This window comes from Notothenia rossii (assembly GCF_949606895.1).
Source record: "Notothenia rossii genome assembly, chromosome: 5".
NCBI classification, from domain to species: domain Eukaryota; kingdom Metazoa; phylum Chordata; class Actinopteri; order Perciformes; family Nototheniidae; genus Notothenia; species Notothenia rossii.
Window position 1 is genome coordinate 37,387,312 of NC_136903.1, and position 72,089 is coordinate 37,459,400.

At 41.7% G+C, this 72,089-nt stretch overlaps 3 protein-coding genes across 8 annotated transcripts; 2 read left to right on the forward strand and 1 right to left on the reverse strand.

The window, feature by feature from the left end:
* Nucleotides 1-17,742: 17,742 nt before the first annotated feature.
* Nucleotides 17,743-23,580, reverse strand: LOC307040628 (zinc finger MYM-type protein 1-like). Of its 4 annotated transcripts, none has more exons than XM_079683652.1 (7): nt 23,080-23,580; nt 19,424-19,508; nt 19,125-19,256; nt 18,929-19,038; nt 18,720-18,841; nt 18,500-18,574; nt 17,743-18,204 (listed from the first exon to the last, which is right to left on the reverse strand). In XM_079683652.1, exons 1-3 carry the CDS (start codon nt 23,251-23,253, stop codon nt 19,252-19,254), a joined length of 264 nt encoding a protein of 87 aa, XP_079539778.1. In that variant the 5' UTR covers nt 23,254-23,580; the 3' UTR covers nt 17,743-18,204; nt 18,500-18,574; nt 18,720-18,841; nt 18,929-19,038; nt 19,125-19,251. The 4 variants fall into 4 exon arrangements, with proteins under 4 accessions (XP_079539778.1, XP_079539776.1, XP_079539777.1 ...); XM_079683650.1 differs by lacking the exon at nt 23,080-23,580 and adding an exon at nt 19,677-21,994; XM_079683651.1 differs by lacking the exon at nt 23,080-23,580 and having other exon boundaries at nt 18,934-19,038; nt 19,424-21,994.
* Nucleotides 23,581-30,488: 6,908 nt separating this feature from the next.
* Nucleotides 30,489-34,747, forward strand: LOC307041406 (uncharacterized protein). 3 transcript variants are annotated; one of them, XM_079684791.1, is made up of 8 exons: nt 30,489-30,606; nt 31,431-31,560; nt 31,935-31,981; nt 32,311-32,385; nt 32,827-32,907; nt 33,474-33,525; nt 33,640-33,666; nt 34,220-34,747. In XM_079684791.1, exons 2-8 carry the CDS (start codon nt 31,455-31,457, stop codon nt 34,273-34,275), a joined length of 444 nt encoding a protein of 147 aa, XP_079540917.1. In that variant the 5' UTR covers nt 30,489-30,606; nt 31,431-31,454; the 3' UTR covers nt 34,276-34,747. The 3 variants fall into 3 exon arrangements, with proteins under 3 accessions (XP_079540917.1, XP_079540915.1, XP_079540916.1); XM_079684789.1 differs by having other exon boundaries at nt 33,619-33,666; nt 34,220-34,730; XM_079684790.1 differs by having other exon boundaries at nt 33,622-33,666; nt 34,220-34,730.
* Nucleotides 34,748-51,055: 16,308 nt separating this feature from the next.
* On the forward strand, nt 51,056-59,025 carry LOC307039591 (uncharacterized protein). The gene is made up of 4 exons (XM_079681821.1): nt 51,056-56,427; nt 56,700-56,977; nt 57,100-57,434; nt 57,570-59,025. The coding sequence occupies exons 1-4, from the start codon at nt 56,243-56,245 to the stop codon at nt 58,377-58,379; spliced, it is 1,608 nt and encodes a 535-aa protein (XP_079537947.1). The 5' UTR covers nt 51,056-56,242; the 3' UTR covers nt 58,380-59,025.
* The last annotated feature ends 13,064 nt before the right edge of the window (nt 59,026-72,089 follow it).

A 72,089-nucleotide genomic window follows, 5' to 3' on the forward strand; every position in this document is an offset into this window, starting at 1 on the left:
TCCTCCACGCAAACTCTAACCCATGCGTACGCACTAAGCACAAAAACGGGAGAGACGAGAAACTGCGACACCGTTGGCAGAAGGAAGAATGGAGAGAAATATGTGGAAATAATACCATAAATAAAATGTTACCTCTCATTTATCATATATGAAGAATTCATTTTCAAACATTGATTAAAGCCAATCTTAAAATGATTAAACAAACGCCTTTTTGCGACTCCTCGGTGCACACAAAAACATAGCTTGGAGAAATAAATAAATACGGATATATTATTTAAAACCACCTCGAATATGATGTAAAACACAGGAGGTATGGAAACAAGAACACCATATGTGGTAAATTGTACAGCTAATATAACAAAACACATTAGTTGTAGGCTATTTCCTTTAACTGGTGGATTATGGATATATTTGCTGATCGAAAGCTGGAACACAAACCACCAAATACAAGAAAATAATTCAGATCCAGTCGTCATGACTCCACTCCGGAGGGATTCCCCGATCATTTGTTAGAGTTTCTCATCAAGGGGGTGTCTCCTGTCCCCGGTACAAACACACTGTCTGAGGAAGGCTATGTGTATTTATTTTTGTCATTAACCTTTTTCGGAACACTTATTTATTTATTTTGGTGACGATCCGACCTCCATGCTGCTACTCTGGTTCAAACTGCATCCACCAAACAATATGATTTATCTCGACCTCCCCAAAATAACCAAAATCTGACACGGTGTGAGATGTCTTTTTTAGCTGTTCTGTCGTAATTTCCTGCGATCTTCTTTATAAAATCAGTCAAAATGAATGAATGAATGGGCGTTTCTTTGACTATTTATAGGCAAATATGGGCGTTACGTGAAGCCCACAAAAGCTGCGCCGCATTTCAAGTCGATTGTGATTTATAAAGGGAAACAGGCGTAGGAAGTGCCCTACGCACTTCCCTTGCCGATACGCAATGTTTTGTGAATCGGAAAATGTTACATTTCTGTACCTATTTTTTTCTTTGTACTATGTGAGAAACCTTCCCACGTGAATCCTATGCAAGGCGTTATAGATGAGGCCCCAGGACAGCAGAATGTCTACACTTGTATCGTCGTGGTCCGGAAACCCACCTGTTCCCACTGCAATGCCAAAGCACTTACGATGGTTTGGCTCATGTAAAGCAAATTTACCTGCAGTTTTTGTTGTTGTTCTGAGTTTGTATCTTCATGGCTTATTGCAATTATTGAGTGAGTAGGTCCTGTGCATCAGGAAGATGGTGGCGTATCATGTCAGACACACAACTCAGAGGATAATTCCCGGGAGGCTGAGTTAATAAAATGCATTTATGTGTACAGATAGTGAGAAAGAGAAGAGCGATCAAGAGTGAAAGGTGAAAGTCCCCCGACAGTCTGTAGCAGCATAGCTAGGGCCTGGTTCAAGGTAAGCCTGAGCCAGCCCTAACTATAAGCTGAATCAAAAAGGAATGTCTTAAGCGTACTCTTAAATGTGTAGAGGGTGTATGTAATATAGTAATTTTTCCTGTTAATATGCGTGACGCAGCATTTTGAATAAACTGAAGATTCTTAATAGACTTTTTGGTACAGCCTGGTGTGGGCGTATCTCTAGAGCAAGACATCTTGACATGGACTAGACAAAGTATTAAATAGACAGACCATTTGACATCCTCCGCCCTTCAGTAGACCGGTGAAGAGGATCACAACATTGGATTTTATTTAATCACACACAGCTATGCACAGCTTTTATATGATCTATTCAAAAATGTAAATTATTCAGAGTTTCCATGCAGTGGTTGGACACGAGTCTTAAAGTTGTTTCTTTTTGTTTGAGTTTGTATGAACTTCAGCTCAATTTGAGTTCACAAACACATACAATTAAGACAGGGAACGCTTCGACACACATACACTCAGAATTAATTCACTGCATGCATGAACACATGCCCCACTCTTATGCTTCAGCACACACACTGACACACTGACACACTCATAACACTCAGTCCGCTGTTAAAGAACACACACATGCCAATACACACAAAAAGACAAACACACACAGAGACAATACTTTACACACTTGAGTACATGGTGATATTACAGAAATATACTCAATGACGTTATAGGGACACAAATACAACAAGGCTTTATTTGCAGAGGGAAATAAACACAGGTGTTTGGGGTTGTGTTTTACAGAAATCCATTTTTGCATACAATTAAGCTCCATATTACACATCACAGCTATACGATCTCAAATGAGGCATGACAATCCTGAAGATAAGACAGTTCAAAGCACGTGAATCCATAACTTCAGTAAAACCAACCCACTCTTTGCTCTAAATCACAACTATCCATTTGAACAAGTTTGAGGTATCACTCATACTTACTGGCAACAATATTATATTAATAGTACTATATGAACAGCAGTTGTGTTTTAATCTTGCAAACATATAACATTTTCTCTAGGGCTTTCCATGTAAATGCATTAATGCTCATAATTAATCTGGAAGCCTTAATGTGTTAAAGATTTGACCCCAACTTCCTCCGCAGTTTACAGCGCAGATGTTTACCGTTGATGTCACAATCTTATGAAGAACCCAAATGCAGCACTCGAGAAACCAAGGAGTATCAGTAATGTAATTTATTGGTAATAAAACCAGAGCAGAGGGATACCAGCAGAACAGTAACAGCCGGATGATGTGCCGGAGGACAGCAGGCAGAAGGTGAGTCAGGGCCGGGCAGAGGGTCAGACAGCAGGCAAGGCAGGATAGTCCAAGGACAGGCAGGATCAGGGAACAGGCAGAGCAGGCAGGTCAGGGACAGGCAGGGTCGGAACCGGGTAGGCAAGAAAGACTAGCATGAAGGCAAAGTACGATCTGGCAACGGGTGTGTGTCTCGTGAGGGTTTAAATACTGGCAGTAAAACTAATGGGTGCAGTAGAGAAAGAGAGTGAGCAAAAACGTGTGTGTGGTTAACAGGTGAGACAGGTGAATGGAAAACTACTGGTGAATGATGGAGCAGACTGTGACAGTTGATTGCATGGCAGTTAAGGCAAAGAAAGTGGAAAATCGGCACTGGAGACCTCTGGTCATCAGTGAGAACCATCACTAACTCTGTGTAACGGCACAACTGCACTCGTTCTTTAGGTGTGGTGAAAACTAGGGCAAAGCTTTTTGCTGAAACATGCACCAGTTTCTTGAAGTTACACAGGAGTGTGAGATAGTGGGCAGAGTCTCCACTGTAGGAACCATTGTTGGGCAAGTTACTTCCAAAATGTAATATATTACATATTACATATTACTGTCTTTTGAAAGTAATAAGTTACATTACAATATTAATGTCTCTGAAATGTAATGAGTTACACTACTTTTGAGTTACTTTTGAGTTACTTTCACCAAAATAACCGCAAGAAAATGGCTAGGTATTTTAAATGCTAAAATGTAGTTTAGTGCAGCTCATTATATATCCAGTGAAGGGCAATGTGGTATAGCATGACAGCTGTGTAGGCCCTTAAGGCTACTAACAACTTGTATTAAACGGCTTAGTTGAATACTCGATTCTGATTGTAAATTCTTAACATGTGACACGTTGTTAATACAGTACAGACCACTGTCAAGGACTATAATGAAGGCTGCTAAGGAGGATCAAGAAAGAGAAAGGAAAAGAGGTGAAAAGACGGAGCGCTGGACGTCAGATAAATCACCAGAAGAAGGCAGAGAGGAAGTAAACAATAGAGGTTTCTCAATACTCAAATTTCCCCTCCTCGACTCCTCGACTCCTCGGTCCTCCGGTAGTGACCCGGAAATGAATTTCAGCGCACCATTTTGAAGGACATCTCATTTCTCTAAATGCACTTCGAGGACCGAGCATCGAGCATCGAGGAGGCTCTCTGGAGGAGCTCAAACTGAGGAGACACTGATGCATCCTCCACGGCTCCCCCACGGATGCATTTCCGGCAACGGTGGAGGCTTGACGCACGGCCGGACTTATCTCAGCCAATGACAGCTCTGCATGCATCCCTTGGATATTATTTTAGTAACTGCTTTCATCGCAACGCGATGTTCCCAGAGAGAACAGCTGTGAGGTCTGTGCAGAAAGTAGAGCAGTGTGTAAAATATATACTGTATCACTCAGTATAACAGGCCCACATTACTCTCTGTATTTGCTGTAGTTTAGTAGATATTTACAAACAAAGAGTCGATATTTTTCTAAGACCATTTCTAATTTAGTGCTTCACATAATAACATACACAACGGCTGTAGCCTGATTATGCTTTAGGAGCAGGTGTGTGTGGTACAGTGTGGTGTGTGTTGTACAGTGCGTAGATGCGGCGGACAGACAGGTCTCAGTTGGTTTGGTGTCCTATGCTTACTTTGAATACTTGTACAACTTTTGGCCCGTAATTTAAATTCCCCATTTCAGCGACCACAGAAAGGGGGGGGATATATCCAGTCTCTGATTGTGTTACGTTATGAGAGTGCTCTCATACTTGTTTGATTCTGAAATTGTATATATTTATATAAATATATGTGTGTGTGTATATGTCCGCATCTGGTGGTCATGAACACATCTGTCCATCAGACAGAGTGCTGCTGTGCCTCCTGTCATCATTAATGGACGTCTCTTTAAAATGACCGCTCAGAGGAGAGGAGTTCTCATTTCTCTAACCGCCTGCTGCTTCCACTCCTCTCTCCTCGGTTCCCCTCCTCAGTCCTCCGCTCGCATCTGCTGTGGGCGGCAGCAAGTCTCGAGGAGAGGAGACAAGGATAGGAGTCGAGGAGGGGAAATTTGAGTATTGAGAAACCTCTAATAACAGGACACGGAATGGGCTCTGTATTTTGTTTAGTATATGGCCATGTACAGGCCCGGTTCCAGAACAAAATGACTTGGGGTGCATCTGAAATTACAGGGGGCGCAGCAGTAGTAGGTTTACATGACCAATAGTGGCCGGCAACAGCAATGAAAAATAGCATTAATGGTCCCCAATGAACAGATTATAGCATTTGTTATGTTTTGAAACCAAGCAAGTGAGAACATTTCAAGTGTGTTGAAAGTGCAATCCTGAAATATTTCATATAGTCCAAAGTGGACTATGGCAAAGAAAAGCACGACAACTTCAAAACTGTAGTGATAAAACAAATGAGAACATGTTGTAAATCAAGGCAAATATTATTTGAACCAGCTCATGGTTTGAAATGGCAAACATTGAAAAGTAAAAGTATTAAAACAGTGTACTAAATCATCACTTTGGTCCCATCATATACTCTGGGAAGAGAATATTTACTGTGCTTGAAAACTGGTATCACATCATCATGTGAGGTTGACTTTGTGACCTGGAGAACATTTCAGCTGCAACATTAGCTCGTTGATAAGCTTGGGATATGAGATCTTTTTATAGCCATTCGTGGCGAAGGCATCTGTGCTATTGTATGCATTATGTTTGACCCAACATTTCTACAGGCATGATCCCTGTTGCTGAAACTGTAGCTTAAGGTTAAATATGGCACTATTTTCCCATGTATATTCTTGCCATTGTCTATGTTTATACAACGAGCTGCAAAATGACCGCCTAACCCCACTGTACAGGCGGGTACTTGTTTAGATATACCTGGGCAGGCTCTGTTTTGCCGTGATATCTTGGCACCTGCGGGCTGCAGAGGGGCGACGAAGACTGCTGCTCCGGGGGCTGCGAGTCAGGCGGGAGTAAGCCAGTGTCCACAACGGAGGGTAACGTGATGTCCCCATCTGACCCGTTGCTACTGTCTGCAGTTGTTAGGGTTAGTGAAACAGGCAGGATCCAAATGCAGATTGAACAGAGAAAAATACCTTTATATCAAGGTTTTGGTGACAAAAAACTGAACACTACTCTGAGAACACAGTCTCAGACAAACGAGAAACCAAAAATGACAAACAGCAAAAACAGAACTTAAATACACACAAGACTAATCAACGAAACAAGAGACAGGTGAGGAGGGAGGAGAAACACAGGGGAACCAGGTGAACACAATCAAGTAAACAGGTAGGAGGGAACAGGTAGGAGGGAACACAGAAACAGGAAACCAAGGAAAGATCTAAACAAGACAAAACACAACGCAGACAGAAAACAAAAGACAGATCTAGACAAGAAAAAACACAACACAGACAGATCGTGACACAACCCCCCCCTCAAGGGACGGATCCCAGACGTCCCAAAACAAAAACAAAAAAATCCAACAACCCTCCAAAAAAACAACGTCCAGCAGGGTAGGTGGAGGGGGAACGAAGGAGGGACACAAAACTAGGGCCACCAGGGTGGGTGGAGGGAGTCTGGAGGACGGGTTTTGGGCTGACAACCCAGGAGCACAGCGGAGGGTCCGGAAGGGATCTCGGGCGGACGGCCCGGGGGCAAGGCAGAAGCCGAGAAGGGGGACTCGGGCGGACGGCCCGGGGGCAAGGCAGAGACCATGGAGGGGGTCTCGGGCGGACGGCCCGGGGGCAAGGCAGATTCCATGGAGGGGGCCACAGCGGGCGAACTCAGGGGGTCGAGCATGAGGGCAAAGGCCACGGCACTCAGGGGGACAGGCTTGAGAGCGAAGACCGCGACTCTCAGGGGGACAGGCTCGATGGCGAAGCAGGCGGCAACGGAACAACTCCGGATGACGGGCAGGAAGGCGCTGACGGGACAGCTCCGGAGGCCGGGCAGGTGGGACAGGCTTCGGCAGGATCCCCCACGGAAGAGGACCAGGAGTTGGCAGGACCCCCGGCGAGACAGGTGGCGGCGGGACCTCCAACGGAACAGGACATAGGGTTGGCAGGATCCCCGGCAGAAGAGTAGTCAGCGGGACCCCCAACGGGACAGGACATAGGGTTGGCAGGACCCCCGGCAGAAGAGTAGACGGTGGGACCCCCAACGGGACAGGACATGGAGTTGGCAGGACCCCCAGCAGAAGAGTAGTCAGTGGGACCCCCAACGGGACAGGACATGGAGTTGGCAGGACCCCCAGCGGAAGAGTTGTCGGCGGGACCTCCAACGGCACAGGACATAGGGTTGGCAGGACCCCCGGCAGAAGAGTAGTCGGCGGGACCCCCAACGGGACAGGACATAGGGTTGGCAGGACCCTCTGCTGCAGAGTGTGGATGTAGCAATGGATAGGAGTTCACTATTGCGGTAACCACTATTGCGGTAAGCATGTTGTAACTTCCGGTTGTTGTTGTCATCTCCGGGTATCCCGTGTGCCTGTTCTGTTGCTGATAGCTTATTATCTTAACTTAATCGATCGTTTTAAAACTCTTGATCACGGCAACTGCCTGACGTTGTAATCACACGTTACTACAGCTTAAGCACTCACAAACTCTCCTTCTCTTAGCAACTGTAACTCCACAGTTGCCTACACTCTTTTCGGGTTTGCTAACGGTAGCTACTTTAGCTTGATAGCTAGCCATGGCTCTTTCCCCACCCTCGGGTGCTATTTCCTGCTCTAACTGTCTCATGTTTGGTTACTCCCCTACCTCCTTTACTGGTACCGATACATGTGTTAAATGTAGTATAGTTGTTTGGTTGGAGGCGGGAATCATAGCCATAGAAGCCCGGCTCCGCATCTTAGAAAATAACTCAGCTACATTAAAGCCCATGTTAGCCGGTGCGGACCGGCAAAAGGTAGCTCCTCTTAGCCGTCCCCCGGCAACTCCCGAGCAGCAGGGAGAATGGGTGACTGTTCAGAAGGGGCATAACGCGAAACCCGCAGGTCCCCACCAACCCGTTCACGTATCTAACAGATATTCCCCACTCAGCGAGACACCCGCTGAGAAGCCAACTCTGGTTATTGGTAGCTCTATTATGAGACACGTGAGTTTAGAGACCGAAGCGTCCACAGTCACATGCATTCCGGGGGCCAGAGCGGGCGACGTTGAGGCGCATCTTAAACTGCTGGCTAAAAATAAACGTAAATACAGTAGGATTGTTATTCACGTCGGTGGTAATGATGTTCGTTTACGCCAATCAGAATGCACCAAACTTAATGTGGCGTCGGTGTGTAGTTATGCTAAAACAATGTCGGACACCGTAATCTTCTCTGGTCCCCTCCCCAATCTGATCAATGATGACATGTATAGCCGCATGTCATCATTTCAGCGCTGGTTGTCTTGGTGGTGCCCAGCAAACAATGTGGGCTTCGTGAATAATTGGACAGCCTTCTGGGGAAAACCTGGTCTGATTAAGAGAGACGGAATTCATCCTACTTTGGAAGGTGCAAATCTCATTTCGGCAAACATTTCAGGGCTCTGTGGACTTAATCCATGACAAACTGGAGTTGAGACAAGGAGGCAGAGTCGCAGTCTTACACGCTTCTCTGCGCTCTCTCCTAGGCAGTCATCCATAGGAATCCCGAACCCAATAAAATACCCAATATTAACGGTGTGTGTGTCTGCCCAAGGACAATTTAAGGTAAAACCTAATAGAGGTGTCATACATAATAACCTAATAAAAGTAAATGTAACAACTACTACAGTGCAACAAAACAGGAAGATTAAATGTGGTCTCTTAAACATAAGATCTCTAGCATCTAAAGCAATACTGGTAAATGATTTAATATCAGATTATAATATTGATATATGTTCTCTCACTGAAACTTGGTTGAGACATGAAGAATATGTCAGCATAAATGAGGCCACTCCACCCAGCCATATCAATACTCATATTGCCCGAGGCACGGGCCGAGGAGGTGGAGTTGCAGCAATCTTTGACTCAAGTTTACTTATCAATACTAAACAAAAATTAAATTATACCTCCTTTGAAAGCCTCATTTTCAGTCTTACGCATCCGACCTGGAAAACTTTGCAGCCAATCTTATTTGTTACAGTGTACCGTGCACCAGGTCCTTATTCAGAATTCTTATCAGAATTCTCTGAGTTTTTATCAGCTTTGGTACTTAAAACAGATAAAGTAATTATCGTAGGTGACTTTAATATTCATGTTGACGATGATAAAAATAGCCTTACTGTTGCATTTAACTCTATATTAGATTCTGTTGGTTTCTGTCAGAGTGTAAATAAACCAACCCACTGCTATAATCACACTCTTGACCTTGTTCTGACTTATGGTATTGAAATTGAGCAACTATTAGTCGAACCGCATAATCCTGCTTTATCCGACCATTTCTTAGTAACTTTTGAAGTACTGTTACTAGACTACAAAGCATTAGCCAAAAGCTCCTGCAGCAGAAACCTATCTGTTAGTGCTATAGCCAAATTTAAGGAAGAGATTCCACCAATACTTAACTTGATAGCATGTCTGCATGTAGGGGAGGAAACTTATACAAAATGTACACCACCCCAAATTGATCATGTTGTTGATAGTGCTACAGATGCGCTGCGAATAAAATTAGACTCTGTTGCTCCTTTGAAAAAGAAGAAAATAAAACAACATAGATTAGCTCCATGGCATAATGCCGAAACCCGCAAAATAAAGCAAAAGTCGAGACAACTTGAAAGGATATGGCGTTCCACTAAACTTGAAGAATCTCGTTTAATTTGGCAAATTACACTCAATGAATATAAGAAAGCACTGCGTAAAGCCAGAGCAGCATACTACTCTTCATTAATAGATGAGAATAAGAATAATGCAAGATTTCTTTTCAGCACTGTAGCCAGGCTGACAGAGAGCCACAGCTCGACTGAGCCTTCTATTCCCATAGCACTCAGTAGTAATGATTTTATGTGCTTTTTTAACGATAAAATTGTTACTCTTAGAAACAAAATCAATGACCTCTTGCCTTTAACCAGTATAGTGTTATCAACAGCTCCCGGAAACGTAAGTTCTAATATTACACTAGATAGTAAACTAGAATGCTTTTCAGCCATAAACCTTGAACAATTAAATTCAATGATTCTCTCTTCTAAACCATCAACGTGTATCTTAGACCCGATTCCAACTAAGCTGTTAAAAGAAGTTTTTCCATTAATTAGCACTTCTTTATTAAATATTATGAATATGTCTTTATTATCAGGCTATGTTCCACAATCATTCAAAGTAGCAGTGATAAAACCGCTTCTTAAAAAGCACAACCTCGATCCAGATGTTTTAGCCAACTATAGACCTATTTCTAATCTTCCGTTCCTCTCAAAGATTCTTGAGAAAGCAGTCGCAAAACAGCTGTGTGATTACTTAAAAAACTATGATTTATTTGAAGATTTTCAGTCTGGCTTTAGAACACAACATAGCACAGAGACAGCTCTGGTTAAAGTCACAAATGACATTCTAATAGCCTCAGACAAGGGACTTGTCTCTATTCTTGTCTTGCTCGATCTTAGTGCTGCATTTGATACTATCAACCATGATATCCTATTGCAAAGACTAGAGCACTTAGTTGGCATACAGGGAACTGCTTTAGGCTGGTTTAGGTCCTATCTATCTGAACGCTCTCAGTTTGTACGTGTCAACGATGAATCTTCCATGCAAACCAAAGTTAGCCATGGAGTGCCACAGGGCTCAGTGCTTGGACCTATTTTGTTCACCCTATATATGCTTCCGTTAGGCAATATTATAAGGAATCATTCTGTAAACTTTCATTGTTATGCGGATGATACTCAACTATATTTATCAATCAAGCCTGATGAAATTAATCATCTAAATAAAATTCAAGACTGCCTCAAGGACTTAAAAACGTGGATGACCTTAAATTTTTTGATGTTAAACACGACCAAAACTGAAGTTATTGTACTTGGCCCGAAGAATCTACGAAACAAATTATCTAAAGATATATTAACTATGGATGGCATTAATTTGGCCTCCAGTGAGACTGTAAGGAATCTTGGTGTTATATTTGATCAGGATTTATCCTTTAACGCCCACATAAAATCAATTTCAAGGACCGCCTACTTCCATCTACGTAACATTGCAAAGATCAGGCATATCTTGCCTCAAAACGATGCAGAGAAACTAGTCCATGCATTTGTTACTTCAAGGCTGGATTATTGTAACTCCTTATTATCAGGGTGTACCAAGAAGTCAGTCAAATCGCTTCAGCTGATTCAAAATGCTGCAGCTCGTGTACTAACCAGAGTTAGGAAAAGGGACCACATTACTCCTGTTCTGGCTGCCTTACACTGGCTCCCTATAGAACACAGGATATAATTTAAAATTCTTCTTCTCGCCTACAAAGCCCTTAATGGGCAGGCGCCATCTTACCTTAAAGAACTCATTATACCCTATTGTCCTACTAGGGCATTGCGTTCCAAGAATGCAGGGTTGTTGGTTGTTCCTAGAGTCTCTAAAAGTACAATGGGAGCCAGAGCCTTTTCTTATCAAGCTCCACTTTTGTGGAATCAGCTTCCAGTTTGTGTTCGGACGGCAGACACCCTATCCGTTTTTAAGAGTGCGCTTAAGACCTTCCTTTTTGATAAAGCTTATAGTTAGGGCTGATTACATTCAGCCCCTAGTTTTGCTGATATAGGCTTAGTTTGTCGGGGGACATCTTACTTCTTCCTTCTCTCTGTCTATACCTGTGTACTCTCATGTTCCGATTAGCCCAGCTTCCCCAAATGTCTTTCTTTTTGGTGTCTATATACGCCGGGATCCGGAGTCATGGATGATCCTGCGGTCCTGTGTCATGGATTGCGAGTCCTGGATCTTGAGTCGTGGCTGTGGTCCTGGATCATAAGTCCTGGATGGATATACTCATGGATTCATCTTCCTATTATACACACATGCATTTCCAAACATTTGGACTACCTATGTTGCAAATGTATTATCTTTTCAATTTACACACGGCATCTATTGCACGTCTGTCCGTCCTGGGAGAGGGATCCCTCCTCTGTTGCTCTCCCTGAGGTTTCTCCCATTTTTCCCTTTAAACTGGGTTTTCTCTGGAAGTTTTTCCTTGTACGATGTGAGGGTCTAAGGACAGAGGGTGTCGTATTGTCATACTGATATTCTGTACAAACTGTGAAGTCCACTGAGACAAATGTAACATTTGTGATATTGGGCTATATAAATAAACATTGATTGATTGATTGATTGACCCCCGGCAGAAGAATAGTCGGTGGGACCCCCAACGGGACAGGACATGGAGTTGGCAGGACCCCCAGCGGAAGAGTAGTCAGCGGGACCCCCAACGGGACAGGACATGGAGTTAGCAGGACCCCTAGCGGAAGAGTTGTCGGCGGGACCTCCAACGGCACAGGACATAGGGTTGGCAGGACCCCTGGCAGAAGAGTAGTCAGCGGGACCCCCAACGGGACAGGACATAGGGTTGGCAGGACCCCCGGCAGAAGAGTAGTCGGCGAGACGCCCAACGGGACACGACATAGGGTTGGCAGGACCCCCGGCAGAAGAGTAGTTGGAAGGGCCCCCAACGGGACAGGACATGGAGCTGGCAGGACCCCCAGCTGAACCTCCAACGGCATAGGACACAGGGTTGGCAGGACCCCCGGCAGAAGAATCGTCGACGGGGCCTCCAACCGCACGGGACATATGGTTGGCAGGACCCCCGGCTGAAAAGTAGTCGGCGGGACCCCCAACGGGACAGGACATGGAGTTGTCAGGACCCCCAGCAGAACCTCCAACGGCACTTCAGTAGGGACTTGAGTAAGGACTTGAGTAGGGACTGGAGAGGGAACTCGAGAGGGGACTCAAGAGAGGACTTGAGAGGGAACTCTAGAGGGAACTCGAGAGGTGACTTGAGAGGGGACTTGAGAGGAAACTGGAGAAGGGACTCGAGAAGGGACTCGAGATGGGAATAGAGTAGGGACTAGAGAAGGGACTAGAGAAGGGACTTGGGAAGGGACTAGAGGAGGGACTAGAGAAGGGACTAGGGAAGGGACCAAAGGAGGGACTAGAGAGGGGACTAGAGAAGGGACTAGAGAAGGGACTAGAGAAGGGACTAGAGAAGGGACTAGAGAAGGGACTTGGGAAGGGACTAGAGGAGGGACCAGAGGAGAGACTAGAGAGGGGACTAGAGAAGGGACTGCTGGGGCCAGAACTGGGGCCGGAACCCTGACTCTTGGGGCTCGGGCTGCTAGTCTGGACTTGCAGCTCCCTCTCTTAGGAACCTTTTGGAGGCTCCGTGGACCTCCAAAAGCCAGACGAGTTCCAGAGAACGGCTCCTGGACAGGAGCAGGAACTGGGGAAGAAGCAGAGGTTGACTCCAGATGGAACACACCGAGGCGTATGGTGTCAGGTTGGGAATTGGTAGGCAGGGTGCTCGCATGCCTGGGGCTAGCAGGCCGGGAATCACACACCGAGAGGAAATTCAAAATCCAGCCAGGTAAGAATTTCACCAAGCCTGGTTTCTCCGTAGCCATCTGGCGCGCCTCTGCCAGAGCAGCCTCTCGCTACTGAACACCGGACGCTCCCCTCCATCGATCAGAGCAGTAAACCAGAGAAAAGGAAAAATCCAATAACTCCTGCTCAAATGGATCTGCTGGGCACATCCTTGGTTGGTTTCTTCTGTTCGGGTTAGTGAAACAGGTAGGACCCAAATGCAGATTGAAAAGAGAAAAATACCTTTATTTCAAGGTTTTGGTGACAAAAAACAGAACATTACCCTGAGAACACAGTCTCAGACAAACGAGAAACCAATAATGACAAACAGCAAAAACAGAACTTAAATACACACAAGACTAATCAACGAAACAAGAGACAGGTGAGGAGGGAGGAGAAACACAGGGGCACCAGGTGAACACAATAAAGTAAAGAGGTAGGAGGGAACAGGTAGGAGGGAACACACACAGACAGGAAACCAAGGAAAGATCTAAACAAGACAAAACACAACACAGACAGATCGTGACAGCAGTAGATGCAGTGTTGCTGGCGTTTAGTGATGCTTGCTTTAAACATTTTCATATAAATGATTATCCACAGATGTGTGTCACCGCTGTGGAAGCACTTTGGAAATGATGCACGCGCAGCAGAGCAGGACACGCCCACCTGACACAATTTGTTGTTTGTATTTTTCGCTCCGTTCTCTTTTTTGAATAGAGGGTGCATAACATTCAACTGCCCCGAAGATCCCGACGCGAAGCCTGAAGGGTAAACACATCAGGTTTACTAATCTACCTGCACAATTTGTCTCATGTTTCGCTATGTACATTCTTAAAAAACAAAACACCATTTCATTTCAGATAAAAATGTGTTGTAACTGCGTTATTGAGCATTGTAACGGGTAATATATTACCTAAATGTCATTAGTAATGCGTTACATTACTTCGTTACAGCAAAAAGTAATATATTACTGTAACTCTGTTACTTTTGTAACGCGTTACACCCAACACTGGTAGGAACAGATAGAGCTGCAGTATGATAGCAGCAGAGATAATTATGATCTGTGCAGCTCACATTATGCAGAGGGGGGGCCAGGGGCTCAATGTGACAGTGGCTTTGTTGATGCTTTAGCTGAGTGTCAGAAATGGTCAGACTTCATGCCAAAAACTCAAAGGTTATGTTATAATAAAGTTAAAAACCCTCTGAGTTCTCTTATCAGTTATTCATGCATTTCTTTATTACAACACCACACATGTCTTTTTTTGATCTCCCCCAAAATAAAAGCTAATATTGGTATTTTAAAACTTGTGAATAATGATGACACAGTTTATCATTGTGTTTAATTTACATTTTTTGTTGATTGAAATATATCATTGTAAATACGTTTCTTTAGGGTGATTGAAATATACTTTGCATTCAGTGGAAACAAAGAATCCAAAATCCAAAAAAGGCTTAAGAATTGAAGTGAAACTATATTAACACATATATATTATACAGTAAAATCCTCCCTATTTGTCAAACACACAACTTTTTATTCTAAAACACTTCTTTACTCTCATAACAAGTAGCACCTCTGCATAAGAGTGAAACAAATGGACATGTTATAAGTTAAATCTTTTTTTTTCAAGGAGTCTTTAGGGTCCTTAAGGTAAGGGTTAGGGTTTTTTCTACTAATGTATAGTATTAAAGTAGTTTAGTTTCAATTACAGATTTGCCAGATGCTTTGAGATCGTGTTTGGTCCGTTGTTAATAAGGTTCCTTTCAGCTTTCATTAACCCCTAATACAGTTTAGCTCAAACTAGCTGCTTGAATCTGCAAACCCAGCATGAAATGGCCAACCTGGCATGGAGCCTGCCAGAGAGTTTCATCTTTTTTTAGGACTTACAGGATCATACAACAGAAATTAAAGTAAACCTTTATGTTTTATTAATTTTAATTATCGTACACATTCTGGATATGCTTTTTAACTGCTACACTTCAAGTGGAAATGTGTACAATGGGAAGGATAACTGTTAGAAAACATGCTAAGATAGTTGGCAGACTTTCCAGCTTTTGAAGTCTACCCAAGCTTATTTAGGTAGCATCTGCCTGGGAACTTCTGTTGACCAGCTGTGTTTCTCTGGCTCAGATTCTCACACACACACACACACACACACACACACGCTGGTTCAGCAGTTTAAATCAGTGAAGTGTTTCAAAGCACAGCAAGATGTGGCCCATCATCAATCTCTCTCTCTCTCACACACACACACACACACACACACACACACACACACACACACACACACACACACACACACACACACACACACACACACACACACACACACACACACACACACACACACACACACACACACACACACACACACACACACACACACACACACACACACACACACACACACACACACACACACACACACACACACACACCTTGACAACTGTGTGTGTCACAAGGCCAAGTGAGGGACGCAGGTGGTAGGCAGTCTGTGAGTGTGTGTGTGTTTAAAAGAGCTGTGTTGAGGATGAGATGTGTTATTTTTCCACTTCAGTGTGTTTACATGCACTATAGTAAGCTGCAGTCACCTGTATTTACAGTATTTGTGGTGAGTTTAAGGTAGGTTGTGTGAAGTGGAGTGGGTCAGACAGTGTGTAAGGCAAGGTGGGATCAACAATGTGGCAGTGGTTCTCAAACTTTTTCTGTCATTTCCCACTTTGAACAGGTGGGCCTTTTCAAGGCCCAGGGAACATCAGTTAAAAAACAGAGAAAAACAAATAACTGTTCAGAAATAGAGAAGCATGCACGATTGTTTTGGGCTCCCCCTATTTATCTCAAAGTCAGCCATCAAGGGAGCTCCCTCCCTCTTCGGGGGAGCCAAGCTCCCCCTAGCTCCCCCCCATTTCGAACAGTGTCTGTGGCTGAATGGCCAGCGATTAGGTGCGGCGCATTTATCATAGGTGATCAGAGCTAACTGCCTGCCGTCAGATTTCATTTAAAAAACAGATCTGATTTTAAGACTATTTCAGCGCTCATAAAGAATGATAAGAATAAGAATAATGCGTATTGTACTGGTTTCATTAATTAGTGAGTTTATTTAACACTAGAACCGCCAATCGGGTCAATTTGTGTGATGTGTGTTGTGTGTGTGCAATGTAACTTTTTTTCAATAAAATATTAAAGTCTCCAAGTCCGTGACTTTTCCTGAAAGTGTGTTATGTAGCACCCTATGTTGTTAAAAATTGCATTATAATAGCGGGATTAAACGGGTTTAGGTAGGCCTATACAAAAACCTCTGGCGGTTCTAGTGTTAAGGTTATTAGGTACAGTAGAAGCCCTTTTTTTATCAGTAACGAATTTAGCAGTTGAACATAAAAGTCAACTAACTGAGGGTCACTAGCAATGACAGTGTTGTGTCTAACTGTAAGCTTGTCACTCAGAGTAACCTACCGTTAATTTAGCTGCTGGAGAAGAAAGATCAAGGGGGGGAGGGGGGGAGAGAGCTGTGGTTGATGGGCCATTAGTTGTGTAAATACACAGCTGAGAGCTGCCGTTTCATTCAGACTGTTTAAAAAACTGTAACAACGGACTATTTTTCTTAGCGGATGCATGTCAATTTAAATCAATACATACAACTATATTTTAAATCAATACATACAACTATTTTTTAAATCAATAAAAACATTTTCTAAATCCATAAAAGCATTTCAATTAATATTGGGAGTCATGTCGTTACTTTGTTGAGAATGTGGCCGTGTAATAAGCTGGATAATTTGCAGCGACTTGTTCCTTATGGGGAAAATAACACCCGTCATGTGTGTGTAGAGGTGTGTGTGGTTAAAACACTTTCATGAAGTGAAGGAATTTCCTTCTATAAAACAGCTGTGGGCAGCAGTGAGTGTCACGGACATGAATTCATAGATCAAGGCAGACTGGTGCACACACTCTCCTGTCCTGCCAGGCGACACGCCAGTTCTAAGCCGTGTCCCTCACTCCTCACATCCAAAGCATCCCCACAAGTGTATTATGTTGTTACTTCGTTTCAGATGTTATGTTTCAGTTGTGCTCTGTCTATGTTCAGTGATGCAAACTTGTCACCTTTCGGAGAAATTCGCCGTTTTGAATCCAAAATAAGTCGTTTGTGTGATTCATGTAGATCTGCAATACAAATATTTTTGGGGTATGGGGGGGGCTGGGACCCGGAGTAATCTGCGGCCGTGGGCTGTTATGTGCCATCATTACACGCATGGTGTTCTTTTTTTATATATTATAATGAAGTACGAGCTGTGTGCTCGAGTCTTCCTGCCTGTCGGCTCTGCTCATGGACAGGGGTGGACTGGGACAAAAATTCAGCCCTGGCATTTTCTGTCCAGACCAGCCCACTACATTTTCAGCGGACACTACATAGAAGTCCACTAAACTTGCGGCATCTTCTCTCATGCATACTACAAAGGAGAGTCATATTCCTTGATAGCAGTTAACAAATAAAGCACTTAACTATGAACTCAAGGACTAAAATGGACAGCTATATCAATCAATCTTTATTCATTATAGTGTCAAATCACAACAGAAGTTATGTCATGACTAGGGGTGGGACGAGACTAACGGGAATAACCCTTATGCTACCCTTTCAGTTTTTAGTCTGTGACTGTGAAAATCTTTTGGTGTAAGCCCAGTATTAGTTAAAACCAGACTCGGACAATAATAACAAAAAAATATCCTGACAAATAATCTAAATAGAAACATATTACAGACAGTAGCAGCATTAGAGCTGAAACTCACTCACTCACTAATTATGAAACCATAAATAGAGAATTGGAAAAAAATATATATATATACTGTAGCTGTGTGAAAAGTCTAAGACATGGGTTACAGGTCTGAATAGATATGCATTCTCATATACGTGTATGTGCACAAGTATGTATTGCTCTATACTTCCTCGTCCGCAGCCAACCAGCTCCACTCCTCACCAAATTCGTGACCTGAAAGAAACAGCAAACAGAACTTGTACTCAGTATCTGTGTACTGACAAATATATGTAGCCATGTAGCCTTTTTGTGACGTAGTGACACTTAGTCAACAAATGTATCTGTCATGAAGGATGACTTAAGTCTCAAAAGAGCCCTAAGGCCTACCTGCATAACTGTTAATTGAACTTAAAAGATATGCAGATGTTTGAAATTAAAACCATCAAAATGAAAATCTTCAGCCAGGAAATAATCATAATCAAACCTTTTGTTTCAATCTGAGACAAAACAAGTTGCATAATAAACTCACAAAGTCAAGACGAAGCTCTCAGATATGATGGATGACTCAAGCATCATAGAAGAACTTCTAGCAGGTCAGGAAAACCTGTTTGACAGGAGATAATGGTAGCAGAGAATATAAAGAGATATTTATGAATTACCAATTGTCATTTTATCGCACATATAGTATGTTTCTTCACATAAACCTTTAAACATAACCTTTAAACATACACATATTGCATTCCTCTCACCACATGAAATAAGCTCAGGAACCTAAAAGTGGCCCAGTGAATGATGGAGGAGACAAAGCAGGTCCTCAAAAGGGGACAGAGGGAAAACAACTCCTTAGGCTCTCATATATAGGGTGGTCCACCTAAAAGAGACATGGAAACATTATTAAGTCTCTCCTCATCACAAATCAAGTATGAATTCATATAACATTATAAGACACATGACATACTCAACAAATCATAGACTTCTCAAAAAGTGGTGAAGTGGTAAGGGAGCGAATCCTTGAAAATGGACGGAGGGGGAACAACTCCTCAAGCTCTCACATGTCAAGTGGTCAACCTGAGAGGGAATCGGATACATTATTAAGTCTCTAATCATCACAAATTAAGTATGATTTCATAAAACATAAAAAATGATAAACTCACCATACTAGAGGAGACTCAACAGCCAAACTTTGGTGCAGTGAAGGTAGAGAGTGGAGGCAGAGAGAGAGCAAGTCCTCGAACATGGACGGAGGGGGAACAACTCCTCAAGCTCTCACATGTCAAGTGGTCAACCTGAGAGGGAATTGGATACATTATTAAGTCTGAAAAAATAAATTAAATGTTTTCCTCTGTCCTGCACCTAGAGTTGAAAACTTTTGGGATGTGCGTTTCTTTCAAAACTTTTTTAAAATTATGAAGTATGAATTTATACAACATTAAAAAATACATGATAAACTTACCAAATTCTAACAGTGGTCCTAAATGAGAGAACAAGTCCACATATAGAACAGAGGGAGAACGACTCCTCAAATATATCAGAACAACCTGTAATGGAGAATAATTGATAATTTAGTGTACATGATCACAGCATTAAGGATCAACACATAAGCACAATACAACTTCTGAAAATCATCATTAAAATGACAAATAATGAATTACTACATCCATAATGTGTGATGTGTGATAATAACAATAATATTAAATATTTCTCGCCTTATCAGTGGAGCAGCTTTTTAAGCAGCTCACTCTTCTCTGCAAGTCTGTCTATCACAGAGTCAGAGTCCAAGGACATGAGGATGTCTTTCTCTGTGGCCATCAACATAAATGCCTCCAATTTATCAGATGAGAGGGTGCTTCCGAGTCTGTTTTTAATAAACTTCAAAATTGAAAATGTGCGCTCACAAGCCACCTGTGTGAGGGATAATGTAAGCAGGTATTTATAAGCAAGGCCTAGGACAGGGTATGCATCTGTTAGCATGTTGAAACGGCGAAGTATCTGGTAGCAGCACAGAGGGCATTCTTTGCAGGAGCAACAGCTTATGGGAGTTATCTCAACCTCTTCTGTGTTGTCCTCCTCACCACCTGATCCATCTTCTACTGTTCTTGCTTTGTACTCTGCCAATGGGGATGCCTTCAGCCTGTTCCACTGGAGTGCAAAGCTTTTCAACTCGGCCTGCATATTTTCCTTGGTTGCCCTGCTGTCAAATCCTTGCAAGCACTTGCTTAAGTCTTGAAGGGCAGACTGGGGAAGAGCACTGGTGCAGAGCTGAGGGAAGTTTCTGGGATCCAGACATGCCAAGTCAGCATATAGATTGCCGTGTGTTAAAAAGCGCCTATGAATGGCTTCAATTGCTGTGTCCATGATCCGGTTATGCACATTCACCTCATAGGATTTTTCTGCATCATCCAGGGTCTCATCCTGAGCCATCTCTCCAGGCAAGACTTTCTTCATCCTCCTCCTCTTTTGTGGCAGTGTGGCCTCCACTTCAATGTCCGTGTCATCTCTCTCTTGGATTTCTGTGTTTGTCCAGTTGACAAATGTGTCTGCTGCTTTTTTTACAGATTCAAAATCTCTTCCCAAGCTTTTCAGCGTATCCTGTGTCGATGCCACCATTCTGTGAGCAGAGAGGATGTCCAATCCTGCCGTCTGAAGGTATTTAGACAATGGAGAGGTATGTTCAAATATGCGGAGGAAGATTTGAGCCGTCAAGATCGTCTCATACTTGAGCAATGACTGCATATCCTCTGGCCATGACACGGATACATGGTTTCACTGTTGCCTGTTTCTGTATAGCTGATAATGTCAACAGCACATCAACGTACAGACCATCTTCCGGTTTTCCAAAGAAGCCAAACACCTTCTTCAGGGCCTCATGCTTGGCCCACCAGCGTGTCTCGCCAATAGGAGCAAGGCGTCTACGTCTCTTGTTTCGGCCTGACTCTTCCCACACATTCATCCTTTTATATGACTCTTTGATGAATACCGCAATGCCATTGAGGAGCGCAAACAGGGACCCACTCTCAATAACAATCTGGGTTGTGTTTGCAAGCACCAGATTTAGTACATGTGCGTAGCACCATACATGCACCTGGTTTGGAGATTGTGCAGACAATAGTGAGGAGAATCCTTTGTATTGGCCTTGCATGTTTGATGCCCCATCAGTCGCATTTCCAATGCACATGGTCTTGCTGAGGCCCATTTTGTCCAGAACTTCTGACAGCATGTTGACAAAGGCCTGTCCAGTGGATGAACTGCACTTCAGCACTGCAACAAGCCTCTCATGAACAACATCACTAACATACCTCATAATTATAGAGCATTGATCCTGAGAGGTGATGTCCTGTGTTGTGTCCAGCTGCACTGAAAACATTCCTGCTTTCTTGATATCACTGGAGATGTTTTCTTGAATCAGATGGTGAATTGCATCTATCATTGAGTTGACTGTGGTTTTGGAGAGTAAAGTTACAAGGGAGCCTCTGCCTCTCGTGCCACCAGACAAATGCAACTTTTTGCTGTTCTCAATGCAGCTGTCCAGGTGCTCTTTTAAACAGAAATCATACTTCCCCAGTAGAAGTATGAGTTCCAAGAAATTATTATGATCAACTGTGTGGTCTTCCAGAGTATATGCTGCCTCATTTTCTGACCTCCTGTATGCAAGCCCCCTCTTCCCAAGAACCTTGAAGACATCTATGATGCGCTCCAAAACCTGCCGTCTCTTTCTGACCTGCTCTCTGTGCGCCGACATCTGACTGCCACCAAACACACTGCTGATATCAGCACTGGCGGATTTCAAGAGGTAAGCTTCAGCACAGTTTCTGTGTCCACTGCTTCTCTCATGCTCCTCTGTGCGCTGGTGTATATGCCTCCAATCTGACATTCCACTGATGAACAGACTGCTATCAGTTCTCTTACCGAATGCCATGCAGATGAAACAATACAGCATGTGACGCTCTGGACAGTATGTCAGCCACCTTCTAATGGTGCCGTCTCTGCTACAGAACACTTTCTGCACCACTGGATTGCTACTTTTTTGCTGTGGATGGTCATTTAAAAATGACTGGAGATTTCTCTGATCAGGTTGTGAAAACAAATCTGTTATTTGACTGGCACACTCATAGCTCTCAACAGCTGTTTCCCTCTCAGGTGATCCTGTATTTGGGCTGACACACTCCTCACTCTCTCCAGCCTTTTCCCTCTCAGGTGATCCTGTCTTTGGGCTGACATACTCCTCACTCTCTACAGCCTTTTCCCTCTCAGGTGGTGCAGTCTTTGGGCTGCCTGAATTGGTCTGGCTCTCTCCCTGAACTGACCAGCTGGACTTGCCCTGAACCTGTCTGGGCTGGACATAGGGAAAGCATTTATCATTAGATGGGGAAATAACTCAAAACTACAGAATAATGTACAAGATAAAAGATTAGTTCATATTGAACGAAACGTTCGCGAGCGTAACAACACTAGTGGCTTTGCCATGTTTTCATTATGACACTTAGTGTTTTCCAATGCAAAAAAGTCAGATCTTTGTGACAATACCTGAAAATGCTCAAGACAGCACTATACACAGCCATTTGAAAACTACAGTAAAAGTAACACAAATACAAAGAAATTAAAGTTACACACAAATTATGAAATAGTTATCACCTCAGTAAACAATAAATGAATTGAAAGATTACAATAAATTCAATGGCAAATATTGCAAATTAATCTAATTATTTCCTATAGGTTTACTTATATTTTTTGCTAAAATTCAAAGTATCTCATCTGTATTTACAATACAGCTTGATTCTGCAGCTTCATCTCTACTTACAGCTCGTTGGTCCATGTGAACGTTTACTGTTGCTATGGCTACAAGAAACCGCTGACGTTAGCAGCTCTTAGCTAGCCTAGCTAAATCATCTGAACAATAAAAACCCATAATATCACAATTCGGCATATTTAAACAAAATCAACCACAACTACCAACATTCACAGCCCTTCAACTCTGGGCTAATATGTTGTCACAAGTAGGACTATGCAGTTAATTAGGTCACATCACATTCAATGTAAAAACGTTTTCTACTTTTTTTTTGGACATGTCTCAAAAATGTAGCCTAGCCAGCCCAGGCTAACATTACTTACGATGTATGCCTCCACTCGCTCGTCTCCCGGCGCAGAAGCACCTGCTGGGGCGGTGACCACGGCATCAAATAGGTCCGTCAATTTAGAATATTTAGCAGCCTCCACCTCCAGAGACTTCAGCTTTTTAAGTCGCAGTTTTTCAGCACCACCCGGGCGTTTCTTCTGCTTATCCATTTTCAGCTCAGCAGCAGGCAGCCCGTCCCGCGACTCCCACCCATGCCATGAGGTCCCGCCCCACCCTGGTTTGTGTTGTGATTGACAGCACTGTCAGGGCTCTCTGAGCTTATCAGCTCATGATTGATTGACAATGACAAACAATAGACCAATAATATGTGTCGATGCTGGCAACACACTGCTAGCCCTCTGTAGCCAATTGGCCGGCCCAATTGGAGGGAATTTAGAGGGAAAAAAATGAAAAGAAAAAAAAAACATTGCGGACCGGCCCACATTGGGTCAACGGCCCACCGGGACGATGCCCGGTATGCCAGATGGCCAGTCCACCCCTGTATATATATATATATTGTGAGTTTGGAATACATATGCACTTTATGAAAATTATTAGTTGGTTACTGTTAGTAAAAAACAGTAAGGTTAATACTGGATGTTTGTTACACTTGGATATGTTTTCTGTAATACTTGTAACATAATTATTCTCCAGTTTATGCATTTGAGTGACTTGCAGTTAATGCTCAACATTCAATTCAAAACCTTTATTTATCCAGGTAAAATCCCATTGAGATCAATGATCTATTTTTCAAGGGAGACCTGCAGCATGAAGACATAAACAACAGAACAACAAAAGGACATCATACAGGAACAATTACAGGGATTACAATTTACATATCTATCCACATGTACAGGTACCAACAGCATCTGATTGTGGAGCATCCAACCGAGCTTTAAAAACATGTAGTGGTACCAGCTTGGTAATTTTCCATTCTTTTTGCAGACTGTTCCAAGTTAGTGGAGCTGCACATCTAAAAGCTTTCTTCCCTAAGACAGTCCTAGAACTTGGCACATTTAATAAAACCACAGCATGAGATCTCAGGCAATAAGTATTTGCCGAGAGATCAGGGAGCAGATATAAGATGGTACTTTATCCAACATGGCTTTGTAAATGAAAATGTACCAGTGACTGAGCCTCCGTACAGTAAGTGATGGCAAAACCGCCTTGGTTTACAGTGTACAGTGATGCGTAAGTGCTTTACAGTTTGTCACAAATCTCAGTGCACTGTGATAGTAAAACCTTATTGTGGTGTAATTATATATCCAAAGCAGTCAGAAGTCAGAAAATCATTAGTGATGTTTAACCACTCAGAAGTAAGCCCATCAAAATGAACACATTGAGACCTTTCAGAGAGGTAGTTCATCTTCTACATATAATAACGGACAAAGTAAAGAATGAAGTGTAGGCTATGTTTAAATGTTCGGAATTTGACCGTGTATGATGGTCCTCTTGAGTTGCCGTACAGCCAATGGCGTACAGCCATTGCTCCGTTTTCATGTTTTTTTAACATATTTTTCACAAACATTTTCACACGCTAGGAGTATATAGAGGCGAAGTCCCTCCCCTTCCGGGAGCCTCCATGGGACCCCGGAAGCGGAAAATTATACATTGAAGTCAATGGAGAGAGAAAAGTTGTCTTTTGATCCCGTTTGAATTGTGCCACGAATGACACATATGATGTTTGTCAATCTTAAACAATCATTTCCATGTAAAAAAAGTCACAGTTTGTCGTAAAACTGTTGAAATATAAGACTATGAAAAATACGCAACTAGAAAGACTACAAATCCCAAATGCATTCTGGGTCGCGTAAGTGATGTCATTGGCGATAATGCTCCAAGACTGGTTGCGACTCGCAAAGCAAAGAAGAAGAAGAAGATCTCGCAATTAAAGCAAAGAAGAAGAAGAAGACTGATTTATTCCCTCCAATAAATATAAGAGATTGCTCCGAGAAATTCACTTTTACAAGATGCCTGTGTGCTTTGTACCAGGTTGTAATCACAAAAGTGATCATACCACTTGCTCGTTCTATCGCTTCCCGTCTGATGAAAGGACCAGGAGTCGTTGGACCAAACATATCAGGTAATATACATGTTTTGCATGAAACATAGTCAAGTTAGCTACCTAGCAAGTAGCGAGCATGTTAGTTAGCATTACATTACATTACTTAGCCTTGTCATTTGTATTAGCCTTAACATGAAGTAAACCGAAATGTTAAACTGTAAGAGTAGTCATGATAAGTATTTTGTGAAACATTTGAAGAGTAGCCTATCGCCCCCTCAACCAGGTGCTAAGGGGGCGGGAGGTAGGCTAACCCCACATTAGCATCAGCGATCTTTTCTTCTTAATAATATCTGCTGAAGTATTATTTGAATTATTTGAAGTATTAAAGTAACGTGTTATGGCAGGAAAGTTCAATCTGGTATATTCATTTTAATGTCACCTTATATAGAATGTGTGTTAAACTTGTGATTTCTGCATTGAGTGACTTCTGCCTAGCAGATACCAAGAAGAGGCCCTTAGGGTCTCTCTGTTAATTATCAATAGTCCTTGCAATCAACAGGGGAATTCCCAGATACATTTTCAGATATAAGGCAGTTAAAGTCTTGTAAAATTAATGATTTATCTCCCACATATCCTGCAGGCCTTGAGACTTGGGTCACCCAGCAGTAAATGAGATAAAGGTCCTTTTCAGCTTATCAATAAAATGTATTCATTCCTAGTAAGCTGACTTTGGGGTGAAGGGAAGTTCAGGGAAGCCATTAAGCCACAAGAACAATTAACTTCTGTTGGTTGACTGATGCGGTGACTGTCATGGGACGATGGCGTTTGGATATTTACAAATATGGCTTTCATAAAGAAAAACAGGTGACTGTTGTGTGATAAGATACATGATACGATGTTTGTGTGTGTTGAAGATGTTTAGGGGGAATGAGTATGTGTTCTGTCAAAGAGTCCTCTGTCATGACGCCAAATCATTGATTGGGGGATCTGCCTAAGGGCAGAGGGACAAACACACACACACACACACACGCACAGAAGCAACATGGAATCAACAACTGCGGACTTACTACCTGGGATCCCGCCCAGAAGGGAAACCGACCAATGGAACACTGCCAACTCACTGTCTAGCTCACTCAGAATGGAACTCTGTGTATAAATGTTGTGATCATTTTGAAGATCGGCGCTCTTGTTTTTGACTTGCCGTTCCTGAGACGTGTCTCACACGGTGGTAGAACCTGAGCCCGGAGTACTCTGCAGAGTGCTTCTTGATTCGGTGAAGTATTTGTATGTTTCCACGATTAAAGCAGATTATTGTTTAACCCTTATCCTGGCTGCTTTGAATTTTTCCTTCTTTTGAGAACCTGCTCATATAGGAACGGCGCGGAGCAGAGATTCTGCCCCAACACTGCACAAATGGTTAACATTTAACATTAAAAGATCAGGCAGTTCAGGGAGAGTCGAAGGAAGGAAGGCAGGCAACTTTGCATGACATTCTTCTGGACGTGTTTCATTGTGATGATAGTGAGAGTGAGTCAATCTGTTTGTTGGCAAGACAGTAGTTGAGTGATTACTGAGAGAAAATTATTAAAAGAGATAATTATTCAGTGTTGTTACTTTAAAGTGTTGTTACTGACCTTTTTCTCTTTTATTTTCTTTACCTCACCTGTAACTGCTGAGACCCTGAGGAACATGCACACTGGACTGACCTGCTCTGGCAACCTGATTTCCACTGTACGTAATAGTATTTGGTTATGTTATATTATTTATATACATCAAAGGCACAATGCACCCCAGAGACACACATGTATTGAGTGTGATATTTTGCATTGGTCATGTGAAATCATCTTTACATACTAGAAAACTGTAGGAGCGGCAAATTGTTTTGAAATTGAATTTTTAATATCCGATAATAAAGTTGATCTGTTTTCTTTATTCTTCTCTCTTCCCAGCTCCATCCATCACCAATTCTCTGTTCCTTCAGGTCCTGCTTGCTAATCAATGCTCATATCTTTTTAGACAATTACAAATAAAGTCAATGTCTTGTATGACATGAAGTTGTGCTTCATTCTGAGTCAATAATAAATTCATTCTGCCTTCAACTGCAAAATTATTGTGGACTGCACCGACATCCATGTAGCTGCCCCCCCCAGTAAGATGAACCAAGCAAAGTTGACATACTCAACATACAGCTGTGCTCTTAAGTTTACATGAAGAATTTTTGAAATATTGGTAATAACAGGTTTAAATGATTATTAGTAATTAATTATATAATTTTCTCATTGTAGACGAGCAGACAGGGAGCCAGATGAGAAAAGCAGAATATGCAGCTGCCATTTTTCCATATGGAAAAGAGAAAGGGCCAAGTGTATTTGAGTGGACAAAAGAGAAATCCCAAATACGAAAAATACAATTATACAATTTACAGATATGTATACAAATATATATATCCTATATACACCATCATGTATAATGATGGTGTATGATGTTGAAGGAAGTTGGTAGATAACAAGTAAATATAGAGTTACATACAGATCCATGTTACAGCAAAAGATGGAATAACTAAGAAGCACGCAGTATAATAACAATTACATGCAACAATTAAACAGTGGCGGCGCCAGATTATTTTTGTTGGGTAATCTATGGTAGGGCTAACCCATTGTTACGACCCTGGGTCATAAGGTCATTTGTGTGTGCATTTTTCCCTCCTCCTGTGTCTGTGAGTGTGTCTGTGTGTGTGTGAGTAACCAGGTGGTGCCCGTTAGCTGATTAGTTACCTTCAACCTGCTGATTGGTCCACCTGAAGAAGAGGGGAGCATTTAAGCTGCAGCCATGCAGTTCCTCGGTCGCTCTCTCCGACTAGACTTCTCCTACTCCCAGCACAACTTTGCGATGTCTGTCCTTTTATGCTGAGTGCTTAGTTATACTGTATGCCGGTCATTCTCTTGTTTTGTGAGACTGTGTTAGAAAAGCGACTAAACCTGTCTGTGTAGACACACTATGTTTTTCTTAGGAGTGCAAAACCCTTTTCTTTTGGAATATTCGTTTTCTCCTGTTTTTGCATTCGAGTAGGTACGATTTTTGTACATTTATTTTTCTCATTTGTTAGGTACGACTTTTGTGTTGAAAGGTTTTGTGGTTTTGCTACTCCTGTGTGTAATTGAATTTTGGGTAATTAAATTTACCAAACGCTTTCTCTGTTTTGGCGTCCATGTTCTTGGGAGTGGGAAAAGTGGGGAGAGTGCATTTTATGCTGCGCCTAGGTTCCCCTAGGTCTGGGCGTAACATAATTGGGGGCTCGTTCATCCGGTCTTTCCGTTCTTTTCATCGTGTAGTGTAAGCATGGCTATTTTCTCTTCTCGTACATTCTAAGTCTCTGGTTGACAGTTTTTTTTTTTGTGTTTGGAGTTCACTATGGAAAGTCAATTAGAATTGTTTACTCAGGAACCTTCCATTGAGAGACTAGATGACTGCACAGTCGCAGATTTAGTATTAATTGCACAGTTTTATGATGTATTTGTGCCTACAAAAACAAAAAAACAAGAGTTAAAAGACCTCTTGTATGCAAAACTACTCGAAAAGGGTGTGTTTGAGGAGAAAGTTCACACACATGAAGTGGATGATCTCGCAGGTTTGTCCTCCCCAATCCAAGGCCTGCCTTCCCAAGCTAGCATGTCTGTAGAGGAGCTACAGCTGACTATGCGCATCAGGGAGGTAGAGCTGAGACACAAGGAGTTGGAGGTGGAAGCCATGCACCTAAGGGTAAAAGTTCTGGAGATAGAGCGGGGAGTCGCTCTACCATCCAGTCCAACACCTACCCGTGGACCACACACAAATCCCGATGATAGTTTTGATGTGAGTAGGCACATTACATTAGTCCCACCGTTCAGGGAGTCAGAGGTAGACTCATATTTTTATGCTTTTGAACGCATTGCTGTTATGTTGCGGTGGCCAAAGAGAGTGTGGCCTCTGTTATTGCATTGTAAATTGGTGGGAAAAGCTCAGGAAGTCTGTAATGCCCTGACTATTGAGGAGAGCGTCGATTATGATGTTAAGACCACAGTCCTTCGAGCGTATGAGTTAGTACCGGAGGCATATAAACAAAAATGTAGGAATGGTAAAAAGGATGTCAACCAGACCTACGTAGAATTTGCGAGAGGAAAAGGTGGCCTTTATGATCGGTGGTATCAAGCTAGCAAAGTCACGTCCAGGGAGGACATGCGTGAGCTCATTCTTTTGGAAGAGTTTAAAAATCAACTGCCTGAGAAAATTGTCACCTATCTGAATGAGCAGAAAGTTGTGTCACTTGCTGCTGCCGTGGTACTGGCAGATGAATTTGTGTTAACTCACAAAAATGTTTTTTTTCTTCCAGTTTGCCGTGAGCCTTTGGCAAGTGACAGACGGGTAAGATCTCCTCCCTGTGGTAGCGCCAAAACAGCTGAGAACAGGGAGTGCTATTACTGCCGTGAGCAAGGAAAACCTCATCATCGCCTGTCCTAGTCTAAAAAGGAAAGAGCAAAACACAGGTAGAGAAAACATCGTCCCCTATAGGTTTTACTCAAACCAAGCCACGCTCCTTTTAAAAACGTTGCAACGGACATGGAGGATAGCGTAATTGATGAGGCGTTCAGGCCACCATGCCTTCAGCGTCCTTCACAGTCCTTCGGAGTCCTTCGGAGTCCTTCACAGTCCTTCAGAGTCCTTCAGTGTCCGTTAGGGTCCATCGAGTCAGTTGGAGTCCGTTAGTCCTTAAGAGTCCGTCTTTAGAATATATATATTTTTCCATATATCTGAATCAAACATTTCTTTAGGGGGAAATGTTTGATTTTTAGTTGGGGGGGTGTTACGACCCTGGGTCGTAAGGTTATTTGTGTGTGCATTTTTCCCTCCTCGTGTGTGTGTGTGTGTGTGTGTGTGTGTGTGTGTGTGTGTGTGTGTGTGTGTGTGTGTGTGTGTGTGTGTGTGTGTGTGTGTGTGTGTGTGTGTGTGTGTGTGTGTGTGTGTGTGTGGGGGGGGGGGGGGGGGGGGGTATACCCTACCATTTTACCTGACTACCCACCAGCGTTACGCGAACCTTGGTGGTAAACATGGACTATGCCGAAGTCCGCTTAAAACTTAGAGTGTATCCATGTTTTTTAGTGTCTAACTAACATAAATCCTAATTTCTGACAAAGTCCTTTTGTACCCTATGCTGATATCCGCTTAAAACTTAAGAGTGTATCCATGTTTGTTACTGTCTAACTAACTTAAATCCTAATTTTCTGAAAAGTCAGTTTCTACCACAAAACATGATTTTTGAGTGTATCTCAGTGTATAGAACAGCGCCGCTCAGGTGGTTTTTCGAATGCAGGTCCATACACATTCTTGCAGTTCCATACACTGTGTGTAATTTCCTGTGTGGGCGGTCCTTAAAAAACGTGGTCACATCACGTGCATACTTGCAGCTGCGTTCACTCAGCTCATGGAAAGACAGAAGACTACGGAGCTAGCTACAATAGCCTACTCAATTAAACACAAACAGGTAAGCTTGCATACTTGTAGATATTGCTTATTTTACATGATTAATGCTGCGTTCACACCGGACACGATGCGAATATTCGCTTCGTTCTAATCCCTCGAGTTTCACCGCGGCTGTCAGCTGTGTCGGGAGCTACTACAACTACAACAAAATTTACATATTTTACCGTGATTAAATTGTAATACATGTTTCTAAATGATGCCGAAGTAACAACATACTGATACCGGTTAGTAAAAACCATGAATTAATGCTTGACAAGTCTGCAGACAAGACGGCAGGCGAAAAACCTTTTAAAATGCGTGTTGTCTAAATGGAGATTGGCTAAGCTAACGTTGTATATGCTCCGACAGTCCACACTCACAACAACAGCCTACAGACATAAATAAACCAGCGACTGTATTCACCATGACACAGACAGTCTGTGGTTTGTACTTGTTTAACTTTTGTCTAGTTTCTGAACAGATATGAGGAGCTGTGAGCTCTGTGTGTTAACTGCTAACAGCTGATGTAATCGCGCCGCATGTGTACTAGCTAAGAGTAATGCGAAATAAATAATGTCGGCAGCTGTTTTGTTTTTTGATTGAAGATTAATTAATGTAGAAAGCAGCCTGGTTTGGGAAAAAACAAGGCAAGATTAGACTCCTGTCTTTTTTTTTAGTAATGTATGCATTTCAATCACCAGAGCTGAGGACGGAAGGTATGAACTGTAGTTTATAAGGAGCCTCCGGTTTATTTAACCGGAGCCTCCCGGTAATCTTAGGTGATGTAAACATTGTATTTAACTGGAGCTTAGGGCAGGACGTATGAACCCTTACTCTTTTTCACAGCTATAATAAACCATCAAAGTCAAGATGCAAAGGCGGAGACGCATCAATCCAAACGATGATGCCACATTTTATATTGACACTGGAGGGGACAAAGCAGGGCTTGACGTCCAATACATCAATGCCATCAAAGGTGAGTTGATCCGGAGTAAAGCGTTTGTTAACAGTAACTGTGCGGAGTCACTGTGGCACAGACTGGAGCCCTGGTGAACTGCTGTTAGACACACTTACACAATTACACAATTAAAATGAATGCTTTTATATATTTCTATTAGATGTGACTCCTTGGCGTTTCTGTTATTATCACTGCTGCTTTAGTTGTTCTGACTGCTAAAATCATCTGTTATTCCTAATTTTGAAGCAGACATTCCGTAGGTTCGGGGGACTGATGAGTTTGCATCCCTGCTTCTGACTGTTTAACCATGATTTAACTTAAAGTATAAACATAAAATATGTGACTTTAGTGTGCTATTTTGCTCACTTATTTGTTATTTGTGTTCCTTGTAGGTCGCGGCATCTTCACCTCTATACCATTTCAAATCAGGAGATGCAAGGTGGTCAACATTTTATTTTGTGAACTCAATATCTTTTCTTAAGGAAATGCTCTAACCATCACAACCACATACGTAAATGCTACATATTGTCCAAAGCATTAGTTTTGATTATGATTATTCCGAGTCATGATTATTTCAGTATAAATATTAGAAATATAATAATTTGTTTTACTTCTGATATAGTGAAACATAACGACAGGGTGTTTATTGAAATGTATATCTGAATAACTTTAATTTCATGTTACTACAAGCTATGAATGGTTTAGAATCTTTAGGTACATGGGAAAGCACCATCCAATAATAATGTTGTTTTTTTTTGCATCTTGCAGGGTCTTGATGAAGTGATGCCTCTGGAAACCTGTGGGGCCACACAGGCCACATCTCCAAATGAGAACATTGGAGAGGTATTTTTACATTTAACATAGATTTAATATCTCAAATTGATGTTTTGTGGCTTACAAAATGATCCAGTAAGGTTTTAAACTCGTCAGGTGGTGTTGATAGTGGCATTCATCTGAGTTTAACTCGTACTTGCACTGCCTGCATGTGATCTGCATATGTTAGTTTTACATGTATGTTAAGTTGTTCAGTAACATGTGGTGAAAAGCGACCCACTAAGTAATGATAAATGTCATCTATGACAAGATATAATGTAAACTAAATGTAATCTCTCAAATTTATGTTTTGTGGCTTACAAAAGGATCCAGTAAGGTTTTAAACTAAGTTTTCCTTTCATTCTTTCTGTCATCAGTAGGACCAATCTTGTATTCAATTCCAAATATTCTCTGCTAGTACATTTTTGACTTTGTTTATTGATCCTTCTCGTTGTGTTTTATCTGCTACAGATAGTGAAGAACAGCGACTGCACTGAGAGCTACACGAAGATGACAGGTCCAGTGCTTTCTCCCCTCAGCAGAGCTGAAAAGGTACATTACATTTAATTACTACTTGATTTGATCTATTTACATACCGACATGTTTCTTTGGGCTGTGTGTGTATGCAGTAGTCTGTATATCATATGGTTTATAGAGACAATGGTATGTGAGGACATTGTCTTCAAATGCTTTTCAAAGTAAGTCAGTATCTTGAGTGTATGTGTATCAATCTGAGAACAACAGGGACATGGTTTAGGAGGTCCTGGCTGTTTAAGGGGCCATGTCGTCAGGTGACGTTGATAGTGGCATTCATCTGAGTTTAACTCCTACTTGCACTGCCTGCATGTGATCTGTATGTTAAGTTGTTCAGTAACATGTGGTGAAAAGCGACCCACTAAGTAATGATAAATGTCATCTATGACAAGATATAATGTAAACTAAATGTAGTATATCCTGAATTCCTTAGTGAAAAGTAGGTTTAAGGATTATACTTTTCATAACCTAAGACCTGTAATCATTTGGGCTGTCGAGTGAAAGCAGAACTGCATTGGATTTCAGAAACACAACCATACATGCTTTCATGTATGTTTTTTTGTGTGTGTGTTTGCATCTTGCAGGGTCTTGATGAAGTGATGCCTCTGGAAACCAAGCAAGACATTGACCATTTGGGTAGGTTGCCTCACTTACCTGACTTATAGTTGTGTCTGACAGAATAGAGAATACTAATTATATATTTAACAACAAAAACATTTGTGTGTTAAGCAGAAACTGTGTCATCCACAGTGAGTGAGACTGCTCCTCCCTACGAAGGTAAGGCCAGTTTGGTTGTTGAACTCGGAAAAGGCATTGAAATAAGCTTATAAATAAGATACAAAACAGTGTTAAGACCTAGCCGAGACAGTTTTGATCTTCAAAAATTGATTGATTAGTTTCCTTTTTGGGAGTGGTCAATTATTACTAGAATGCATTTCCAGCCTAGGACTTTTTAAATATCTAACCCATCATTCTACCCCTGCTGCCCAAAAAGATAGGAGGTATGATATGTAGATATGACCCTCAATATTTGACCCTCAATTAATTAAAAAAAGGGTAGCACTTCTGTTTGGAACAGTAACCTTTTTTCTGATATAAAAAATACAGCACATGTCCAAGACCTTTTTATAAAGATTTCTCAATAGTCACTTTACTTATTGGATTGCTGTCCTAAAGTTAAGGCTAGGAGGCAGGCAGGAAGAGGATGGCATGTATGTGCTACTCGTATCCAATTTTCAGATAAAAAGCAGATTACAGTTATTTCCAACTAAAATATGACTGCCTAGTACATTTCACATTTCACTTTTTTTTTTACTTGTATATCTTTCAGAAAAGGATCATGAAAATGCCAGAAGAACAATAAAAAAAACTGTGGGCCAAGGATGAGGTTACCGCAGTAATGCGGTATTTCAAGTGTCATATTGCCAAAGGAAATCTGGCAACCAAATCAGAGTGCCAGCACTGCAAGCTGGTTGAAGGCAAAGTGCTTGACGGACGAACAGTACAAAATGTTAGAGACTTTGTTCGCAATCGCGGAATTGCTCGAAAGAGGCAGTCACAGTCAGTTTTGTTTTGTTTTGTATTATGTTGTGGTTATCCTGATGACTTAACGTTTTATACTGCACCTATGTTCAACAGACGGGTTGAGATTATGCTGTTAACCCTCTATGGTATGCACCATGATGCCATTTGGGAAAAAAATGTTTGGAGTGTTTTTTTGTCATAGAATAGACCAAATAAACATAATCTAAAGAATTTTTCAAGAAATAATTATTTGGGGGTACTTTTTGGGGTGCGTTGCCTTGAGGCAACACTGTACCGTAATGGTAAAAGAGAGTTTTAGTTTCAAATTTGAACAACATTTATTTAAAAACACATGGGAAATACTAAATAACCTCAACAGGTGAAATTGCATGCCAATTAAAATATGAAAATTGTTATTTTTAATAATTCAACAAGATTACATGTCTGAATGTTGCCTGCAGGCAACATTGTACCATTGTGAAACAACCTTTAGGGATAAATACGCGAAGAGTCTGGGCATCTTTCATCAAACTTTATTTTGCCATTTAACACAATAAGCTCACTGCTTGTGGAAGTTCATGAAGCAGTTCTTGTCTGCAGTGAAGCACAGGTACGTGACACACTTTGGACCCTGCACTTTCACTATACCCTTACAGCCAGGGTGTTTGCACCGGCCCTTTTTCTCCACCCACACAGGCCAATGGTTAGTGTGGTCTTGATGCACATGTGTTGATGGCACTGATGAGGCAGAACCTCTGCGCTTCTTCTCAGCCAGGTCTCTGTCAACATTATGAGATGGTCTCCCCCTCTTCTTCAAAACTTTCCTCTCGTTGCAAAGGCAACTTGCAACTTCAGCTTTGAATTTAAGCAGGCTGTACACTTCTTTCTTGGGGATGCCAAAGTCCTTGCAGTCCCTGCGGTACAAGAGCCATGCATTCACTTGAGTGAAATCCATCATGTGGAACACGATCTTGTGATGCCACTTCCTTGACCTGATCTTTGTTCTGTAGACAGCAATCAGCGAGTCTAGAAGATCCACTCCTCCCATACTCTTATTGTATGCATCCACGACACTCGGGCAGGTAACCTGCACTGTTTCTTTTTTTTTCTTATCCCATCTTTGCACAGAGATCGTTGGGTTGGCTTAGGGAAAAGGTTGAGAGGAGATGGAGATTGTCATGCCATTTCACTGCCCTGAGTTGGACTCCGTCATAGCTTGTAGCTTTCTCTTCAAAGGTTCCCCTGCCTTTCTTCTTCATTACTTTATCATTGGAGAAGCTGCACCCTGCCAGACGATTGTGCCTTACTGTTCCAACACAGTGGATTTTTCTCTTTTGGAGAATGGTCTGGAGATCCACACTGGTAAACTAGTTATCAAAGAACAGCTTGTGGGATTGGTTGCCTGGGATGATGCTCGCAAGTCGCAGAACAATGTTGCCACTAGCCCCAATATCTGGCATGCCATCCATTGGAAAGATTAGGCCTGTGTACACTTGGAAGTTGTAGGCGATCCCGTTGCTGTCTGACAATACATATATTTTGTCTGTCGATCTGTATGTCTCTGTCTGTGTAGCTGTTTGTCTGTCTGTAAGCTCTGTCTCTGTCTGTCGATCTGTATGTCTCTCTGTCTGTGTAGCTGTTTGTCTGTGTAGCTGTTTGTCTGTCTGTAAGCTCTGTCTCTGTCTGTCGATCTGTATGTCTCTCTGTCTGTGTAGCTGTTTGTCTGTGTAGCTGTTTGTCTGTCTGTAAGCTGTCTCTCTGTCTGTCGATCTGTATGTCTCTCTGTCTGTGTAGCTGTTTGTCTGTCTGTAAGCTCTGTCTCTGTCTGTCGATCTGTATGTCTCTCTGTCTGTGTAGCTGTTTGTCTGTGTAGCTGTTTGTCTGTCTGTAAGCTGTCTCTCTGTCTGTCGATCTGTATGTCTCTCTGTCTGCGTAGCTGTCTGTAAGCTCTGTCTCTGTCTGTCGATCTGTATGTCTCTCTGTCTGAGTAGCTGTTTGTCTGTCTGTAAGCTGTCTTTCTGTCTGTCGATCTGTATGTGTAGCTGTTTGTCTGTCTTTAAGCTGTCTGTCTGTCTGTCGATCTGTATGTCTCTCTGTCTGTGTAGCTGTTTGTCTGTCTGTAAGCTGTCTCTCTGTCTGTCGATCTGTATGTCTCTCTGTCTGCGTAGCTGTCTGTAAGCTCTGTCTCTGTCTGTCGATCTGTATGTCTCTCTGTCTGAGTAGCTGTTTGTCTGTCTGTAAGCTGTCTTTCTGTCTGTCGATCTGTATGTGTAGCTGTTTGTCTGTCTGTAAGCTGTCTCTCTGTCTGTCGATCTGTATGTCTCTCTGTCTGTGTAGCTGTCTGTAAGCTCTGTCTCTGTCTGTCGATCTTTATGTCTCTCTGTCTGTGTAGCTGTTTGTCTGTCTGTATGCTGTCTCTCTGTCGATCTGTATGTCTCTCTGTCTGTGTAGCTGTTTGTCTGTCTGTAAGCTCTGTCTCTGTCTGTTGATCTGTATGTCTCTGTCTGTGCTGTTTGTCTTTCTGTAAGATGTCTCTGTCTGTGTAGCTGTCTGTAAGCTGTCTCTGTCTGTCGATCTGTATGTCTCTCTGTCTGTGTAGCTGTCTGTAAGCTCTGTCTCTGTCTGTCGATCTGTATGTCTCTCTGTCTGTGTAGCTGTTTGTCTGTCTGTAAGCTGTCTCTCTGTCTGTGTAGCTGTCTGTAAGCTCTGTCTCTGTCTGTCGATCTGTATGTCTCTGTCTGTAGCTGTTTGTCTGTCTGTAAGATGTCTCTCTGTCTGTCGATCTGTATGTCTCTCTGTCTGTGTAGCTGTCTGTAAGCTGTCTCTCTGTCTGTCTCTCTGTCTGTAAGCTCTGTCTCTGTCTGTCGATCTTTATGTGTCTCTGTCTGTGTAGCTGTTTGTCTGTCTGTACGCTGTCTCTCTGTCTGTCGATCTGTATGTCTCTCTGTCTTTGTAGCTGTTTGTCTGTCTGTAAGCTGTCTCTCTGTCTGTCGATCTGTATGTGACTGTCTGTGTAGCTGTCTGTAAGCTCTTTCTCTGTCTGTGTAGCTGTTTGTCTGTCTGTAAGATGTCTCTCTGTCTGTCGATCTGTATGTCTCTCTGTCTGTAAGCTCTGTCTCTGTCTGTCGATCTTTATGTCTCTCTGTCTGTGTAGCTGTTTGTCTGTCTGTAAGCTGTCTCTCTGTCTGTGTAGCTGTCTGTAAGCTCTGTCTGTGTAGCTGTTTGTCTGTCTGTAAGATGTCTCTCTGTCTGTCGATCTGTATGTCTCTCTGTCTGTAAGCTGTCTCTCTGTCTGTCGATCTGTATGTCTCTCTGTCTGTGTAGCTGTCTGTAAGCTCTGTCTCTGTCTGTCGATCTGTCTGTCTCTGTCTGTGTAGCTGTTTGTCTGTCTGTAAGCTGTCTCTCTGTCTGTCTCTCTGTCTGTGTAGCTGTCTGTAAGCTGTCCCTGTCTGTCGATCTGTATGTCTCTGTCTGTGTAGCTGTTTTTCTGTCTGTAAGATGTCTCTCTGTCTGTCGATCTGTATATCTCTCTGTCTGTGTAGCTGTCTGTAAGCTGTCTCTCTGTCTGTCCATCTGTATGTCTCTCTGTCTGTGTAGCTGTCTGTAAGCTCTGTCTCTGTCTGTCAATCTGTATGTCTCTCTGTCTGTGTAGCTGTTTGTCTGTCTGTAAGCTGTCTTTCTGTCGATCTGTATGTCTCTGCCTGTGTAGCTGTTTGACTTTAATGTGTTTAAACAAATGTATTGGTTTGAGAAGAGTTAATACTACTTTATTTTACAATTTAAATGACTGCTCCCATAATGCTGTGTCCTGTCAGGTTGTGTATGTATGTAAATTTGGAGGGTTGTGGGAGTGGCTTTATCGTCCCTTTAAAGACCCTATAATGTTTTTTTGGTCCTCATAAATCACACTTTTGTCAAAAGACAAATGTCTGTGTATACCACAATATAAGTAGGTGGTGTGTGTAACCGTTCTAAAGGGTGTATCAGCTATCTAAAGTGATCAGATTTTTTTTCAGATTTTTTAGAGTACTTTGACCCAACTCCCATAGCTGTAGGACCTCAGGAAAGGGTAGCCCATCTAAACCACCACCGGGCCGGTTTAGGGGAAAAGTCCGGCTATTACATAAAAACCCGTATGTGTGTGTAGACACACTTTATGTTTTTCTTAGGAGTGCAAAACCCTTTTCTTTTGGAATATTCGTTTTCTCCTGTTTTTGCATTAGAGTAGGTCAGATCTTTTTACATTTATTTTTCTCATTTGTTAGGTAAGATTTTTGTGTTGAAAGGTTGTTTGTTTTGTGGTTTTGCTACTCCTGTGTGTAATTAAATTTTGGGTAATTTACCAAACACTTTCTCTGTTTTGGCGTTCTTGGGAGTGGGAAAAGTGGGGAGAGTGCATTTTATGCTGCGCCTAGGTTCCCCTGGGTCTGGGCGTAACACCATACAGTGGTGGGGCTCAAGTCAGTATTTGTAATGTAATTACATACACTCTATATCGCACCCCTTGACAGTGAAACGCCACGCGTGAGGCTTTTATTAGTCTCCTTTTATCAGCTAAATTATATCGATAGCAACAGGTGTGAGTTAAACAATACAATAGCCTATTCTGCTAATTCCTCGTTGTTACAACATGCTACGCAGCGGCAGAAACAAGAAAAGTTGGCATATAGAATTGACACGGAGAGGGGGAGAGAGAGACAGACACAGCACACAACAGTTGGCCTGTGTCTCTATTGTCATACAAAACACTTTTTCAAATTACCCATTATTACAAAATATATTCAAAACTCACTATTCACTCTTCAGGTGGGTCGTGTGACTCTGGCACCTGTTCGACTTGTACCTCAATGCGAGGGCGTTTAAGAACAAATCTATCCATCAGAAAAATACAATTAATCCTAGAAGTTCTGCTGTCTGTCTGCAATTTACTCGGCGTCAGTTTGGGGACTTTTCACGTATCAGTAATGCATGACGCAGCAGACCCAACGTTTCGTTGCTCTGATTGGCTGTAGGTCCATTCAAATTGCATTCGGAGGCATTTTGATCTGACCGCGGCCGCGCTGATATTATAACGCGAGAGAATTTCCACACCTTTAAAACTCCCCCACTACTTAGACTATTCCTTGCACCCCTCTAGCATAAGCCTGAATGGTCTCAACCATATTGCGTCAGTAACGTGCACTTGTTGTTACAGCAGCCAGGATCAGTTTGTGTGTTGTGGACACGACCGGTAGATTTTCGCAATCCGTGTTCTCAACATGCTTACTTTAACATACTTTTTTATGGTCGGGCTAAGGTAGGGCTAAGCCATTTCTTGGTATGGCTGTAGCCTACCCCAGCCATACCCTGGCGCCGCCACTGCAATTAAATAACTGCTCAGCATCTCCACCACAATCCCGATCTGCTGTGTCCTGTTTTCCTCCCCTGTGCATAACACCGCATCACACACGAAACACAACGCAGAGTCCGTGGGTGTTAAGAGTATGTTTATTTAAATATCGTCCTCTCTACTGGCCAACACAGGGAGCATAAGCTGGGTGTAGAATTGTTCCAGGAGGAGGAGATTTCCATGCCATGCAGGGTCTTTGGGGATGGGGATGATGATCGCCTCCTTCGTGGTCCACAGTAGCAGAGACTCCGGTCTGTGATGTGCAGCTGTTATATAATATACAATACATTTTTATAAAACATTTGATCAACAAAAAAGGATTTGGTCAGGATCTAGAGTCAGTTTGTAGTTTATTAATTAATCAATGTTCTCTACATTAGGAAAACACATACCAGTGTACCAGAGGGAATCACACACAGCTGTGCCTAGATAACCAAACAAATTGACAAGATAACCAAAATCCTAGAATCTACACATAGCAAATAAACTCAAATGACACACCGAGATGTAAAAAGGAGATCACACATATAGTCAATATAAAACTGGCCGCTTCAATCTGAAGAGCAACTAAAACAAAACACGGGAGTGTATCTTGTTCTTGTGAACACTAATGTTATCCACAGCATACACAGAGACCACAAAGGTCTTAAGGAGAAAACTAGTTGCTAAAACAAAACACGTTAGTGTACCTTTTTAGCTAATGTTAACTAGCTGACATTAACGTTAAACATTGCACTCATATTACTCACTGAAACCTTGTAAAGCCGGTCCCGCATGCTGGAATTACAGAACCGACTAACTCCCCTTTTGTGTATGTACAGCTCTCAACATGCCCAGACTTGTAGTGATTTTCACCTTGTTTTATACTTTTTCGCCTCATTCTGAAAGAAACAGGTGAAATTTGCTAACGTGACGGCCATCTTTGTGATGGTGACGCGTATTGTGCAAGACCAGAGACCTGTAGTTCACTGAGCGGTTTCACACAAAAAAAATGTGTAACTTCACAGTTTTACGACACATTTTTATTTTTTTGACTTGCAAAATGTTCTTTTAATTTGACAAACATGTGTCATTCGTGGCTCAATTCAAACGGGATCGAAAGATTACTTTTCTCTCTCCATTGACTTCAATGTATAATTTTCCGCTTCCGGGGTCCCATGGGTCGAAGTAGATGGGCGAGTCTTCGCCTCTCTATAGCGCGCGCATGTTCAAGGAGTGTTGCCATAGGTCAGGGGTCGGCAACCCGCGGCCCACGGGCCGCATGCGGCCCTTTAAGCCCTCTGTTCTGGCTCCCTTGAGATTAGACAAAAAATAAGAAGGAAATAAAATAAAAGCATTTGTAGGACTATTTATATTTTGTTGCATGGTTGAAAATGTTTCGTATCTTGTATTTTGAGGTGATACTGTGACACATAAATAAAAAACAAAACGGTTTTAATTAGGTCAACTAAAATATGCGTCACATCCTGCTACGGTCCCGCGCGAGCGCCTTTTCCTGCGGGTGAATAACCTGACCCCCGGCTCGATGAGCGAACTATGGATAAATCAAAGAAAACTACCGGAGGAACACAGGATTTAATTCTGTGTGGACAGAGTTATATGAATTCACAGCAAACGATGCTGGTTTACCGGTATGTTTGATATGTAGAGAGAAGTTGTCAAAGGTGCTGCACTGCAGCCTTTACGTATCGAGAAACAACGGGAACAACACGGAGAGCAAGACAGCGGACGATCTTCAGTCATAATTCAATGGGGTATGTAATTTATTTCAGAAAACACTTTTTGTTATATTCCATGGAATGCTCTTAACGTCCCGATAGCAATGAATATATTAAATGCTTTGACAATAAATACATACAAAAATTAATCACTGGAAGCCGTAGCGCTGTAAAAAGCACGACCAATCATCTGAGCCGGCCCGGCTAAAATAACTGGATGACCTACCTGCCTGTCAGCCTGTCAGCCTTCCATCTGTGCACACATTTATCTCGTGCCCTCATTGATCATGTGCGCGTTCGTGTGTGTTGGAGGAGGGGCTCTGTGAGGAAGTCTGAAGGAAGAGGCATATTTTTTCCGGTTGTGTATTTTCAAATTCTAGCGCACTCGAGCTGGTTTCTCCATTCTTACCTACCCTACCTTTAACTATTTTTAGGATGCAGCTATATGTTTTATTTATTTCAAAGTGGGCCCATTTTAATAATATTTGTTTTCCTTCAAATGTGCAGAGGACTCCCCAAGTGCTGTGTTTAATTTATTTTAAAGTAGGCCTGTGTATTCTTTTTAATTCTCCTTATAGGAGTTCTTTGTTTCTTATTAGAGGTTAACAGTTTTATATAATGTAATAAATAGCCTAATAAATGCAAAAAAACTGAAGTTTTTGTCTGATATAACAATAAATACAACTTTATTAGCTATCAAGCTATGAAATATGTTTTGCGGCTCCAGACAAAAAAATGTTTTGGAAAAAGGAGCAAAATGGCTCTTTTGGTCAAAAAGGTTGCAGACCCCTGCCATAGGTGGACAGCTCAGATCTGTTATAAGAGGCAATGACGGTAGCGGAGGTAAGGTACACACACCAAATGTTCAGGAAATGGTTAATACAGCGAAAATCAAAGCTGACGATTTCTTGGTTTGATATGTTTTCCCCCCCAGACAACATGGACATAAGAACATTTTTTTCAAAGAAGAGGAAAGTAAGTAATCAGCTGGTAGCAGTTAATCTAGCAAACTACAAGAAAGCAGCAGAGAAGTAACGGGGCAGAAACCCTCCTTTTACGCAGCGGTCCAGACATAAACATCAAACGGCAAAACTTATTCAGTGTGCAGTTCCTTTGGCATTAGGGCAGGGATATCTAGATACTTTCCAAGGTTTGACATAATGAATTGTGCTACTTTTAAAGCAAGCAACAATGTTTTCAAATCTGTAATCAAAGAGGTCCGCAAAAACGCTATCGACCAATCAGATTGCTTGATTTGACTTGTCAGTTTTATAAATATATTTCAATTTCTTCCGTTACGAAACAAACTTACAAAGCATAAGATGGAAACATTTAAGATTAACTTCGACCTGGGTCTTACTATGGAGGAGTGGATTGAGCAGTGCCTATCTCCAGAAAAAAAAGCACCTAAACGACGTCATGCAGAGCTACGTGAAGAGCAGGTAGACCAACTGGAAAAGTAGCACCATTCCAAAGCTTTCTGATGCGGGTCTTGAAACAAAGCAGAGAAATTATGACCGTTAGTGGCCAGAGGTGCGAAAGCTCTCTCCAGAGCTACTGGAAGCCCAATCTCGGGGACCGGAGAAAGTGGAGCAATATTCTCGCCACGTCAAGCAACAGCCTAGAACAACCTCAACTTATACAAGTCACCACGTAAGCCATTCTACTGATGCTGGACAGTTTTTCAGTGGCTGCACAATAAACGGCAACATAGAAAAATGAATTTAAATAAATAGCCAAATAATGGATCAACACTCTCTGCCTAATATGTTCGCTAGCTGTTAGTGTTGTTGCATAGCAACCACCTCGTACTATGTTTCGTGCAGAAGGCAACGGAGGGACTATTTTATTTTGAACATCATTATTTACGAATAAAAACTATTTAAATTAGAGTGTGTATTTTTCTTTCATATTGCCACACTTGGTAACCGTTTTATAAGAGCAATAGCTCACTTCAGGCCGTGATATATGCTCATTATATCACAGCTAAGGGGCGTGGTTCGACCCTCCGCATCGCTTCGGGCCGAACCATGCCCCTTAGCTGTGATATAGCATAGAGGCTTTGCATATGACGTCACGGGTAACGTAACAAAACAGTACCAAAACAGACACCGTAATACGTCATACCTGTTTTTTATCGGACATATAATGGTTAACTTCTGTGCTATTGTTGGCTGCGGCAACAGAGGTGATCGAAACAGGGGTCGAAGTCATTTTACAGGCTGCCAGCGGTTATAACACACCAGGGTGAAGCAACACATGGACTTTCAAAGCGTAGACGGGAAAAATGGCTCAATAGGATCGGACGGGAGGATCTCAAACCATCCAACCACAACTATACTCGCGTTTGTGAGGATCATTTCACATCAGGTAAGTGTCAGGTTTTACATACAAACATTCAAAATCAACATACAACCCACGTACTAAGACATGTATCTTAACAAGGAAATAGGAATCCTGGAGTCTGTGTCATCGATCGACATATCAGATTGTGGAGTATCTACAAAGTAAAGTCATCCCTTGGCTCAGGTCATCTTCACACCAGTCTGTCAATCCCCTGCAGTGCTTCGTTTAACTGTAATTTAAAGAAATTCCTCCCCCTACTGGCCATTTGATTGTATGTAAACAGTGAAGGCTGTACAGTCCCTGGCACCTTTTCAGAGGCTTTTGGTTTCCTCAATTATTTGTCATGTTCCAAAGTCTTGACACCAGCATTTTAAATATATCTAAAGTCTGAGTTCGCCTGTCAAAAGATGTCAAATTTGTATTAATTAACAGTTCACCCAGGATATAACTGACCTACAATCTGATTTATTTGCATGTAAACCAGTCGCACTTTTTGACAAAAATCCTCCTGACTGGGCACCGTCTGTCAAATTGGGCCACGAGAAAATTACAGCACCTTCCCCTGCTACACATGCCAGGTATAAACGCACCAGAAAAAGGTCATCCATCGCACTACTTGATCTCTACAGCATGGTATCTGATATACCATCTCCAGAAGAGCCCGCACCAGTCCTGGGAGCCACTGGGGAAGAAGAAGGACTAATTGAACCAGAGACTGGCACTGCAACTCAGACTGATTTGACTGGTGAAATGATTGACAAAATGTCATTTGAAATTAATAATGTAACAACAGAAAATGTTAACTTAAAAGAAAAGGTTGTAAAGTCCACAATTTCAGAGAGTACATTTAAGGGTGATGATGACCGTGTGCGGTTCTACACGGGACTTCCTACTTTTGCCATTCTAATGATGGTACACAATCTTGTGGAACTGCACATCAGTGTGAACGCTAAGAGTTCACTGTCTAAATTTCAACAATTTATACTGACACTAATGAAATTAAGATTAAACCAACCCCTGCAAGAGTTGGCTTATAAATTCAACACATCCACGTCTACAGTATCCCGTGTGTTTACCTTGATTATCGACGTCATGTTCAAACGTATGAGTTTCCTTTTGAAGTGGCCATCTCGAGAGGAACTCCAACTGACAATGCCTATGGATTTCCGCACTCATTTTGGTACTAAAGTGGCTGTTATAACAGACTGCTTTGAAGTTTTCATTGACAGGTCATCAAATTTAATGGCACAGGCTCAGACTTGGTCAAACTACAAACATCACAACACCATACAATTTCTGATAGGAATCTGTCCGCAGGGTGTTATATCATTCATTTCAAGGGCATGGGGTGGCAGGTCCAGTGATAAGCATATTACAGAAAATTGTGGCTTCTTAGATAAAATGTTGCCTGGTGATTTGATTTTGGCAGACCAAGGTTTCAATATAAGTGACTCAGTGGGTTTCATGTGTGCTGAGGTTAAGGTGCCTGCATTCATGAATAGCCGGAAACAATTATCAATGAAAGATGTTATTGACACAAGGAAAATTGCTAACGTGCAAATTCATGTTGAGCGTGTCATAGGATGTGTAAGGCAGCGATATACCGTTTTGGGAGGACCAATTCCTGTAGATTTTTTACTTTCTAAAGATGTAGATGGGATTACATTGATGGATAAAATAGCTAAAGTGTGCTGCGACCTGAATAATTTGTGTGACACTGTAATACCCGTTGATTGAGCCTTTACATTCTGTTACATCCCAATCAACCCATATCAGATTTAAAAATATTACATGTTTGTATTGCAATTATTATTAAATTATTGTCAATGTTGTACTTGGTCAATTAAATGTCTTGATAATCAGAAAAGTGATTTGGGGTTTGGTTGTGTAGGGGAATGTTTGAATAATTATTTAAGCTGTTTTCAGGCATGGAAGATTAATGTTTTTCTCTCAAGTTTTCTATTGTCAGATTGGAGACATCCCAAATTGCTTGAATGTGGTTTCAGACCTGCACTGCACACTGTAATAGTACTGGTAGAATATTTAAGCTTGGGTAAATACATTTTGAAAAAAACAATTGAAAGGGCAAAGTATTATATTTATTACAGGTTTCCAATTTACCGATTGAAAAAGGGTGAAAAACAAGTACATGCTCATTTGAGCTGCAGAGATCACCTCACATAACAGAGATAGATTAACATTGTGTCCATATTACAGTTTTTTTCAATGCTAAAACACATTTTTTGAAAGCAGGCCTTATTTTCTCAAAACACATTCACAAAACCATACACACAAAGTGCAAAACACCTCATATATACTGCAGAATGAAGCACTGCAACTCAGTGGCATTTTCTCCTGGAGGCCAAGGCTTCCCCTGTTTTTTCGGATTGTAGTTATCATTTTAATAAATAAATAAAAACACTTCGTTTAGTTTCGGAAATTCTTTGTTGTGTATTGCTGCCGGCCCGTCTCTCCCCCATTCTCATTGAGTATTTTACAAAGAGTGAAACAGCGCCCCTCTAGATGTTATGGTGAAACAGTAGATTGCACTCTCTGTTGCGAGAGGAGGCCTGCCGAAATGTACTTCCCTTGGTGAAAAAAAATGGAGGGATTGACCATGAGGGATCAGATGAGGCTCACGTCATGCCCCTGCCAACATGTGATTGGTCAGGGCCATGCCAAGGGAAGCCAGAGGCGGCTGGCTTCCCTTGCCTCACAATCCAATCAAATCGCATCAACTTAGTGTTGCAGTGACGCGACCCAAAAAACGGAAGTAAGCTGCGCTCGGTTTCCCTCGACAAAATAGCAATGGGATTTCTCCATAGGATTTTGGAAAATAGCTCGAAAAAAAGTCAGTGGAAAAAGAACCTGTTCGGTAAATGCACGTTTTGTTCAGTCGTATAATATCCACATGTCTACCCTACTTTTATAATTTTTGAATCATAAATCTAATCGATAGAAGATAGATAGCGTCACTGCACCACTCTCAACGCCGTTAGAAAGTAGCAAGCAACTGAAGCAAGTGCAATTATGGAGGGCGGAGATTTTGAGTATTTAATCAAAAATAATTGTAGGCTAATAAACTTCCGCTGCAGCAGCAACAACAAATACAATCCGATGACAGGCCAATGCCCAAACTGGAGCTGTGTACAGCGAGGAACAAAGGAGCGAACCGGACGTAAAACGTTAAAGGTCTCCTGATTTAGTTTGTGAATGAATTAGACCCTCCAGAAAAACGCGATTCTGCGATCGCAGAATTTACCGCATAATCAGCAAAAAGGCGCAGATTTTTAAAAGGCCGCATATTTATCAAAAGGCCGCATAATCCCCGCATTTTTCCACACAAAGTTGAGAAAAAAAAAAGTTGACTCGTCTTGACGTGACGTCATCAGCTCGCGCATCACAGAATGTAAACAACACTGTATAGATTGAACGTGTGGAGCTCACATGATAGAGAAAACACCAAGATGAAAAAATCTAATCCATCTCATTTACCAACGAACATTTCTACTAAAGACCGGGCAAAAAGTGGGGGGAAACTATTCTGCACCCCGTGCAACTGTGTGTTGGAGCATAAGAGAAAATCGACGGTGACGACCCACTTTGATTCATTCAAACATTCGAAAATGCTTTCTGCTGCTGCGGAAAAGAAAGCCAAACAACTCACATTCACCGAGGCATCAACCTCCAGAACCCTTTCGAGGGCTACAACAAACGAAGTGAGTAGCCTACAAGATTGAAGCTGGTGTGTGTGTGTGTGAGAGATTAAAAAAGCCCAATTGCTTTTACAATAAATAAACATTGAATGTGTTTAATTGAATAGTAAAGGGGTTTAACGTTAGTGGCAGGTTGTGTGTGAGAGAGAATAAATAAGACAGCCCAATATTTAAAAAAATTGTTATTCTTTTTCCCCGCATATTTAGCATATTTCGCAACTTTCCGCAAATTTCGCAATTTCACCGCATAAAATCACATAAAACCCCCGCATTTTTAATCGCATAATCAAGGATTTTAGCCCGCATAATCAAGGAATTTAGCCCGCATAATCAAGGATTTTTGCCCGCGTTTTTCTGGAGGGTCTAATGAATGCTTATAATTGCTTCGGCTGGAGAGTGCGTGCGGACCTGTCGGTCAGATAACAGGCGTATGTAAGTCCTGCATCTGTATGATACAAATGTGTGTAAAATGATACCGGGCGCTGTAATCACTCATCTGGTTACGTTATTACATTGACCACCACACGGTTGGGTATCGGTTGGCTGAGTCAGAGTGGCACATAGAGCAGGGTCTGGTATCAGACAGAGAGGCCTTTTTGGTGCAGTAATGGAGACTGGTGTAGTTGCACTGGAAATTCTGGTGAAGAATTGCCCACTCAACTCGAGGAGAATGACCTTCTGAAAGAATTCATGAGCTTTGGGGTATACCTTCTCCCAAAAGTCAATATCTGGGGTTATGCGTTCAAGATGAATCTTTCCATTCACCCACAGAACAAAGTCAGCATATTCAACATCACGTAGAAGTAACTGGGTCTGCACTTGATAGAAATAGGCATGGGTCTTCTTCAGCCTGTCCTGTCCATCACGTGATGCCAGACATGGTCTGACGGTGCAGCAACACAGTCGGGGCATTTAATTTCCGAAACACCTACACCACATCACTTGCAGGACACAACACCATCTGGAGTAGCACCTGAATATGGAAATGTTGGCGATAACACAAGCCCAGAGTCCTGGCAAATGAAACTGTCATGTCGATTCATAATTGTTATGTAATGTTCACGTGCTGATTTCTCGTGATTACATCCCCATTCAGTAGCTGCAGTTTTAAATTTTGGTGGCTTCTGGGTAACAAATAGCTTTAATCAAGCTAAGCGATGGTTTAGTTGCACTTGTTGAACATGCTGCCTTCATACGAGATGCTGTAATCCGCCCAGCTCTGTATCGATACCAGAGTTTGGATTTGGCCTGTGTTTTTGTGGCCTTCTCAATTACATCCACCTCCGGCTTGGTGATAGCTACATTGATCCCTTGGCAATGTTCTGTAAGGGCTTTATGGTCAATTTCTAGGCAGTTCTCACTTTTTAAACTAGAAAGCAGCTTAGAAAATGTTGACAAAGTCACTTTTGGGACAAAATCGGAATTGGAGCTGAGATTGTCAATATTGCACACTTCCTTCCAGTAGATTTCAGTGATGCCAGGAAAGACTGTTGCTCAGCATCTATCGCTTTTGGAATCTCCCTTGAGTGACGTAAAAGTGTTGTTGTTGTTGTTGTTGTTGTTGTTGTTGTTGTTTTTGTTGTTGTTGTTGTTGTTGTTGTTAAATTAGCTGCATCACCAAGGCTGTCAATTGCTTGGCTTAAACGATTCCTTCGGGTTTTAGCCGAAGTAAAGTCAATGTCAGCAACAGGGGAAGGTGTTACATCCTTCACTGATCCAGGTAGAAGCCAATAAGCCTTTTCCTGGGTAACTGTCTAGGCACCACGTATCCGTATAGATGTTTCTATGTAGAAAAAGAGAGATGCAACATTGCTGCATGTTGATCCCAAACCAGCATTGCAGTTGCAGTTAACTGTGATGACTGCACCATCCTTCTTCATCAGTACCCACGGACATGTTGGTGGCAGCCCAATACTCTGAGAATGCAATACCTGAAAAATAAAATACAAATATATTATTGGATTGTTGAATATTTAGAACCACCAATATTTTGGTCCAACTTTACTTTCAAATACTGATTGTTTGCACAACCAGTGGGTGGTCAGCTCTTGTCATGTTCCTATGCTAGGTAGCCCATAACAGAAGCTGACAACCAAGAATAGGTTCACAGCTTTTGTAATTTAAATATATTGCACTATATAATACATCTTTATTTATAAAGCCCTTTTCATAAAGCATGTGTAGCTCAAAGTGCTTTACAAAATGGCACACATCAAAAGTTAAAAATAAACCACAAGAATTTCCCCTCAGATCCTATGTTAAGACCTTTACAGGTACATACAGCATACCAACAACATATAACATTTTAACAATTTAAGAAACACGAGAAGGTAAAAGGTATGATAATACAAATAAATAATAAGACACAAGACTAAGTTTATTGATGCAACAATATCCCTATAAAATAAAGTAAACATATAGATATAGGTACAACAAAAATAAAAGCTGGTGTTTAAAAATGTCCACTGAGTTGGCCTCTGATATTTATTGGTAGCATAGTGGATAAAAGCAGCCTCACCCATTTTATTTTGGGGGACTTTAGGGATATTTAAAAAGCCAGCTGAAGAGGACCTCACGAAATATTTACTCACTTTTCCAGCTATTACAGCCACATCTCCTTGATATGCAACGAAAACGTCGTGGATCCACCCAGATGTGAACTGGTTATGTGCCTCGAGTCCTTTATATGCCTTCATTTCCTCCATGGTGTATAATGGAATAGGCGAAAAAAAACAGGTAGTTCACGATATCACAGTAGGAAAGTGAAGGCCATGAATTTATATCGGTGCTGTAATCCTTAACGGGAATAAAATAAGGGTCCACCGAACCAATCGACGCACATTTTTCTCTGTAAACGGTCTTATCCTCCAGGTTTAGTGATTCGTAGTAGCCTTTCATTTTCGCCATTTTTGAATGCTCCCGCCACTGCCGCCAGTAGAGTGGTACTCCAAGATGTCTGACGCGAAATCCCGTGACGTCATTAGGAAGCCTCTATATTAGGGCTGTCAAGTTAACGCGTTAATGGCCCCATAGTTTCAGTTTAATTTCAGTTTAGTTTCGAGTTTAAAATACCATCTACAAGCTGATGCTGACAGCCCCGCTCCTGCCACCCGCTAGTGGCAGACCACACTTCCACGCTCACCGGCAGGCACCGACTGGCCATCGGGAGGACCGGGAGGGTGTGTGTATGTGTGGCGCGCGCGAGAGAGAGAGAGAGAGAACGGGCACACCTTACGTGTATTGTTGTTGTTGTTAGCATCTGGTGCTAGCTAGCTGCGCTAACGGATATAAGGAGCTGTTTAAATAAAAACGGAGGAGTGACATTTCGCCGACAACTGCGCCGAGCACTTGACTTTATGCAGGTAAAAAACAGTGGGACATTGTGGGAAAGGTCAGCACACTCAGCACGGATAGTGCAACATGATCACAGCGTCCAGGCAGCTCCCGTTCGAGCATATGCCTTGAGTTGCACATTGCTCCAACGATCCATCACACAAACACCCACACACACACACCCACACACACCCACACACACACACACACACACACACACACACACACACACACACACACACACACACACACACACACACACACACACACACACACACACACACACACACTGTTGGAGATTTGGAGGATGTTTAAAACCAACCTCGTCTCCGCGTGTCGTTTGATAAACTGGGTAAATTCGTAAAAAGGAAGGGATTAAGAAACACCAGAATGCAAGTGAAACAATAATCTTGTTTTAATGATACAAAGTAACAATACAAATACATCATCGAATCACGAAGCACTCTGCAGAGACAGGTCTCAGGAACGGCCAGTCAAAAACAAGAGCGCGAACCAAAGGAAAACACAGTGTTTCATACTAAAAACACAGAAGGAGGTGTGTGCGTGCTTTCCCCCAGAGGTCATCTTATTGGGAGAGACCAACACATGGCCTGTCGCACCCAATCAGTGCGACACAGCAGAAGAAACCCGGAAACAAAAAGTCTCTTTCAGTTTGACGAAGTCTGGTACGAACCTGCTCTAAACAACAAGTTTCCTTATCTTATTTCACATCTTGCAGCCAGCACACACACATCCCCTTTATGGCCCTTTGTCCCTGTGTCCATCTTCCCCCCTCAGGTTACCACACACAAGTTAAAAGTATGTTTTAAGATATAGTTGTTATAGTTGGCTAAATATACGTAATACATGTAAATCACTTTCATATCAATAATAACAAGGAACACATTACCTATGCTCTTAAGCAGTATTAGAGATGCTTTTCAAATAGTCAAACTTCACACAGGCCTAATATAGAGAACACACTCATTTGTCCTACAGCCCCTCCCGCCATTTGAGCTATTGTTCACATCTTTACTTCAAATAAAAGGTTTCACATTGTATATTTCCAGCTTCCTTTACACATACTGTTATTATTAATACAAAGTAATTAACCACACACATCTATTGAAAACAAGTAGATTTCCCTGATAATTGACATGCTGAAGATCTTAGGAAGAATGTCCCCTCCCCCAGCTCTCTCGTCCCTGTCATAAAAGCTGCTTCCATTTCATATAGAGTAATAACACATGTTTAAGCTAATTTCTCCACAATGTTTGTAGCCATTTAGTACCCACACATGAAAGAATAAAAACAGAGGTATAGTTGAACAGTAATCATGCAGCACATATAGTTACTGCAATGAAAACACATACATTTGCCCTAAGCATGTGTAACGCACCCTCTTCTTTTATGAGGGAAACATTCCAGAGTTTTGGAGCTATCCCCAAATTAGGATGTCCCCTGCTTGCATCCCTCTCTAAACACAAAGACTTCACCTCAATATATTGGGGAGGGAAAATATACTTTGTCCCTTCAAATTTAACACACATGAATATATATAAGGTGACATTAAAATGAATATACCAGATTTAACTTTCCTGCCATAACACGTTACTTTAATACTTCAAATAATTCAAATAATCCTTCAATTCCCCCTTTTTGGTCTCGCCTCACGAGACCAACACACATAAGACATTTGAAACAAAAGTACTGTCATTCTTTGATACTGTGTCTGTCCCCCTTCATTAAACCTTTGGGAACAGAAAACAACCTCCAATGACAGTGAAGAAACTATCAGAGTGAGAGCCTGAGTGCAAGAAAACAGCATCCTTGCGTGTTGTTGAATCATCAGGGCCCCCCCCCCCCCTTCAGCGGAATACGCCAACAAGGGCAGCTGATAGGGAGGGGGAGATGCGGCCTTTCCTTCAAAGGTGGAACTGATGAATCTGATCAGAGAGAAGTAGACTCCTCTGCTGCCTCGAGAAGTCCCCCAGCCCGCTGACGCCAGCTTCCAAGTCGTCTGCTGTAGGGATTTCCGCGTTGACGATAGCCAGGTCCATCCTGATGTCCTCCAAGGTCCTAGCCGGAGTGTTCCTCGCCGCACACTGGCTCCAGTAGTATCAGATGTCCCCCTTTGCTCCTCGGCGGACGGCATGAGATGTCCTCTGGGTCACTCTGTAGAGGCCGGAGAACCTGGGGTTGAGCCACCTTCAGCCAGACGAACTCCGCTGTGTCGGCCTCCTGCTCCACGGGTCCCCCTTTTGGCGTCAGGAACCTGTGTGGAGAAATCTGATACCCACCCCTCAAGTCTACGCTCAGTGCTTCTGGGCCCTCAGGTGTTTGACCCACCACTGGTAGGCCACTTCAGAATTCTCATACTTGGCCTGTGTCAACAAAATAAACCCTAACATCTTCAGGTGAACTAAATAACATATCTCAATAGCTCTGAATTTCTGACAAGCATCTGTGTTATTATAAATGAAATCCTTGAGATCCCATTTAAAATCTAAATATAATATGAACTGCTAATGTCTCTGGTAATGGAACACACTAATGTTATGGATTAAAAACAACTAAAATCATGATACTGACAAAGTGAATAATTTCCAGTTGAGACTGCTTCTACCTGTCACTGCTTGGATATTATCAAGCTGAAAAATGAATACAGAAATCCAACATACTGTCATCAAATGTCTTTCTATTATGACTTTAAATTAAATGTACATCCCCATAATGATCTAAACAGTCTATGGCTTTTACTTCTTTACCAGGCTAGTTACAAGATGTTGTCTAAATTAAATTCTATCTCATTACATTACTATGTTTTAACTTAGCTGTAATATGTTCTTTCTACATTTCAAACCTCAGTTACTTTAATACCTGTTGAAATATTACAAAATTGTTTTCATTATCACAGTTCACCTTCTCATTCTCATTCTGGAATTACCTCTCTCAGTAGCCCCTTGGCCACTGATTCTGCATCTGTGTTACCTGTTATAACTCAATCAATATTAGAAATATGTAAACATTAATCAAACAGTATCTTATCCCCAGATATGGAGCAGGTTAAATCTAAAACTGTCAATCAATGGTCAGATTGAACATCTGAGTTGGGGCGGCAGGTTTCTTCCAGTCCCTAAATGAAAAAATCCCACACTCCCCCTTTTTACACATGTACACATGTGTAACAAAATCCTGTATGGGAAGAAAACCTTCAGGTAACCAGTGGGTACAAAAAAATACCAAACATCATTCACAAAAGTACATCCATCATCTTTCACAGTAAACACTCCAGGGAAAATAAGTGTTCATTTCCAGCTGGCAGTCCTAAAAGAAACAGAATCTTTAGATTTTAGTTTGAGTTTTACATTTGCAAACCGCCAACTCCTGTGGGAATTAGAAACGGGTCACATGTGCGTTTTTCCAAATGTGTGGAATTGTAGGAAACCTGTGTTTCCCATGGAGCTCCAAAATAATGTATTAGTCCAAAGACATGCTCGGTTAGTTATTGTTTTAGAATCATGCAGTTACACTGATCACATGCAGAAATTCATTCACACCCACACTGTCAGGTTGTAAAGTCAAGTTCGGTCAGCCCCAGAGTCAGTCATTGATAGTGCTGTTCTCAAGTCACACTGTCAGTCAGGGTCAAAGGTCATTTGGTCTCAGTTTCATTGGCCATGTGTCGTGCTCTGCAGAGACTTTGATATTTCAGCAAAGGCCAGTATCCTCTGTCTACAAAAATCAGTCATATGTGACCCGCTCTATCGAAATCAGTCGGAAGTCGCAACGGCTCATTTCAAAATAAACGTGGATTTGAGTAAAAAACTAGTTTTTCGGGGTTTTGGTGTTTTGTTTGATTTCAAATAAACAACGTCTTGGCTTTCAGAATCTGAAACTTTTATTTCCAAAATCAAACGATAAATACATGTTTGAAGCTTGTAATGGGAAGATGACAGCTCTCACGCTGCTCTTCCGCAGCGCTGCCCCCCCTCCCTCCGGCTGACATTATGAATGAAAAGCGTATAGTAATCATAAATAACACGGCAGAGTCCGTGATAGTTTATGTTCATCTGATTTCAAATAAACAAAGTCTTGGCTTTCAGAATATTAAACTTGTTTTGCCAAATTCAGATGATAAATACAACTTTGAAGCTTGTAAAGGCATCATTACGAGCGGAGAACGGAGTAACGTAACGTCACAGCTGGCATAACAACAGCCGGTGTTTCTTGTGAGGGTTTTCCCCGGGAAACCAACACAATACACACAAACGCAAAATACACAAACACACACACACACACACTATATAAACCAACATTATTCCTCGCGACCTTCACCCAGTAAAACGAAAATATTTTTCCTCCGTACTTTGACAATTTATTAGCCGCTAATCAGATCGATGGATTCCAGAGAAGATCAAATCGCAAGACTGTTGAACTCCAACATTGTGAGAGGGACAGCCTCTGATGAGCAATGGGTTCAGCTGATCACTGATTACTTTTTGACGGCACCGGTTGAAGTTTCCCCGTTATCCGGCTCCGATTTAGAGTCAGACAGCCCTGACACTGACAGCAGCCCTCAGACCACGGATGCTGAAGAGGATGAGGACACCACAGAGGAACAACCACTGCTGAACGACCCGGTGGCTGAGACACTTCAGTCCGTACGGCATTATGTGAGCGAGGACAGCGCTCAAGAGATTGAGAGGGCCCGTGACTACAGGTGTAGCTGTACATTTAATGATGGAGTTCCCTGTTACACCCGTTACACCCCTGAGGAGATGGTCAAGAGATGAGACCAAATGAATGAAATGACTAATGGTAAGTAACGTTATAACGTTATATTATTTAAATACCTTTGACTGTGGTAACGATGTGTGTGTGAGTATGGGTTAGTGTTAAAAACATAACAACAATTAAAATAATGCTCACATAACCACCTACAACTTAAAGTTGGCTAATACTCATTGAAAAATTATTGTGGTGAACATTTTCATAAATGTTTCAACCCTACATTTTATCCACATGGGGAGACATATTTTTTTGGCTACCCCTTAAATCACATGTGGCCCCAGCCTAATTATCTAAAGATTTGCAGAGATAGGCAGCTACAAATGTATTATCTCATGTGAGAGCAGTTTACTCTGGAGTCACTGCCAGACTAGCCTGTACTTATTATTACCCTTTATAATAGATAGAATATGTGTGTATGGGAGTGTGTTTAACATAATACTATAGGCAATGTGTGGGGGGTGGGCCTGTGTGTTCTGTTACACGTTAAAGATTTAAGTTGTGTGTGATGAGTGATTGACACAACACATTATGCAATGTTATATGATTTTCCAGGTGAAAAGCATTTGGTGCTACTTGGAAAGATAAGCTCCAACATAAACCTCTCCAAAGAGACCGCTTGTGCAAAGAGAGGACACCAAAAGGAGCGGAAACAGCAGAGAACGTCCTATTTCTTAGATGGGCACAAAATCTGCCGGGAGACTTTCAAGTTTCTACATGGGTGAGTTTGATTTTGAAAAGGCTACTTCACTTTTGGTAGTGTTACTATTTTCAAATGAAGTGGTAATAAGCCATGCATGAGTTGAACTGAGTTTGACAATAACTGAATAGAAGCAGAATTTACAGCAATAGTAATACATAAATAAATAAATATATATATATATACATGCTTTTACATAATGAAAAAATACAACGACAATGTATAAACTACAATGCATACATTAAAGAAAGCCATAAAAAACAATCAAAGACTGATGTTTTAAACCATTCCAGAATTTCTCAAGACAAGCTGACAGGTATCATCAAGTTCTTCAAGGAACATGGCTTGGCCTCAAGGATAAGACGTGGTGGTCGTGTGGTGACCAAAAGGGTGTTGTCCTTTGAAGACATCCAGCGAATTGTACGGTTCATTACCAACTTTGCAGATGTCTTTGCCATGCCACTTCCTGGACGGATTCCAGGGTTTAAGAGGACGGACATCAGTGTTCTACCAACAACTGAGACCAAGTCCTCTGTGTGGCGGAAATACAAGGTTCAGATGCAGGAGAAGGGTGGGTATTTTCTTATATTTTAATCTTGTTTTTTTGGGGGTTTTTTACACGAGGAAACCTCAATGGAAAACTAATGATGAGTAATCTAACAATGCTATCTTTGTCTTTAATCACCTTTCCAGGTCACCGTGCTGCTGGCAACAGCACATTTAGGAAGCTGTGGAAGGAGCTGACTCCCAGTGTCATTATTGGGAGGCCGATGACAGACCTATGTTGGTTCTGTCAGAAAAACAACATTGCCATCTACCGCAGCTCCAACTTTCCCGACTGTGTCAAGTCAGCGAAGCTCAGGAAGCAGGAAGAACACCTCCGCACCGTGGGGGTGGAGCGTCAGGCTTACCAGGAGATGGTCGCCAGCTGTAAAGAAACAGCTAGAGAGCTGGGTGTCAAATTAGGACCCAACCAACCCTGTAGCAGAGACATCACCATCCACTACAGCTTTGACTATGCACAGCAGGTGAGGTGTGTGAATGTGATGAATGCTGTGATAATCCAGAATGTTTGGAATGTAACAATATGAATATTCACACATTTTTAGAATTAGAGTATAGATCACTCATTAGTTAATTCATCTGTTGGTCTGGTGTTACAGGTTCACTACCCCAGTGACCCTCTCCAGCCCGGGCCCATTTACTTTATGGTTCCCAGGAAGTGTGGACTGTTTGGTGTCTGCTGTGAAGGTGTTCCTCAGCAGGTAAACTACCTCATAGATGAGGCTCATTGCAGCAGCAAGGGTTCCAATGCTGTCATTGCCTACCTCCACCACTTCTTCTCTCAGTATGGGCTTGGGGAGAAACATGTTCACCTGCACTGTGACAACTGCTCTGGTCAGAACAAAAACAGATACCTCCTCTGGTACCTTGCTTGGCGGTGCATGGTGGGACTCCATGAAGATATCTCCCTCAACTTTCTTATTGCTGGCCACACCAAATTTGCACCTGACTGGTGCTTTGGCCTGTTTAAGCAGCAGTTCCGCCGCACACCAGTGTCCTGCCTGAAGGACATCAGCCAGGCTGTCAGGTCCAGTACCGTCACTGGAGTCAACATCCCCCAGCTGGTTGGCAATGAGTCAGGGGAGACCTTCGTCAAAACAGACGACTGGCACAACTTCCTTGCCCCCAGCTTCAGACCGCTTCCAGGTATCAAGAGGTACCATCACCTACGCTTCACCAGTGCCGAGCCTGGAGTGGTCTACGCCAAGGAGTTTGAAGGTAAAGAAGAAGAATCCTTCAAGCTGCTACGCACAGGGTGCTTTACTGACCAGGAGGCACGTCCCACTGAACTGACTCCCCCTGGGCTTGATGAAAAACGGCAGTGGTATCTTTTTGAGAAGATCAGAGAGTTCTGCACTGAGGAAACCAAAGACATCACCTGCCCCAAACCCTTAACACCTCATCCTTAATGAGTGAGAGTGCATAATACATCAACACTATGTCATTCTTCTATAAATGCTGTAAATATTTCAAATTGGTTTTAAGTACTGTTAGCTACTCTGTTGATTGTTTGCTATTTTTATATTGTGTAGTATATTTATCTGTTCTGTTGCTTGCTTCTTTCTCTAAATTAGCTTTTGTGCCAAATGATTCTAATGTTGTTAGAGGTTAACATGCAATCAGTTCATTTAAGTATTTATTCATAGTGTTTTTCATAAAAATTGTATATTGATGATTCTGCACGTGGGTGTGGGTGTGCACGTGAGTACGGGCGTGCACGTGAGTACGGGTGTGCATGTGGTCTGGGTGTGCACATGGCCATGTACATGGGAATAGATGTGTGCGCATAAGCATGTGCTCAAACATGACCAAAATACATACATAAATTGATGAACGTGCACGTGAGTTCGGGAGTGTACGGGAGTGCACGTTGGTACGGCGTGCATGTGTATGTGAGTGCCTTTGTTCCATGTATTGATGTATGAAAGTGACAACAAGAGAACAGTATATTGTGTGTGTGTGTGTGTGTGTGTGTGTGTGTGTGTGTGTGTGTGTGTGTGTGTGTGTGTGTGTGTGTGTGTGTGTGTGTGTGTGTGTGTGTGTGTGTGTGTGTGTGTGTGTGTGTGTGTGTGTGTGTGTGTGTTTTGTGCAAACAGCTCTAGATGAATTCGTTTTATGGTATGGTTCATTTGAATAAATACCTAAGAAAGTACTGCAAACTTTGAAGGCCTTTTTCTCAAAATCATGGTTCGATGACATTCATTATGTAAAGTGACGTATTTTGCTTAATATTTGGAGGACAAAAACAATATTGATATCATTAGAAAGCTAAGAATCTCATCTTTCCAACAGTGTATCAAACTCAAAATGTGTTTCAGGGTCAATGTGACTGAAAATGATAGAGCAGGTCACATATATGGAGCGCCATCATTTATCAATTCACGATTACCACTTTAAGTCAGATATCTCTAACTTGTCATCGGGACGGCTGCTTCCCACATTTCCTGCAACTTGGTACAAAACTCACTTCATAATAGTACTACTACTACTGCAATTTATTTACACCTAAGTAGTATTAAAATGTCTAATAAATCTAATTCAGAAACTTGTGTACATAACTATTATCTTGAGTCAAAACATTACTAGGATCTGTGTAGCTCTGCATTTCATAGCTCATTATACTCATTTATCTTCAATTCTGGTCTACTTAAAAACAATGTTAAACTCTTTAGCAGTGTGTGGAACCTTGGGTGTCCGAACATGCAACCATCACCCTTTACTTTATCAAGGATTAAAAACAGTTTCCATCCTAAAGCCCTCCTATGGTAATAACTATGCCACAATGGTGCAATCAATATTGTAACAAATGAGATCACTACTTTATTCACACATGAATACAAATTTCTTGAAGAATGATTTATTAATATGATGGAAAGATTGAAGAATATGGTTCTACACTGTGCTACTCCAAAACACCCTCTGCTTAAAGTGTAGTGCATATTTCCCTCATGTCTCCCCCTTTAACCCTCAGTGTGTTTTTAGGATGATTTTCTCATTTTACATTAATAGTTTCCTCTTTACTGCTATTTTGAATTTACCAATCGATTAATTCATGGTTAATACCTCTTTTTATCTTTACTTATTTATCAAGTCAATTCAAGTTCTTTAAATGTGGTGTCTTCTATGTGCGTTTTGTGAATAAGTGTGTTTATGTGTAAACTCACTCATTCCCGTTTTCCTTTTCTCCTCCCCTGGTTGTCTCAAGCCGTGACCCCGACCTCCTCACTTCAAATCGACTAGGCCAACTCCTCTGATTCTGTCTTCTCTTCAGTCCATCAGCTCTTGAATCCATCCGCTGTAACTGTTTTAGGCAGCCGTTGGCCCAGTCACATCTGCAGCCCACATCATGCCACTGTTCTTGCACTGCTTTGCATTTCATCTCCTCCTTTACAGTCTCTCTGCTGCTTTATGGAGGGCGGATTCTGCTCTCATGTCCCCCACTCTGCTCCTGTGCCAAATCTCGTGGCTCAGCTTCATGCCCTGTCTGAGGGACTGATGAGAGTATTTCTGTATGTCAGCAAGCGGTTTGGTTCTGGATGCCTCAGGTGGAGACGGTTCAGCTCCGGTTCTCTGTCTGTTTGATGGAGAAGGAGGAGCCTCCTGTTGGGTTAGGTCTTTTGTCTACTTGGAGGGTCGGGGTCGTAGCCTTTCTAACTCAGAGGGCGAGTCCAGGTCCCGGGACGCATTATCCATAAGAAATCTAGCACACTGAGATTAAATCAATCCAACCCTTTCCACTCTGTCTCTTTCTAATCATACTATCTGTCTTAGTTGCTAAATGCCATCTAAACAACACCATTAATGTCTACTAATGATATTACAAAAACTCCCTCTATAAATTGTTTCATCCATTGTTACATATCTACCCAACCTGACTCTTTCAGGAAACCATTTTCTTCCATAAATTGAAATACCTGTTTCAAGCATCACATATTTCACACACTACGAAAGAACATCTCCATACTTTCTCCAATATTTTAAATCCCACTGTTACTTAGAACAATAGTAAACCTGCAGAGCACACTGATCAGATCACAGTAATATAATTTGACTCAAGTGTAGGCCTATGTCTACTTTCCATTTTACTTATTACTTTTGGTGAATATTTCTTTATATTGTCTAAATTCCTTGTCTATGATGTGCAAAAAGTTAGAGTATAAAAATGTGTTTTTCTCGATGTATTTACACTCCACGGATTCGTGAGTTTACTCATCTCCTGGTGTTGTCGTTCCTAAAAATGTTAGCAAACACAAAACTCCCACTACAACATTTATAGATAAATTGATCTAGCAAAATGAACTCTTTTCTAATTCAAAATGTGACAAAAGAACAATGATTTGTCTTTCAGAAGATGGTGGTCTAACAGAATGACTCTTGACCTCATGGGGTCAACTAGATTTAGCCATGAGGCGGCTGACTTTAAAATGAACTGGGACAAAGAAACCACATGCATGTGGGTACTTTATAGTTAAGACAAATACCATGAAATTCACAACACAATGCAACGGTATCAATCAGTTCTCAAAGACTATATTTAAATAACAGCAAATCATTGTTTATTTATTTCAATATATCTACCACTTCAAATCACACCTTGATCTGTTAATATTCAATGTATTTCAGTCCAACTTCAGATCACTAGAGACAAAAGCAAGCAGACACCCTCTGGGCCGCTGCTGCTCTCGAGAGGAAAAAGGGTGGGGGGAACTCTCACAGACAAATACTGACACCCCCTTCTCTCTCCCCTGCTGTAGCTCTCAGCCTCCTTTGGAAAAGGGGGGCTTCTTTCAACAATTAACACTTCTGCTATCCTTTTATTCAATTTTTCTGCTTGAACCCACTGTCCTCGTAAGCTCTTAACTCACGCTCCTCTCGTTGAAATTCTCCTTTCATTATGACTTCGTATCTATTCATCTGACTTAGGCTGTTTCATGTTCAATAATATATTCTATTTATTTACAAGAAATATATCTTCCTTACTGTCTGTCCAGCTTTTAAGATGCGATATTTCTTCCAACAGAATGGGAGTTTAAACCCAACAGACTTATAACGCACCTTTTGGTTCCTATGAACCTCAGATTTGTTATTCACTTTAGCCATGGATAGAGACTAGATACCCTACTTGGCTTCCCCAGCAAGTATAGCCTGTGAGGACTCCCATACCTCCACTAGGCCAGGGACTCTATACCCTTCCAGCCGTTAGAGACTCAATACCCTTCGCTGAAATACTTGCTGATTAACTTTTATATGTATAAAATATTCCCCGTACAGTCTATTCAGCTTTTATTGTCCGATGTTTATTCCAACAAGTTTAGCAAGCCTCTCAGCGCGCTTCAACACCGTCTTTCAACGATGTGACGCTGACATGGAGTCGTAACCCAGGCTTACAGAACTCTTTATCGTGACGTTTGGCTTTATAGATTCAACCCCCACAGAACAAAGGATTAATGAGGTCCGGTCACTTCAAAATTGCTTTTTGAAGGTTGCGTTACTCTCCTTTGGATTTTACTTATAACTCAACTTCGATTCCTATGAACCTAAGAATTGTTATTCAGATTCGTCACCTGGATGCCGTCTGAAAACGGTCACTGGACGTCCCCCAACGAGTCTTCAGCCGTCTCCTTTCTGAAAAAAGTACGGGGCCTTTCCAGGCGCGCCGGATTCATTTTAGAATTGGGGGGGCCAAAAAAAGTGCTTGTGTATGGCCCAATCCCAAACTACGCCCTAGACACTCCCCCTCCGTGACGGAGTGAACTCCGTGGAGTGACACATGAGGCTCCCTCCTGTCAGATGGAGGGAGTAAATACAGCGGCAAGCTTTGGGACAAACTCCCCTCTCTCCGGCAGAAACAGGAAATGCCGTAACGGCTACAACGGTTTCAAATCAGCATCTCTTTGACAAAAAATGTAAATGAATAACTCAAATAAAACTCCAAACATCTTTAATTGTGTTACTTTTTTGTAAAGCTCTTAGTTTTAAACCTGATGTTTATAAGCTTCTTAGTGTTTGCAACAGTCTGTAAATATACACAATTTTATAATAAAATGCACACATTCACCTTTTTCTAGACTAAACACAGGTATGATCCTAAGTTAAAAAAAAAATGAGGTTATCATGAGGTTGTTAACATCGCAATTTATCACTATCGTTTAGTGGTTTTGCAAAGAATTAACCACTCTGTTTTTGTACCATTCTGCGTTGAAGTACCTTCTCTTTGCCCAAATAATCTACTAGCGGTCTCCTTTTTTCTGATAGTTAGCTGTACAGCTTTAACCGCCTCAATGTCCCGACAGCAAACCTCCATGCAGTTGGAACCAGCCTGTTTCGGTTCAACAACGGCGGCGGTGGGGTCGGCGGTGGTTTTGACAGTTTCTGCGGCCGCAGACTAGAGCTGCTGCTTTTGGGTTCATCTGGCTTCGCTGTTTGAAGAAGGTCCAGCCTCCGGAGATGTGGTAGTCAGGGATGTGACCTTCCAGTTGTTAAATTTAAGTTTAGATTGACTGTATTTAGTTTTCTTCTGCGCTGGTTCTTCTGACATGTTTGCAAGTGTATATATTCTTTATATCTCTAGGTTAACGGCTGACACACACAGCAGAACAACGTAACAAATAAAGTAAACAACGTAACAAATAAACAAATCTAAGCTTTTTTATTGGTTGTAATTTACATGGATACATTTGAATGGTGTGACAATGTCCTATTTGATTGGGTTAAAATGTACATATTCTTCCTGTTATGTCTGCCTGCTTTATTTTACCTAATGCAAAGTGACCTGCTCCATCAAAATCGTTCGCATTGACCCGAAGACACATTTTGATTCCTAGCTTTCTAATGAGATCAGGATTGTTTTTGTACTCCAAATATTAAGCAAAATATGTCACATTATATAATGACTGTTACAGAGTCATCGTTTTGAGAAAAAGGCCTTTAAAGTGTTTCTCTTCTCTGGAATCCATCGATCTGATTGATTATTAGCGGAGCAAATGATCAAAAATACTACAGAGGGAAGATATTTTAGTTTGGATTACTGCACTCACGGGAAACACCGGCTGTTGTTATGCCTGTTGTGACGTTAAATTACTCAGTTCTCCGCTTGTAATTATGCCATTACAAACTTCAAACCTGTATTTATCATCTGCATTTGCCGAAACAAGTTTAATATTCTGAAAGCCAAGACTTTGTTTATTTGAAATCAGATGAAAACGAACTGTAACGGACCCTGCCGTGTTATCTATGATTACTATGCCTTACATTCATAATTTCAGCGGGAGGGAGGGGGAGCGGCGCTGCGGAAGAGCAGAGTGGCCAGTGAGAGGCGAGCTGTGGTCTTCCCTTTACAAGCTTAAAAAATGCGTGTAGCTAATGAGATTGAATATATATAACAATACAAAATAACAAAAGATACACAGCTAGATCAGATCGCGTTTTAGATGTGACTTTAGAGTAGAGGGGAATTATTGAAACGGGATTTGTACAGTGTTCCGCGCCGCGTGTATATACGTGTGTGTTTGTGTATTTTTGCGTTTGTGTGTATTGTGTTTGTTTCCCGGGGAAAAGACTCACGAGAAACACCGGCTGTTGTTATGCCTGCAGTGACGTTAAATTACTCCGTTCTCCGCTTGTAATTATTCCGTTACAAGCTTCAAAGTTGTAGGCCTATTTATCATCTGAATTTGCCGAAACAAGTTTAATGTACTGAAAGCCAAGACTTTGCTTATTTGAAATCAGATAAAAACAAACTGTAACGGACCCTGCCGTGTTATCTATGATTACTATACACCTTACATTCATAATTTCAGCGGGAGGGAGGGGGAGCGGTGCTGAGGAACAGCAGAGTGGCGAGTGAGAGCTGTCATCTTCCCTTTACAAGCTTCAAACATGCCTGAAGCTAGTGAGACTGAATATAACAATCAAAAATAACAAAATGTACACAGCTAGATCAGATCGCGTTTTAGATGCGACTTTAGAGTAGAGGGGAATTATTGAAACGGGATTTGTACAGTTTTCCGCGGCATCTGCTGCTGCGAAAATGTGGGGCAGGGCTGAAAAGTGGGGGGGCCAATGGCCCCCTGGCCCCCCTGCTTCCGGCGCCCTTGGGCCTTTCACCTTCGTCTTACATACCTCGTTGATTCACTTTTATGTGATATAACTTTCCTACCTATCTAAAATATGTATTTGTATATTCCACCGCAACAACTATGACACCGGAATATGTGTCTGACAACTCTAAAATTTAGTTTAGCCAATTACAGACCTTTGATAGAAACAGGCTCGTCTGCTCACCTTTCATTTGTAGGATCCTCGTTTTAGTTGTCAGAGATTATTCTAGGCCTCTTCTCCGGACCATTCGTCCGCTTGCTGCTGGTGGTCTCTTCCCCGAAAACACCCCACTCAGACACGTCGGGTCACCATTCGTTGGAGATTTGGAGAATGTTTAAAACCAACTTCGTCTCCGCGTGTCGTTTGATAAGCTGGGTAAATTCGTAAAAAAGGAAGGGATTAAGAAACACCAGAATGCAAGTGAAACAATAATCTTGTTTTAATGATACAAGGTAACAATACAAATACAAAGGAATCACGAAGCACTCTGCAGAGTACTCCGGGCTCAGGTTCTACCACGTGTGAGACAGGTCTCAGGAACGGCCAGTCAAAAACAAGAGCGCGAACCAAAGGAAAACACAGTGTTTCATACTAAAAACACAGAAGGAGGTGTGTGCGTGCTTTCCCCCAGAGGTCATCTTATTGGGAGAGACCAACACATGGCCTGTCGCACCCAATCAGTGCGACACAGCAGAAGAAACCCGGAAACAAAAAGTCTCTTTCAGTTTGACGAAGACCAGACACCTTTTGTTGTCTGGTACGAACCTGCTCTACACTACAAGTTTCCTTATCTTATTTCACATCTTGCAGCCAGCACACACACATCCCTTTTATGGCCCTTTGTCCCTGTGTCCATCTTCCCCCCTCAGGTTACCACACACAAGTTAAAAGTATGTTTTAAGATATAGTTGTTATAGTTGGCTAAATATACGTAATACATGTAAATCACTTTTATATCAATAATAACGAGGAACACATTATATGCTCTTAAGCAGTATTAGAGATGCTTTTCAAATAGTCAAACTTCACACAGGCCTAATATAGAGAACACACTCATTTGTCCTACAGCCCCTCCCGCCATTTGAGCTATTGTTCACATCTTTACTTAAAATAAAAGGTTTCACATTGTATATTTCCAGCTTCCTTTACACATACTGTTATTATTAATACAAAGTAATTAACCACACACATCTATTGAAAACAAGTAGATTTCCCTGATAATTGACATGCTGAAGATCTTAAGAAGAATGTCCCCTCCCCCAGCTCTCTCGTCCCTGTCATAAAAGCTGCTTCCATTTCATATAGAGTAATAACACATGTTTAAGCTAATTTCTCCACAATGTTTGTAGCCATTTAGTACCCACACATGAAAGAATAAAAACAGAGGTATAGTTGAACAGTAATCATGCAGCACATATATTTACTGCAATGAAAACACACACATTTGCCCCAAGCATGTGTAACGCACCCTCTTCTTTTATGAGGGAAACATTCCAGAGTTTTGGAGCTATCCCCAAATTAGGATGTCCCCTGCTTGCATCCCTCTCTAAACAAAAAGACTTCACCTCAATATATTGGGGAGGGAAAATATACTTTGTCCCTTCAAATTTAACACACATGAATATATATAAGGTGACATTAAAATGAATATACCAGATTTAACTTTCCTGCCATAACACGTTACTTTAATACTTCAAATAATTCAAATAATCCTTCAACACACACACACACACACACACACACACACACACACACACACACACACACACACACACACACACACACACACACACACACACACACACACACACACACACACACACACACACACACACACACGCACACACACACATGCGCACACACACACACACACACACACACACACACACACACACACACACACACACACACACACACACACACACACACACACACACACACACACACACACACACACACACACACACACACACACACACACACACACACACACACACACACACAGTATTGTATTATTGTATGAGAGAGGTTCCAGATTGAATTGAGGCGAATATTTGTAATGTTCAGAGGTTGTTGTGTTTAATATTCATGAGAATATTTGTCATTGTTCAAATCATAATAAACATTTGCATAAAGCATATTTGTCCACTCATATGTTAAGAGTATTAAAAACTGGAAAAATATTCCTCTAAGGTACATTTAGAACAGATACAAAATGTGCGATTAATTTGCGATTAATCGCGATTAACTATGGACAATCATGCGATTAATCGCGATTAAATATTTTAATCGACTGACAGCCCTACTCTATATACCACGGCCTGTCGTGAGCTATTGCTTAATTTTACACTTCTTATCATGCAGAAGCTTTATGTGTGTGTTTATGTTTTACTGAGTGCGTATAGGCAATTTCCATCCCAGTATTCAGTTAACTATTTATTTTCTGTGCACATTACATAGACGAGCTAATATTCTACCTACTGCTTGGGACTTTGAGTCTTCAAAATGTCCAATGTCACAGACTGGGACTTACTTTATAGTCATTTGTATTTACATTCAGCATGACTTGTTATGATTTGTGAAAGAGTATACTGTTCAATACATAATGATCACTTCACCACCTCTCTTGACATCTAGGCGCTTGAGAGTGAGTCAGAGGCAGAACACAGGGACAGTGGAGAGAGGTTCATTGCTGAGGTGAGTGGTGAAAGGGAAATGACAGTTTAGAGTAAATTATGATGTGGACTCTCATCCCAGAATTTTAAGGAAATCAGTGGGGATATTGAACAGGAAACATTTCAGTCAAGGGGCATCATATGACCAATATAGAATGAAGAGCAACATTTATTTTTAACATTTAAGTCAATGATACCATTCCGAGGTGAACTTAACAACTGTATGGAGTCAGATCAGTCTCAATATTAATAAATGCTCACAGAAGGATTCACAAATGTATTTTGCGATTTGTACTGTATATAAATGACTCTCCACAACAATATCTCTCAATGCACTCACAAATATTTATTGTTGTATATAAATGTACAAAATATTGGCATTCAAAATGCTTTTCTTGTGAACCTCTGCATTTGTGTTTTGTTTTTTTGAGACTTCCCTGACGGAAATGACAAATGCATATTTTTTTAACAGGAAACTATGGAAATTATAACTAATTGTGGTTTTCTTTTACATTACTTAAAACAAGAAATATTTATATGTCAGAAATATGCCTATATTTGTGAAACGTTTTTATCTGTTGATTTTTTTACATTTATATACAACAATAAATGTTTGTGTGCATTGACAAATATTTTTGTGGAGAGAGTCATTTATATATAAATCCCAAAATACATTTGTGAATCCTTGTGTGCATTTATTAATATTGAAACTGATCTGAATCCATACATCCTAGGCTATGCTGACTTTCAAACTGTAAATCCACAATGCACCTTCAAATCATTGTAATTTATTTACACACAATGGCAGAGAGTGTAGTCAAGTGCTTTGAAACACAGCTCGGCGTCAACATATGATACAAAATGCAAATATTATGTTTTAGAAATGACTAAAATCTTACGCAGGGGATCCTTAATATTACGTTTTTGGCAGTATAAAAAATGTATGGCCTGTTCAATTTTTCACTTTTGTTTGTAGGAAGAGAAGGCAGGATTAGACAGGGAGGAGAGTGAGAGCCAGTTTGAGAGGGACGAGAGTGAGAGGGACGAGAGTGAGATCCAGGCTGAGATATATAGCAAGCCAAATCATCCTGACCCAAGAGTCATTCCACCCCAGCAACTTCCAAATAAGATGCTAAGATTTCAGGAGAAGTGGTTCAGGGACTTTCCGTGGCTTCATTATTCTCCGAGGGAGAATGGCGTATTCTGCTATTATTGCATGGAAGCCTTCAAAAGACAGATTAGCACACTTGCAAAAAATATGGATCAAGCCTTTGTGTCCACTGGTTTTCGAAACTGGAGAAAAGCAATTGAGAAATGTTCAACCCACCAACTGAGTCAAGCACACAAAGTTGCAATCACAACACACACATACCAACAAGAAAGTGTTGAAACCAAGCGGCAAACTCTGGGGAAGAGCCGGGACGCCAATGCGGAAGTGCCTCAAACTGCAGTTCATCTAGTGGCCAGTAGGAGCAGTCTGCAGAAGGGAGCAATTTCCATAGACCCCAATGATAAAATGCCCAACTTTAGAGCAGAATTAAACATGTTTACATCGTGGTTCAAAAAAACATATTCTCTGTATAGTTAGATCCCCCCTTCATGAATATGGATTGGGGGGGTGAATTTGTTCTCAACTCATCTGTTTAATTAATATTAAGCCTTAAAGCTTTTGCATAAATTAGGGCGTGGTCACTTTGATGGACATGTACATGCCTCACTCTCAGCTAACAGCAACTTGTCCACTCTGCTAGGCTACAACCATAGAGGCTACAACTTTAGTTAGTTAGTTGTAGTTACTGTACTTGACCCTTTAGCTTTAGCCGTGTTCGTGGTGATTGTGCCTTTTAGGGAATATTGTTACAAATACCAGACAATTAAAATGTTGTGCTGTGCACTTGAATGTACTAACAGAACTTCCAAGAAGTCTAAAATGATAATATTATACATGTCCCGTTCACAGTTGTTTGTGTGCTTGGTAGCTTAGCTTGTTACTTATTAGCCAGCTAAGGACGTAACCCTTTATACATACATATACATTTTAATTTATGATTCAGCCTTGGGTAAGACTTTTATAGTCTATGGCTATGACGCCCATAATGCTAAACGGGAGCAAATGTTAATAGGGGACCCAATTATCCCAGTGGTGGCCGCCGGAGCTAACGGAGCCGCAGGGGGCTAGCTCCAGCCGGCGTCCCGGAGCTAGCCCACTGCGGCTCCGTTAGGTCCGGGTGGTGGAGACCGTCTTTTCTTAACGTGTGAATGACAAGCATTAAGAATAACAAAATATAGCTAATTCTCTTGCAGATTGTCTCATTTGATTATGAATGTAACGTTTATATAGGGGAACTACACTGTTAGCAGTAACTTGGTATGCATGTATTTCATGTTAGCTTAGCTTCTTAGCCTGAGCTAGCTCTGTTTACTTCCAGTTCGGAGGCAGCAGGTCCCGCCTCGGCTCAGCCTCTTTGCCCTTATTTGGAGCAGGCGGGATTAGACTCTGACGTCGCTGTCAAGCCGTTAGTGGCCGACTCCGCCTACTAAGGGCTTCTCTGCAACTCTGCACAATCCTATGGGTGACGTCACGGACACTATGTCCATTAATATATACAGTCTATGGTTGAAACTCAGCTGTCCACAGCCAAGGAACAGCAGCAAAGAGAGGCGAGATCATGTCTGCTCAAAATAGTTCAGTCAATTCGCTTTCTTGCTCGTCAGGGTCTAGCTCTGCGTGGCCATGACAGTGATGAAGGAAACCTAAGGCAGCTTCTGCGACTCAGATCAGGGGATGATGATGTGCTGAAGAGATGGCTGAGTACAGGGCCGGCTCTAGAAAATGTGCAGCCCTAGGCGAGATTTTAGCTGGCGCCCCCCCCCCCCCCCATAGAATATATAAAGAATAAATTAAAGATCTCTACAAAAGACGAATACACAACAAAAACAGAAACTTATTGACATGAGCAAAAAGGCTTCAAATGTATTCAGTATTGTATGAACATGTTTGAAATGGGGGGATGGACGTCACATCCTCTAGGGGGGTCCGGGGGCACCCCCGGGAAGACATTTTTGAACATTTTAAAGTAAAATGCTTCAATCTGGTGCACTTTGAGCACACAATTACTACTAGATCTAGGGGGTACAACTCTAAAACACCCATATGAAAAGGATCAGTTAACATTGTAATAATCAAATGAGTATGTGAACATAACCAATAACCTACCATAGCCAGTAAATGTAACTTATTTTATTTTTGTCGTTCATTCATATCTTATTTGACCTAGTTAACATTCATTTATGTATTCATATTTTTATCTCTCCAGTTTTTAAACGATATTTTTGGTTTACTGTCCTATAGTATACATTGAAAACACCAACCAACCCCCCCACCCTACACAAAAATACAAAAACCACACTTGCTTTAGTTATAATTCAACAAACATCTTTTAATAAACAAGTAGCTTCCACAGAAGGAGTTATAGAACTATTTTAAAGAACACTTAAGAACACATGTATTGTAATAATAAATAAATAAAATAAAATAAATGAAAAAATATTAACAAATACATAAAAACGATTTATTCAAAAAAAGAACAATTACATTTCTGTTTTTGAACACACGTATTGTAATAATAAATAAATACCTGACTGACTTGTTTGACTTAAACACTCATCTTGACTTCTTTGCTGCAAAGTCATCGATAACATCCTCATATGATAGCTGACGAGAAACATCACTGTTAATGCTGATGATGGCAAGTCCACTAGGGCGTTCTTGGACCATTGTAGACCTCAGGTAGGTTTGAATTAACTTCAGCTTTGAGAAGCTTCTTTCTGCTGAAGCCACTGTCACTGGCATAGTGACTACGATCCTGAGGGCCACCCACATATTAGGATAAACCTCCCTCAGGTTCTTCCTTTCCAGGAACACCAACAGTTCCAGGGTGGTCATTGTGGGTGAGGGGAGAGTTGGAAAGTTAATCTGCTCCAGTGCCAACTCTTTTCCATCTATGTCTGACTGTCCGCCAGAGCTCAGGGTGTTGCTCAGTGTTTGACACTGCTTTGTCAGCTCGTTTCTGGGCAGTTCGGGGAAGTTGACAAGCACCCCAAACTTTGCCTGAACTTCTTCCAGGTGTTCAAAACGCTCATTGAGGGAAGTGATGCAAACATCAACCACCCTGTTGAAAAATGTAACTTCCATCTTTTTTAGGGCATTGGCCATTGGCTCATCAGGTGCTTCATAAGAGAACTGCCTCTTGGTTGACCTCAGCCTCTTCTCCTTGAGGACAGCATCCACATCCATGTCCTCACACATGTCTTTAGCACTGATCTGAGCAGAGGCAAATCCAG

Excerpts from the sequence above, each read along its gene's own strand:
- LOC307040628 (XM_079683650.1), bottom strand. The coding sequence starts at position 21,907 with ATGCTGTATTGTTTCATCTGCATGGCATTCGGTAAGAGAACTGATAGC.
- LOC307041406 (XM_079684789.1), top strand. The coding sequence starts at position 31,455 with ATGCAAAGGCGGAGACGCATCAATCCAAACGATGATGCCACATTTTAT. Across the intron at positions 32,908-33,473 it reads CCCTCAGCAGAGCTGAAAAG|GGTCTTGATGAAGTGATGCC; the intron begins GTACATTACATT and ends TGCATCTTGCAG. Across the intron at positions 33,667-34,219 it reads GACTGCTCCTCCCTACGAAG|AAAAGGATCATGAAAATGCC; the intron begins GTAAGGCCAGTT and ends TATATCTTTCAG.
- LOC307039591 (XM_079681821.1), top strand. The coding sequence starts at position 56,243 with ATGTTATATGATTTTCCAGGTGAAAAGCATTTGGTGCTACTTGGAAAG. Across the intron at positions 56,428-56,699 it reads ACTTTCAAGTTTCTACATGG|AATTTCTCAAGACAAGCTGA; the intron begins GTGAGTTTGATT and ends AAACCATTCCAG. Across the intron at positions 57,435-57,569 it reads GCTTTGACTATGCACAGCAG|GTTCACTACCCCAGTGACCC; the intron begins GTGAGGTGTGTG and ends CTGGTGTTACAG.